The sequence below is a fragment of the Silene latifolia genome, chromosome 11 (assembly GCF_048544455.1).
Source record: "Silene latifolia isolate original U9 population chromosome 11, ASM4854445v1, whole genome shotgun sequence".
Taxonomy (NCBI): Eukaryota; Viridiplantae; Streptophyta; class Magnoliopsida; order Caryophyllales; family Caryophyllaceae; genus Silene; species Silene latifolia.
Genome location: NC_133536.1, coordinates 65,685,331 through 65,757,419, shown reverse-complemented (window position 1 = coordinate 65,757,419; position 72,089 = coordinate 65,685,331). Strand labels below are relative to the sequence as shown.

The window sequence follows — 72,089 nt, the reverse complement described above, 5'->3', positions numbered from 1 at the left end:
GAAAGTGAGAAAAGAGTGTCTACTCAATTTAGTTATACCATAAATAAAAAAGAAGTGGTCAGCTAGTGCATCAAAAAAGATAAGCATCCAACAAGATAATCTAAGCCTCATATCAATGGAAATGATAAATATTTCGTTCAAGTAGCAACATCAGTTGGATTCAACATACAATTAACACAACTGCCTGCCAATTCTCCAGATTTAAACATTTTAGACTTAGGTTTCTTCAGGTCTATTCAATCATTACAAGATGAACATCCAGCAAGGTCAGTGGAAGAGTTGGTCAAGAGTGTTCAAGATGAATATGAAGATGAAACAGTGAAGGTATTGAACAATGTATGGTTTAGTTTACAAGCTTGTATAATTGATATAATGAAACTAAAAGGGCACAACAACTATCCACTACCACACTTAGCAAAGGCAGCACAAAGAAGAGCAGGAACACTTCAAAGAAATTTAGAGTTTGATGAAGAATTAGTTAAGGAATGTATTCAGTTTTTAATTACATGTGGTTTGATAAAATATTTAGAACAATTAATGTTAGACCTAGGTATCCAAGCTCCATTTTGAACAATGAGAAGGTGGCAGTTTGTATAATAAACAAACATTAAGGCAGTTTTTAACATGTTTGTTTCTCAATTCAAACAACAAATCTTTAGTTATGTATTTTGGTTAATGATGTTCATTTTGGTAATTTCAGTATGTAAACTCAGTATGAAATGAATGAACTTTTATATTGCATGATGAATGCAAGAACATGTTTATTACTCTCAGTAAGCAAGTTGTCCTCATTGAGTAATTTGACCTTATACAAGTGCCTCATCAAAAGGAATAAGCTATGGAACCTCAAAATATGAGTTCCTCAACATGATTTAAAACTTTTTGTGGCTTCAAATATAGGTCATCAAGTCTAATTAATGATCCAACACCAACATACAACCTCTCAGTCCAATTGGACCTTCATTGAGGTTTACTCTCAGCAACCATTATTGAGTAATCAGTCCAGCAATGCCAACCAGCATATCACACAGAATAAAGAGTACCTCAACATGGCTACATCAACATATAAATAGTGGCAACAACATGGACCTCTTTTTCTTTGGGTAATATGTTGATTGACCTTCTTAAATTTGTTGGGTAACCTCTCAGTCCAAAGTGGACCTCCAATGAGAAATTATCAACACTCAAACACCCACCACTTAACACAACACCAATATTCTACAACAACAAAAACCTAACAACTACCAGATAACATAACACCTAACAACTACCACATAATAGAGTACCCAAACACAACAGATGCAAAACCCAACAACCACTAGATAACAGAACAACCAAACACCCTAACAGCAACCCCAATACTCAACAGAAAACAACAGTAATGAACAGAATATCTAAGCAAATTAAACAATAGTTTATGAGAACAAAGTAAGAACAACTACTAACATTCAACATCCAGCAGTCTTACAGAGAACATAAAACCCCAAAAAAACAGAACACCCATAAACTTAGAAACAATTAAAGTCCGAGTGGAACATTATAGTGGGTTAACCAAAATTGGAAAGTGGACACATTATACTCCTGTAGACTAACAAAAAATCAAGGAAATGAAAACAGATTCAGTTTTACAGGAGATTACAACGACCACAAAACCAACAAACGAGTTTACAAAAAACCCTAACACCAAAAAGACAACAATAAAGCGTAAATCAAATTCCAAAGATATAACCCAGAATTAACATAACAATATTCAAGTTGCAAACGAATTAAAGCAAAAGATAAAGAATTAACCTCTCTTTTTAACTTCGTTTTTTTTGCCTTTCTGCAAATCTCTCACAATACTTTCTAAATTTCACTGAACTTGGGGACTCCTCGTCAACCAACACATCAGTCTTCTCATGTTTAGGGGTTGATGGACAAGATTGACGCTTTTTATCTCGCTCTTTTTGCCTTTCCATAAATCTTTCACAATATTTTCTCAATTTCATTGAACTTGGGGACTCCTCATCAACCAACAGATCCGTCTTCTCATGTTTAGGAGTTGATGGACAAGATTGACTCTTTTCCTCAGCACATGCGACGGATTTACCCTTTTCTCCCACACATGCAACAAATCTCTCCTTTTCTTCACCAGCATCGCCATTCCTCTTCTTTTCTTCACCACATACAACAGATTTGTCAACAAATGTATCAGGAACAAAGGTATTTGATTCCAAATACATCGCTGAAGTCACCTCCTTTTCACCATCATTATCGGAATCAAGAAATGATCCATATCCGGAGTAGGTGTCAGAAGCAACATGATCAACACCAGGTATAAATAACAATCCATCTAGAGATTCATGGTAATATGGTGCTTTATTTTGAGATTCAGTAGACATGATGAAGTTATATGTGGCTTAGATGATGAAGGAGTGACGGGAAAGAGGAAGGAAAAGATAGAAAAACAAAGCAGATCTAGAGAGGCGAAGAGAAAAGGAGGGAAATGGGAACGGCTGAGGGAGAGGAAAGATTTAGGATTTGGCTATTGAATGAAGGCAGAGAAGGGAAGAAGGATCTAGAAATTGAATTTAATACAGAAGAGATATAGAGGGGCCGTTGGGAAATAAGGAGGGAAGTATAGGAAAATAAAGAAGGGAAATATAGAAATGGAGGGAGTTATTAGGGTAATAAATTAGATTAGTATAGAATTAATTTGGATTAGGTGGGTTAAGTTGGGGGTACTTTTTGTAAATATGTAAGGTTGATTAGGATAGTTTGGTCATTTTCCCATTAAAAATAGACCCATAAATAGAAACAAATGAAATGGGTACACTATAGTGGGTTGGCCCAAATTAGAAAGTGGGAACATTATTGTAGAATAGAGGGAGTATATCTCTAATACATCCCCTCAGTCAAAACGTTAGTTGACAGACGCTTGACTACACCAAAAAATATATAGTTGATAATGTTGTTATAGATGAGCCAAGTCATTGTGGTCGACGCTTGAACCAGATATAGTGCCTTGCACATGTCTTGATCTTGCCATTATAAGAGAGCCACACATAATAATGCTAATAAAACTAATTAAAATTAATTGTGCACGAGCGTCGAAACTAATCGTGAGACACAAAACTAAAATGTCAAGGTGCATGAGGGCCGAAGCAAACTCGTGAAACACCTACAACAGAAAAAACAAAACAAATGGTGCACGAGGGCTAAAGCAAACTCGTGAAACACAAGATCTGTGAGGGCCGAAGCAAACTCAACAGTACAATTATAACTAAAAGAAAAACAATCGACTAAACTAAAAACAAAGCTAATAAGTCTATTTTATATATACTTTTCTCCCTATATTTTGCTCGGTTTTATATTTAATTTGCACTCTTAGGAGCGATTTATTGAGCTAGTATCGCCTTTGTTAGTATTCTTGTATTTTATTGTCTTATGTAGGAATTGGAGCGGTTTTCCGTCATTTTCTTACGCTTTGGCAAATCCCGAGTAAGGCGGAGCTAATTACGAGTATTTGAGCTAAAGATGACGGACCATATTATTTGGTGGACAAAACAAATAAAATAAAGCTCAAAATAAAGATTAAAGAGCAAGCTTAGGATTCCATATTGGAAGAGGCATTAAGAGGCATTAAGAGCAAAACATTGGATTCCTTGTGCTAATTAATCAAGAATTGAAGAAAAATTAAGGGTATGCTTAGGATGCCATTTTGGATTCTATACGAGCATTCAACCGGAGGAATTAAGGAGCATTAAGACATAGCATTGGATTCCTTTGCAAATTTTACTCCCTTATTCCTATATAAAGTGTGTCGATCGACACAACACTTCACACACTTCTCACACACCTTTTTCCACACATTTTCATATATGTTTTAGTGTTAGTTTTAGAATAAAATGTAAGTTATATTTCCTTTATGTTATTTACATTTCCTGTAGCATTTCAATATTGTATTACAATTTCCATTCAAGCATCTGTTCTTCAATTCCAAGTTTCATTCCCAATTATTAAGGTAATTATATTTCTTGTATTGTTCTATTATCTCCCTTGTCATTTCCATTATCGATTAGTTATTATGATCACTTTATCATTTGTCATTAGTTTAGTTTACATTATGCAAGAGTAGTTTACTTTGTCTAGGGAATAAAGGAAGCCATGCACAAGTAGTTCTTGCAATTGTTGAACTAGAATGTTATAATATCGATTCATTGTTTCTTTCACATGTTTGCATTATATTGTTGGTCTTTGATTAATGATCACTATCTTAGATTAAATTTGTTAATTCACTTTTATAACTCTAGAGGCACGAAATTGAATAAGACAAAGCATGTATTAGTAGACGACCTAGTCATAACGAGAGTTCGCTAGGACGCGATCTATGGTTGACAATAAGGCCGAGAAGTGGTTGTCTTTAAGCCTAAACAATAAACAATTTTATCAACTTCTATGTTTAACTTGAGCATTTACATAATTTTCATGTGTGACCCGACCTCCCTAGACTATCACTTTATCATTATTGTTTTCTTCCATTATCCAACCAATCAATCATATGTGAACCGACCTTGATATAATTCACTCCATAACAACTAATTAATAACTCCCGTCTCCTTGTGTTCGACCCCTATTACTACATTCATTTGTGTTTAGGTTATTTATCTTTGATTAGGTACACGACAAGCCTATGAAAAGCACACGTCAGAAGTAAACTGCCGATGAAGTCATACCACTCGACCCGTTCGGTAGGGGTGGTTGCTGGGCGAACCCGAGGCGGACATGGAGGCGAAAATGACGAGACATGGCGGTAATTTAGATGGCCATCGTAGTGGGATACGATGAGGGTGGCGGTTGCGAAGCAACATGGCAGATATGGTTGTGTTAGCAACCAGAGATAACAAGTATGATGACGGTACGACGTGGACGGAATTAGCTACGACAATATCTATGAAGGGAAACCAACGTGAAGAACGGAGGAGGCAGAAAAATATTTATTCCATAAAAATTACCTAGAGTTTTTGTGGTTGGGAAAGGGCGACGACGTGGTTATACGTAGGCGGCCTGGTTGAGCGGAGGTCTTACGGCGTTTGGTTGGTTGGACGATAAAAGGGTGAGGATAAGGTTGTCGGGTTGGCATGGGACATGCCGTTTGTAACACCCCCATATACCAAGGTGCCTTACCAAGACCACCTAATGCATAAGATTGCTACCATCTCGGTTACCCGAGGCAATGAATATCAAATAGACCATCAAATAACGTACTTTAAATAAATAAGTTTAAAGTGATTACATGCCAAAACTCAAAACTGCAAAGTACGATACAACTGTTCCAAAAACCAAACCAACAAAAGTAAATAAATGTTCGACACAACAGCGGAAGACTCCTAGATGACTCGTGGTGACTCATGCCCAGTTAATCCCTCGCGCATCTATATCATACCTGCTCAATAACTGCTCACCATCCCCGAAGGGATCGCAACAGTTTTTAAAACAATTAAACGGGGTCAGTTACTGCATACACAACATAAGACAATGCAAAAGTAATACATAAACACAATTGTCCAACACCGTCACATCACTAATCACCTGACTAGCCTGAAGGTCTAGCCCTGCCAGATTACCAGTCGCAACCAGTGATCCACTCCGCCAGTGGGGGACCGCATCTGTTCCCACCTAAGCCCCGCTCATCTTTACCGAGCGAAAAACCATGTTCCTTAATGTGCACATCCCCTCTTGTGACAAGTTCCACAAGAGGTGAATCAAGGGCGCGAAGCCACTCCCGCAAGTGACTTCACTCAGCCGAGGGCGCACCTCGCGAAGCACAGACAAGCAACCACAACCAATTACAATATCGACAATACCAATTCAATTACGATATAAATAGATGCCATTAACCAACAACCATCTCATTATCATGTAAACAATAATTGAGTAGGAAACCCTACATGGAAAACAATCACCACAATCGACACAACAGCAGATTAGAAAAGCTCCTCTACAAAATCACCTCCTATCAACATATAATCATAAAAACCCCCCAAATTACCCAACTAGGGTTTAACCAAAATTAACCAAACGATATAAAAACTGTACTAGGATCTTACTCACAATACGACGGTCTCAAAGGTGTAAAGAACTTTGCAATCCGACGACTCTAGCCCCTTTGGATTTGATAACATTGCGAGAGAATATGCAACGTAGTTTGTTCTCTTGTGTGAAATATTTAGAATGAAGTAAAAAGTAAAAGAAACTATTGAGAATTACTTTATATATCATTCTCGCGTTGCTATCAAAACCCGACCAAAACCCGTAAAAACCCACGTACTCGATCAAGTAACTGAGGTACTCGATCGAGTTGCCCCTACTCGATCGAGTACCCATCAGAGAACACTGTCCAGAATGCAAAACTCACTTACTCGATAGAGTACCCAACAGCTCATAAAACGTAGTATTACAGTCTTCTCTCCTTAGAAATGAACTTCGTCCCCGAAGTTCAAACCCATACACAAAAACAAAATTACTCACTGAACTACGACACAACAACGCAACAAAAACTCAAAAACAAAACCCCAAACACAACTATACCGTCTAAAAATAACCACTAACTATACCAAAACCGACATAAAACCACCAAAACCTTATGCGATCATCTCCTACCCCCCTAAAAGAAACATGGTTATGTCCCCGTAACCACACATACTTGATCAAAAAGAGATGTATACCGCTCCTTCATAGCCTCTTCCGCCTCCCAAGTTGCTTCCTCAACATTGTGATTAGGCCATAAAACCTTTAGCAACGCTGTTTCCCCGGACCTAGTTTTGCAAACCTTGCGATCAAGAATCTCTTTCGGCACTTCAAGGTAAGACAAAGATTCATCCAACTCTATGTTCTCCACCTCTAACACATGGGAAGGGTCTCTCACATACTTCCGTAACTGAGACACATGGAACACATAATGTACACGATCTAAAGCTTGTGGCAAAGCTAACCGATAGGCAACCTCTCCCACACGATCCCAAATCTCATACGGACCAATGAACTTTTGACTTAACTTCTCTTTTCTTACCGAACCGCATTACCCCACGCATAGGTGACGCTTTCAAAAGAACCTTATCCCCAACCTGAAACTCGATGTCCCGACAATGTAAGTCCGCATAGCTCTTTTGTCGATCCTGGGCCGCTTTCATCTTTTGCCGAATCACTTTCACTTGTTCTATCATCTCCTGTACCATCCGTGCTCCTAAAACTACTGCCTCATCACTATCATCCCAACAAATCAGACTCCTACACTTCCTCCCATACAAATCCTCAAATGGAGTCATCCCAATACTCGTATGGTAGCTGTTGTTGTAAGAAAACTCGATCAAATCCAACCTATCTTCCCAACTACCACCAAACTCCATCACACAAGCCCTCAACATATCTTCCAATGTCTTGATTGTTCTCTCTTTCTGTCCATCTGTTTTAGGATGAAATACAGTACTCATCTTCAAGGTAGTTCCCATCAACTCCTGCAACTCTTGCCAAAACCGAGAAATGAATCTCGCATCCCGATCTGACACAATGTCCTTTGGCACTCCATGTAAGCTCACCACATGCTTCCTGTAGCCATTTGCTGAATGCACCTTACTCCATGTATCTTTCATTGAAATAAAGTGAGCTGACTTAGTCAAACGGGCAACGATCATCCATATCATGTTATTACCTTGTTGGCTCCTCGGTAAACCCACTATAAAATCCATGGAGATAGACTCTTATTTCCACTCAGGTACCTCAAGAGACTGAATCTTACCTTACGATCTTCGTTGTTCCTCTTTGACTCTCTGACATGTCAAACACCTAGCCACAAACTCAGTTGTCTCCTTTTTCATCCCAGACCAACAAAAGTCTTCTTTAGATCTCTTTAAAGGTTGTCGCCACCCGGATGCACTGAATACGGTGTGCAATGAGCCTCTGTGATGATTACCATTTTCAACTCGCCATCCTTAGGCACACACCATCTCCCATCAAACCGAACACTCCCATTAGAATGAATAGAGAATCGAGACACTGTCCCTTTCTCTACTCCAGCCCTCCACTCCTGAATCTTAGAATCAAGAGCCTGCTTACTGCGAATATCATCATGAAGATCCGGCTCCACTGTCAAGTCTCCCCTAGCATCCCCTTTTTGAATCACATGTATCCCCATCTTACCTACCTCATCTCTCAACCTCATCAAAGACATAGTTGTGCATAGAGAATGCACACTCTTCCTACTCAGCGCATCAACAACCACCTTTGCCTTCCCTTCATGGTATATTATATCCATGTCATAATCCTCGATAAGCTCCATCCACCTCCTCTGTCTCATGTTCAGCTCCTTTTATGTAAAGATGTACTTTAAACTCTTGTTATCGGAAAACAACTTAAAGGTCGCCCCATAAAAATAGTGCCTCCAAATCTTGAGAGAAAAAAAAACTGCACCCAATTCTAGGTCATGCGTGGGATAGTTCTCCTCATAAGGCTTCAATTGCCTAAAAGCATAGGCAATGACTTTCTCGTTCTACATCAACACACAACTCAACCCGTTCTTTGAAGCATCTGTATACACCTCAAAGCTTTCACTCCCCTCAGGTAAAGCTAAGACTGAAGCTGTGGTCAAATGCTCCTTTAAAGTTTGGAACGCCGTCTCACAACATTCATACCATCAAAACCTGTTCTCTTTCCTCATCAACGCGATCATAGGTCTGGCGATCTTTGAAAAGTCTTTCACGAACCGTCGATAGTACCCTGCGAAACCCAAGAAACTCCTGATCTTGGCCACATTCTTTGGTGCTTACCACTTGGACACCGCCTCTATCTTGCAAGGATCCACGGATACACCCTCCTTAGAAATCACGTGACATAGAAAAGCCACTTTCTCTAGCCAAAACTCACACTTAGACAACTTTGCATACAGCTGGTTGTCGCGCAGAGTTTGCAACACCAACCTCAAATGCTCCTCGTGCTCCTCCTTATTCTTTGAATAGACTAAGATGTCATCTATAAACACCACCATGAACTGACTGAAAACCCGGTTCATCAAAACCATAAACACTGCCAGCGCATTAGATAACCCAAACGGTATCACCATATACTCATAGTGACCATACCTCGATCGAAAAGTTGTCTTTGGTATGTCTTCATCCCGAATCCTCACCTGATGGTACCCCGATCTCAGATCAATCTTTGAAAAGACTCCAGCCTCACTCAGCTGGTCAAACAGATCATCTATCCTTGGCAAAGGATACTTGTTCTTTACTGTAACACTATTCAGCTCCATGTAGTCGATACATAACCTCAAGCTCCCATCTTTCTTCTTCACAAACAAAACTGGTGCACCCCACGGCGATACACTAGATCTAATGTATCCCTTCTTTATCAAATCATCCAACTGTTTCTTCCACTCCCCTAACTCTTTAGGACCCATGCGGTACGAGGCCTTAGAGATCGGTCTCGTCCCTGGTTTCAACTCCACACTAAAATCTATATCTCTCTTTGGTGGTAAACCCGGTATCTCCTGTCGAAAAACATCTGGAAACTCTCCCACCACTGGTATCTCATCTGATGTCGGCTCTACCATACTATGATCTTTCACATAACATAAAATCAAAGGACACCCCTTCCTCAAGTAAGACTTCAAGGTCACCGCTGCAATCACTTTGACTTTGGGTTTAACAACAAACCTACGATAAGACACACTAACTCCCTTAGGATCTCTCAAAGAAACTTTCTTTTGGTGATAGTCTATTCTAGCCTTGTACTTACCCAACCAATCCATCCCAATTGTCATCTCAAACCATCCATAGGAAATTCTAACAAATCCACTGGAAGATCAACCTGCCCAACTATTATAGATAGACCCTTATATAGCTTCCCACAAGACACTGACTCACCCGACGGTATAAAACTTCATCTTTTAAAGGCTCAAACTCTCTCAAACCTATAAACTTAGCATGACCCGATGATACAAAAGAGTGTGACACCCCCGAATAAAACAAAACAAAGGTAGAAACATCATTAACAAGAAAGGTACCAATGATCACATGTGCATCATCCTCAACAGCTTTCTTCTCCATCATAAACAGCTTGCCACTAGTCTTTTGTCCACCCTCTTATACTGTACTAGCTAAAGTAGATGGCTTGGCAGCTAACCCCCAATTGTTGTTAGCCGTCGGTTTCTGATAAGAATTACCGCCATTATGGTTGAACCCACCGTTGTTGTTACCTTGCCCTCCTTGATTATTCCATGACCTGGTGGTCGGTTGCTAGCATAGCTCTATATTGGCCCCTGCGAAAAGCTCCCCTGTAATGGTCTATGAAAATCTCTCCCCCGGCACTAGTACACTCATGCCTCTTGTGGCCCATACCACCACAGTGGAAACACGAGATACTCCAATTGCTGCTACTACCACGATCATGCCCATAAGAAGATCCACCACTGAAACCTGATCCCAATGAATACGCCCTCGCCTGGTTGTTATTACCCCTCTTGTAGCTAGACTGACCACCACCCTCGCTCTCAACCTTTCTCTTTTCTAGATCCCTCTCTTTGTTCTCTTTAGCCATCTCGACCAACCGCTCAGCTCGTCCTGCGCTCTCATACACTTCCTTAACATCAGTAAGGACCCCAACCAGTAGCTTCTCCATGATCTGATAGGTCAACCCCTTCTCAAACCAAAGTGCTAAGTTCTCCTGACTCAGCCCCATATCCTCAGCATATCTTCATTTCTTATTAAACTTGTGCTAATATTCCACCACTGCCATATCTGAGGTCATCTCGAAAGAATCAAACTCCTCCCTCAACTTACTACGAACATGTTCCGGAACGAACTCCCTTCGCATAACTCTCTTGAACTCAACCCATGGAATAGAAGACTTACACTACTTCAGATAAAGGTTTAGGGCACTCTCTCACCTTGTCCCACCACTCCCTCGCTGCATCTCTCAGGTAAAACGCAGCTTGTTCCATCTTAAAATCTTCGGGACAATGAACCACTCCCAAGATATTCTCCATCTCTCTGTGCCAATTGTTGAGCAAAATTGGCGCAGCAGTATCTATATATTCTTTTGGGTTGAAGTGGGATATCATAGTGCTCATCTTGGCAAAGTATACCCCGACATCTTTATCATTCCCAATCCTCTTAAACGCCTCAGTAAGCGTATCTTGATGCTCAAGCATCTTGGAAATCTCGTCCACACTCATCGCCTGAGCCCTATCATACATAGCAGACCTCCTTAGCGGCATATCTTCGAGCTATAACAGGAGAGATAAAAGTAAGCACATAGCCTACTTTAATACCCGTCCTTTTAGAGACCCGTTGACCGTCGTTGACTGACCTTAGACACCTATCTGGACCTTCGGAAACCTTACGAGTTAACCTTATAATGTTGTCAGTCTTTGAGTTTGTGTAACTCGATCTAGCAGAGGCTACTCGATCGAGTAGCTTAGTCACTCGATCGAGTAAGTTGTTTACTCGATCGAGTAACGGGAGTCCAGCGGGGAAATATAAATCGTAATATCGTGAAACTGATATCATTTCCTTTCATTTTCTCCTAAACCTAGATGTCCTCATATCATTTCTCCTTCACCTTAAGTCACCCTTTTGGAGCTTTTGAGGGTGGAGAGACCATGGGGATGGGATGCTTGAGTCGGGTAGCGGTCTTATCGCCGGAATGCTATGTATAGGTATGTTGTCATCATCATCATCGTCTTCCTTGGTTTTGTTTGTGATTGTGGTAGTAGTAATAGATAGTTATACTGATTGTTATAGGTGGTTATGGTGGTTGCTTGTTGTCTTATGGTCGTGTACGGAATCGCTGCGGTTTGCTAGAGGTAGGTTTTCCTACTCAGTACTGTTGGTTGTCTAGTGTGTCGATTGTATTGTATAATTGGTTTTAGTATCGTTGTTGGTAGTGTGGATTGGTTGTTGCGAGTCAACGTTGTTTGTTTGTCTCTGGTTCGCGAGGTGCGCCCTCGGCTGAGTGGAGTCACTTGCGGGAGTGGCTTTACGCCCTTAAGTCGCCCTCTGTGGAACCTACCACAAAAGGAGATGTGCACATTAAGGAACATGGGTTATCGCTCGGATTAGATGAGCGGGGCTTAGGTGGGAACGGCTGTGGTCCCCCATTGGCGGTGTGGATTACCGGTTGCGATTGGTAATAATCTGGCAGGACTGGACCTTCGGGCAGTCAGAGACGTGTGGGTGATTGGAGGGGGTGGTGTATGTGTGTTGTTGTGTCTGCTTTTGTATGTTTCTTCAACTACTGACCATGTGTGGTGTTGTTGTGTTTTCTTCTTGTGTTGTGTCTGCCGTGATCCACTATAGTGAGCAGTCGGTCATAGCAGGTTGATGTCTTGGAGGGACGAGTCTACCACGAGTCATAGTAGAGATAGTTTCACATAGTTGATAGTTGTCACGACTTGTATCTTTTATTTTGGTTAATCACTTGTAATTTAATATAATTGTTCTTCTATCGACGTTTGACTATTATTGTTCCTTGGACAACCGAGATGGTATCATCCTTATATGCTAGGGAAGGTCTTGTTAAGGCTCATTGGCAGATGAGGGTGTTACAAAGTGGTATAAGAGACGACGATTTTGGAACATGTAACTAATGAGCCCAATGAACGTAGTGAGTCTAATAAAATGAACCTGGTGTATGTATGTTGGGAGCCCCGGCAGATGCTTGATTTTGGGTGAGAAGGCGCCCTCATTTCAAAATCATGGCCCCAATATGCTTAAGCCAGCCACCTTGTATAGGGATATCGAGTCGGGAATTACGTGCATAGTTGTGTATGATATATAGATTAGATATAGCTGTGATGGAGTCTATAGTAATGATGAATCGTGAAGGGTTGTGAATCATTGGAAGTGTGTGTGGATGTAATAGAGATGGTGAATGTATTAAGAGTTGCATATGAGAATTTGATAATGTCATGGTGATAATTGGTTGTGAATCTTTATAGGTTTCTAGTTAGTGTAAATTGTCAAGTTATGCTGTGGAATGCAATGGATGAATGTTATTGTGTACTCTTGTGAATCGGCATAGTTATGTGAGATATCTTGTGGTCGAATTGTTGTGATATGTTTGAAACATTGAGCAAACGTGAGTAGTAAATGATAGCTAATTGCTAAATGGATGCTTAATGTAGTGTAATCACACGTCGAATGTTGAATTTGAATATGCGTAGGCGGGAGTAGAATAATGTGCTATTATATATATATATATATATATATATATATATATATATATATATATATATATATATATATATATATATATATATATATATATATATATATATATATATATATATCTATATGTATATTTATGTGAATTGAAACATATCATAGTTGGAACGTTTTGTATAATGTTTGGTATAGGATGGAATGACATGTGTAATGTTCGGATGAGATAGTTGTGTGGCATTTGAGTTAGTATAAATGTGTTGTAATTGGATGAAATAATCAGTGACGAGTTCCAAATAGACTTTGGAATTAACACGAGTTGTTGTTTCGCACGAACCGATAACCGAACTCGTAACTTTTAACTTTATTCCTAACCTTACTCGACCTAGTACGAGTGCCTACACGACCGAGTAGACCTTACTAGATCTAGTTGTGGGGTTATTGGATCGAAAACATTGGAATTGCCAGCGAAAAATTGATCGAGTAACTCCAACTCGATCGAGTAGAGGCCACTCGATCGAGTACCCGAGTTACTCGATCGAGTAAGTGCCGCTATACTCGTGTTTTATCGAGATTCTTATGCTTTCCCAAATTCATTATTCCTCTTATTTCTTCACACTCCAAACCCTAATTCTCAATAATCATCTTTTCTCTCAAAACCTTGGTGAAGTTTGTGCTTGATTTCTTTGTTTTCTCCTTGTTGATTCGTTCAATTCCATTGCAAATCATTTAAGGTAAGAATGCTACTCTTTTTCTTTGTTTTTAATCAATTAGAAACCTATAAAAGTGTTACTTTTCTGAAAAATTAGATTTATACTCATGGATTTTTGTTTATAGTTGTTGTATTTTGGTAGAATTGCTTTAGTTTGTTGATTATTGATGCTAGAAGTTGCAAAATCGAACCAACAAGGGAGTATATGTGGACCGAAATTTGTAGAGTTTGGGTCACAAATTGAATTTTGTTTTGTCTTTTGAGTATGAAAACTAGTTCTTTTACCCGTGAAAATCACGGAGTCGTTTATATTTAGACCTATGTATGTGTGGTTTAATTTTTTTGCACATTGTATAATACTCAGGAATTTTTTATTGCTTGTAAATAATACGAAATTTTAATTTTTTTGCCACATGGACATAGCTCGTCATTAAGCAATTAAAATTGTTAAAAGCTCAGACAAATTTTAAGTATTCTCTAAGTACCACAAAGGCACAAACCCCGATTTTTCCACCTATACGTCTTGCATGTTACTAATGTGATCCCACTCTGCCAGTACGTCATTTTGCAAAAGTGAAACAAACAACACATATGAACAATAACATTATTGTGATGTTATTATCTTGTCACAAACTTACAACATGACAATTGCTGATGATAACTTTGCAATTTGATCCTTTATTGTTGTCAAAGCACGATCTTATTATAGAAGTTGACTTAAATGAGCAAAATTTAGAATCCACTAAAGTTATCACAACAATCTTCAAACAATTTGCAATCATATAATTGCGTTACTCCTATAGCTCTATATTGCTGCTGGCCTTCAGTTATTATTGCCGCCGTCACCATCACCGTCACCGCAAGTGTTCCTCATATTCCTCATTCAAGTACAACAATGGAGTTGGAATCATTCAAATCTGCAAAAATTAAAATTAACGTTGAACAATTACAATGTTAAAAGCAGAGAACCATATCAAAGAATATAAAAGGTAAATAAATGAATGAGACGGAAGAGTATTACACTAAACCATAAGTTACACTAAGATTGGCTAGACAACTCGATCACCTTACGCATAGAAAAATAAAATGAGACTTTTAAATCTAAAAAACTTGAAGCAAACCTTGTAGAGATGCAATTTAAATCTGATAAGAACATACCAAATTAAATTACTCACACCGCCACATATGCCAATTACAAAGCGCAAAGAAGCAAACAAACAAACACACTTTCAAACGAATTGGAACTATTTAACGTTCTAATAATTTTCAATTGACAATTAAATTAAAGAATCACTATGGGAATATTAAGGAGTGAAAGACAGGAGAGAAGGCGACATACCAAATACTATGGAACGGATAGAGAGCCGATTTCAAGACCCATGGCTAAAGACTTTGCATGTTCTTGCGTTAATTTTATACTCGTATTGTGTAACCGTCCATTATCAAATTTCAATCGTCATCCCAATGTGATGGTGTAATAATTTTATGGTGGACTAACCGCTTGAATTTTAAGGAAGGTGAATTATAGAGTAATTAACGTGTTTAGTTAATGGCCCATTAAAGTAAAGAAATTAAGCTAAGCAATTTTTATTGCCGTTTGGAATGTCAAGCATCAAGATTTAAGGGTGTCAAACTCTCAATACACTCAATAGTCAATAGTCCTAGAGATGGTTTCACGTTGTTTATTTGGTTACGCCACGTGGCAGTTAAGGTGAGACTCAATATACCCTTTTTATATTATTATATAGATAGATGTGGCATAGCGTTAATGACGTGGCTTTTTACAATCACACGTGGCTTTGTTGACGTGGACTTTATGAGCCATTTTAGTTTAGGCTTTTAATAGTATTTTATAGAAGGGAAAATTGAGTAAAGTCTGTTGTTGGTATAATATTTGGTGTTGATTTTGACTAATTTCACCCAGAATTTAGTCTTAAAACTCCGTCTTAAAAGTGCCCCAAACTGAAATTCGCCCCAAATCTTTATGATGATTATGTTTTTTGTGAAGCTATTTTGAGGGGATTAATACCCCAATTTGTTAATTATTGTTGTAATTTTTTTATTTTGGAAGCCATAAGACCGTCTTTTATGAGATGTGAGAGTAATATGTTTTTGAAATTGTTGGTTGTTTTGTGAAAAACTATTTTGAATCGTTGTCTCTTTATCCATGAGTATTCTTTGGAAAGTTCTTTTATTCAAGTAAGTGTCTGTTTTGGTGTGCGTGAACATATGTTGAAACAGATGCCGAGAGCAGCTTGAGTGATGCGTCAGGGTAAGAGGTGAAGGGCCTCTGAGCCCGAAGCTGGGGAGGGGAGTCAAGGACCCACTGTTCCACCGGTTTCCGAATATCCTACCGTTGTCTTTGCTGACTTTAAACAAAAAGAGGCTTTTGTTGAGTTACAGAAACGCCTCATGAAGCCTACTAGATGTATCGACACCACCATCCTCGAGGACCTTAAGATAGAGACGGACGTGAGGCATATCTTTGAAACCTTGGGTTTAACAGGTTTGTATCGTCTTAGGAAGCACTCCTACCCTTTCTTGACTCTAGAGTTCATGAGCTCTTTTACCTATGATGCGGTAGCTAAGAGCGTACAGTTTCGTCTTATGAACACCAGTTTCCACTTGTCTATGGACCAGTTTGCTTCTTATCTTGGCCTTGCTCGACCGGAGAAGGGATCCCTCATGGATATCCCGGCTGAGTGTGGGGCTAGTAGCTATATGCCCTATTTTACCGGCAAGTCCGCCCCCACTTCGAGTAACATATTGATAAATGACATTCAACATGTCACTTTGAAGATCTTTCTTCGTGCCTTGACCTGTCTGCTCTATGATAGGAAAGATGTGAGTAAGTTGAACTCACATGAGGTGATGTTTCTAGTTACATATCTCAACCCCACCCGAGCCTCGAGAGTTTCTTTTAGTGCCCCGGCCATAGTCTGTGCTAGCCTAGCTTTGATGGCCACATCTGCGACCCGGTACTTGAGTTGTGGTGCTATTGCCACACGGTTAGCTGAGGGGTTGACCACCTTTGAGGCTTCCTCGGCCCTTACACCTATGGTTCCATTTGTGCCTGCCTTGGACCGAGACTACTTCATCGACCAGAAATGGTTGAGGACTTTAGAGGGTGGTGGGTTGCCCTGGAGAGTGTGGGGTATGAGTTGGATGAGGATACTTGACCCCGAGCATCTTCCTGTGACTGAGCCTTTGAAGGCGGCGGTAGTGGCATCGGACTCCGATGACGATAAGGAGGCTCCTACTCGGCAGTACTACCTCATTGATGATAGTATTTTGGAGGTGATGCAAGAGCCGACCAAGGGGGATCAGGCTAGACCTAAGGATCAGCAACCTAGAGTGGGGAGGGGTCCAAGACGGGTGACAAAGGGAGTTACTGATGTAATACCCGCCCTTTTAGGGACCCTTTGACCATCATTGACCGACCTTGGGAGCGGAAGTAGTCTTAGGAAAGTAGGCCAAAACTTGTCTGAGCTGCGTGTTAAGAGTGGTACTCGATAGAGTAGAGGCTAATCGATCGAATAGCTAGGGTACTCGATCGAGTAGGGGGCCACTCGATCGAGTAGGTTGGGTACTCGATCGAGTACCGGGTTTTCAGCGAGGGTTTTATATCGCGTTTTGTTAAATCCGCAAATCACTTCCGCCACTTTCCTCCTATCTTTCAGTCGCCCCTTTCCCTTCCCTTCACCTCAAAACCTCCATGGATGCCTTTTGAAGATTCTTGTGCCTTAGGAGAGCGTCTCTTGAGTCGGGTAGCGGTCTTTTGCTGAGTTTCCCCCGAATAGGTATGTCATAATCATCATCCGTGCCTTTGTCTCTATAGTGAGGGTTTGCTTGTAGTAATAGATATTTGTATGGTGGTTATAGGCTTTGCTTGGTCGCTGGATATGTTATCTGTCAGCGTGGATTGGTTGCGGTTGCTTAAAGGTAGGTTCGCCTACTCAGTTTCTGTAGATGGTCTAGTGTGTCGGATATTGTGGCTGTGTTGTGTTTGGTTGTCTGCTATAATTATTGTATCGTGATGGTTGTGGTCGTTGTTGATGGTTCTCGAGATGCGTTCTCGGCTGAGTGGGGTCACTTGCGGGAGTGGCTTCACGCCCTAGTTTCGCCCTTCGTGGAACCCGCCACGGAAGGGGATGTGCACATTAATGGACAGGGTTATCGCTCGGAATGATGAGCGGGGCTTAGGTGGGGACGGCTGCGGTCCCCCACTGGCAGGGTTGGTCCAGTGGACAGTCGGTGACAGAGTTGGTTGGAATTTTGGTGGTTGTGTTTGGAACTGATATCATTGTTTGTATTGTTGATTGTAGTTGCCATTGTCTTATCTCGTCACAGTACTGACCTTGTGTGGTTGTTTGTTTGTTATGTGTCTGCCGTGATCCCTTATGGTGAGCAGTCGGTTTTAGCAGGTGTTGATGTGGGTGATAGCCGAGGTCCGGGCAGGGATGAGTCGTCACGAGATATGATGGGTATAGCGAGTAGTCATTGAGTTGTACCTTGTATCGTATTTTGGTTTGAATCACTTGTAATATAACTAAATAGTTCTTTTATTGACGTTTGATAATTACTTTCCTCGGGCAACCGAGATGGTAACGCCCTTATATGCTAAGGAAGGCCTAGTTAAGGCTCCTCTGAATATGGGGGTGTTACAACTGAGACCCAGCCAGAGCGGCCCGTACCTCCACAGTATCAGTATCCTAACTACCCTTCGTCCTTTAGTCCTGAGATGCGGGTGAGTGAGCTCACAGAGAGGATATCCACCACTTTGACGCTCTGAAACCTACAAAAGATGGCGTATGTGTAGGGCATTAGGACCGCCTCGGCCCAACCTGTGTGGTGGAGAGGAGTCGGGGATGACAGTGGAGTCTTCCACTCCTTTGGCGTGGATCCGACTACATGGGAGGAGTCTAGGAGTTACCCCTTCGGTTGTTTGGCACCATTGCGAGTGGGAGCAGACTCAGGTTCAGGAGCTACCACAGGTGATGGTACAGCTGGAGCTGGAACATCCGGAGGAGAAGGCGGAGATGAGGCGATGGAGGAGCCGGCCTTGGAGTGATATTGTTTCTTATCGTTTTATATTCGTTTCCAGGATTTGTCGTTAGTTGGTACTTGTTTGGTTAGCACTATCATACACTTTGGTTTATATTTGGCTATAAGGCCGTATTTTGTTCTATTTTGAAACTTGTTATGCAGGTGGATAGTGTCGAAAATGAAACCCTGACTTGATTATGCTTCCTTGGTATTGCAACGTATTTCTTTGGGAAATTTGATCTGTGGTTACTCGATCGAGTTACTCCGTATGTGGATTAGAAATGCCTACTGGACTCGACGTACTCGATCGAGTAGTTTATGAACTCGATCGAGTTACTCATTAGCTCGATCGAGTTACTCATTAGCTCGATCGAGTACCCCTGTATACCGGTTGTTTCGTTCTAAATTGATTTTGATCTTAATGCATTTGTACCTTGTTGGTAATATGTTCCCTTATCATTCTTGGTAAGAGCATCGTCGTGTTTCAAGTACGGTTTATACAATATAAGTATGGTTTCTGCACCTTCACACTTTTTGGATGCTAAATTGCATTGCTGGAAGTAACATGTTAAATGGTGATTATAGTTCTTGTTAAATGTTTTGGTAATGTCACGTAAGGAGTTTCTCGATGTTCATGTATAATAATTGGATGATGGAATGTGTAATTATGTTATCCACTTTTCCTATGGTCCTAATATGCAAAAGTCCTATCTATGTAATGTCAATGAAGTACCATGTTAGTTAATTAGTCTCAACGCATATTACAATTGTTTCGTAATGCCAATAGTGAATAAAAATTTGTAATACTACGGTTTTCTATGTCTATGGGTACTCTATCGAGTGGGGCTTACTCTGTCGAGTAAGTATGTTTTTATTCGAAACATTTGTCTGCCTGATGGGTACTCGATCGAGTACGTGTGACACTCGATCGAGTAAGTCACTTACTTGATCGAGTAAGTTGGTCTTACGGGTTGTTTTAGCCGGGTTTTGTTAATAACGCGTGATTCGTATTTAAGGGTTCCATCATCTTTCTTAATCACTTTTACTTTTCTAAAAACCTTTCAAAGAGAGAAAAGAGTTACGTTGCTTTGTTCTTCGCGTTATTATCAAATCTCAATGGCCAAGGTTGTCGGATAATCGTGTTCTTTACGTCGTTGAGTTCGTCGTGTCAACAGTAAGATCCTTGTATAGTTTTATATTGTTTTTTTGATTTTGTTTAATACCCTAATTGGGTATAATTGGGGGTTTTTGGAGAGTTATGTTGATTAGATGGTAATTGTATGAATATGTGATTATAGGAGGAGGTTTCGCAGCGGAGCATTAATGATTAGCTGCTTGTGAAGGACTCGTGGTTGCTTATTCCAGGTAGGGTGTCCCTACTCGGTTATTGATTACATAGTGTTGTTAATGGTTGTTTATTGTTGTTGATTCATATCGTGTTGGAATTGGTAATTGGTAATTGTTGTTGTATAAGGTGATTGGTTGTGATGGTTTGTCTGTGGTTCTCGAGGTGCATCCTCGGCTAAGTGGAGTCACTTACGGGAGTGGCTTCACGCCCTTGATTTGCCATCTGTGGAACCCGCCACAGAGGGGATGTGCATATTAAGGAACATGGGTTATCGCTTGGATAAGATGAGCGGGGCTTACGTGGGAACGGCTGAGGTCCCCAACTGGCGGAGTGGAATACTTGTTGCAATGGGTATTCTGGCAGGACTACACACTTTAGTGTGTAGTCAGGTGTGTGGAGTTATGATGGAGATTGCGTGACTGTGTATTGTTCTGTTGTATTATTTTTGTGTAATCAGTAACTGACCCTGTTTAAATGTTTTGAAAACTGTGGTGATCCATTCGGGGATGGTGAGCAGTTATTGAACAGGTATGAGATGGACGCGCTTGGGGTAGCTGGGTTGAGTCATCACGAGATGTCTAGAAGTATTCCGTTGTGCTTTGAACATTTATTTACTTTATTTGAGTTAGCATTTTGGAACAGTGGTATTTCCTTTTAATTTGGTTTGGACATGTATCACTTTAAATTTATTTATTAAAGTAAGTTTTGTTATTGTCAATTTGATATATATTGCCCCGGGAAACCGAGATGGTAGCATTCCCATGCCTTAAGTGGTCCTGGTAAGGCACTTGGAGTATGGGGGTGTTATAAAGTGGTATCAGAGCGACGATTTTGGAACCTTTAACTAATGAACCCAATGACTATGGGGAGTCAAAATAAAATGAACCCGGGTAGGAGTTGTTAGGAGCTAATGCAAAGGCTTGGGAGACGTCCTAAAGTTGCGATCTCGCCCTACAACTTTGAACCGGTCACTATGAGGTGTATCTGGGGATCGCTATGTGTTTATTTAAGTTACGTTGTATATCTATATTTAAATGTGTGGTATGAATCGGTGGATAAATGAACGTGGAGAATGGAGGATGTAGTGGCGAAAGGTGAGTAAGTAGCATGATTATATGTTGATATGAATACCGGAATTACATGATGATTGATTTTTGATGTGGCTTATTAGAAACATGTGAATAGGATGTTACGTTGTTATATATACGTATACATATCTTTATAGTTGTTGTGGAAAGTAGTTGAGTTGAGCATGCGGGTAGCATACGAGTCAGCACGACTCGATCGAGTGGGGGACACTCGATCGAGTAGGTGAGGGGCTCGATCGAGTGGGTAGGACTCGATCGAGTGGGGTGTATGTCATTTTTGAGCAATCGCTGCTGTTTTTGGGTACTCGATCGAGTAGGTAGGGGACTCGATCGAGCGAGGGCTATTCGATCGAGTAGGTAAGGGGCTCGATCGAGTGGGTTATGTGATGCATTCTGGTCAGGTTCTGGAGTCGAGGCACTCGATCGAGTAAGTGGGCAACTCGATCAAGTGGGTTGAAAGTTCGGTCGAGTAAGTTCTGCACAGGTCGTTTACGTTTTTAAGTTATGAGATGTGTGTTTATGTTTACCTCTTCTCTTATAGAGTTCAAAGATACCACCGAAAAGATCTGTGTTATATGCTAGGGCCGAGATGATGAGTATTGATGAGATAGCCAAGATGCTTGAGCATCAAGAGGTGCTTACTGAGGCCTTGAAAACGTTTGGGAAGGATAAAGAGGCTGGGGTAGATTTTGCTAAGATGAGTACTACCATAGCCCGTTTCAACCCAAAAGAATACATGGGTACCGGAGCGCCAATTTTGCTTGACAATTGGCATAGGGAGATGGAGAATATTCTGAATGTGGTTCATTGCCCCGAGGATTTTAGAGTGGAATAAGTTGCATTCTACTTGAGAGATGCGACAGGAGAATGGTGGGGCAAGGTTAGGGAGAGTGCCTTAGATCTGTATGTGAGGCAAGGGAAATCATCTATACCTTGGGATGAGTTCAAGAGGGCTATGCGTTGAGAGTTTGTGCCGGAGCATGTCCTTAGTAAGTTGAGAGAGGAGTTTGATGATTTCAAAATGACTCCGGATATGACAGTGGCTGAGTACTATCACAAGTTCAATGATAAATCTAAATATGCTGAGGATATGGGGTTGAACCAGGAGAACCCAGCTTTGAGGTTTGAGAAAGGTCTGACCTATAAGATTATGGAGAAGTTCCCTGTGGGAGTCCTTACTGATGTTAAAGAAGTGAATGAGCACGCCGAAAGAGCTGAGAGGTTGGTAGATATGGCTAAGGAGAATAGGGAGAGGGGTCCTGAGAAGAGGAAAGCGGAGAGTGAGGGTGGTGGTCAGTCCAGTTACAAGAGGGGCAACCATAACCAAGTGAGGGCTTATTCATCGGGGTCGGGGTTCAGTAGTGGAGCTTCCTATGGGCGTGGCCGAGGTGGTGGTAGTAGCAGCTGAGAAATATCTTGCTTTAACTGTGGCGGTATAGGCCACAAGAGACATGAGTACACCAGTGCTTTGGGCATGCAATTTCAGAGGCATCAAATGGGAGTTTCTCTCAGGGTCCGTCTTAGAGTTATGCTAATAACAGGCCGGCTGGATCGCGGAACAATCAGGGTGGTTAGAGTAACAACAACGGTGGGGCTAACCGCAATGGCGGTAATTCATATCAGAAACCGGCAACAAACAACAACTAGGGGTCGGCTGCCAAGCCGTCTACTTCTGCTACTACTGTCCAGGGAGGTGGACAGAAGATCAATGGCAAGCTATTCATGATGGACAAGAAAGCTGCGGAGGATGATGTTCACTTAATCATGGGTACTTTTCTTGTTAATGGTGTCTTTACCTTTGTCTTGTTTGATTCAGGAGCGTCGCATTCTTTTGTATCGTTGAGTCATGCTAAGCTTTTGGGTTTGAGAGAGTTTAAGTCTGTAAAAGATGAAGTTTTTATACCGTCGGGTGAGTCTGTATCTTGTAGGAGGTTGTATAAGGGTGTGTTTATGATAGTTGGGCAGGTTGACCTTCCAGTGGATTTGGTAGAGTTTCATATGGATGGTTTTGAGATGATAGTTGGCATGAATTGGTTGGGTAAGTACAAAGCTAGAATAGACTGTCACCAAAAGAGAGTCTCTTTGAGGGGTCCTAAGGGAGTTAGTGTGTCTTGTCGTGGGTTTGTTGTCAAACCCAAAGTCAAAGTCATTGCAGCGGTGACATTGAAGTCTTATCTGAGGAAGGGGTGTCCTTTGATCCTCTACCATGTGAGAGACCATAGTATGGTGAGTTCGACAGTTGATCAGATACCAATGGTGGGAGAGTTTCCAGATGTTTTTCCAGAGGAGATGCCAAGTTTATCACCAAAGAGGAAGATAGATTTCACTGTGGAGCTGAAACTAGAGACGGGACCAATCTCTAAGGCCTCGTACCGCATGGGTCCTAAGGAGTTGAAGGAGTTGAAGAAGCAGATGGATGATTTGATTGATAAGGGATACATTAGACCTAGTGTATCACCGTGGGGAGCACCAGTTCTGTTTGTGAAGAATAAATATGGGAGTTTGAGGTTGTGCATCGACTACAGAGAGCTGAATAGGGTTACAGTGAAGAATAAGTATCCTTTTCCAATGATAGATGATCTGTTTGACCAGTTGAACGGGGCAGCAGTCTTTTCCAAGATAGACTTGGGGTCAGGTTACCATCAGGTGAAGATTCAGGATAAAGATATACCAAAGACAACTTTTACATCGAGGTATGGTCACTATGAGTATGTAGTGATGTCGTTTGGGTTATCTAATGCACTCACAGTGTTTATAATTTGATGAACCAGGTCTTCAGTCATTTTTTGGATCGGTTTGTGGTGGTGTTCATAGATGACATCTTAGTCTACTCCAAGACTAAGGAGGAGCATGAGGAGCACTTGATGTTGGTGTTACAAACTTTGCGTGACAATCAGCTATATGTAAAGTTGTCTAAGTGTGAGTTCTGGCTCGAGGAAGTTGCCTTTCTGGGGCATGTGATTTCCGAGAAGGGTGTAGTTGTGGATCTGGAAAAGATTAAGGCAGTCACTTGGTGAGAAGCACCGAAGAATGTGGCAGAGATCAGTAGTTTCTTGGGTTTGGCAGGGTACTATCGTCGGTTTGTGAAAGATTTTTTTAAGATAGCCAGACCTGTGAAAGCGTTAATGGGGAAAGAGAACGGGTTTCGTTGGGATGAAATTTGTGAGGCGGCATTCCAATCATTAAAGGAGCGTTTGACCACAACTCCAATCTTAGCATTACCTGAAGGGTGTGAGAACTTTGAGGTATATACAGATGCTTCAAAGAATGGTTTGGGTTGTGTGTTAATGCAGAATGGGAACGTAATTGCCTATGCTTCTAGGCAATTGAAGCCTTATGAGGAGAACTATCTGACACACGATCTGGAGTTGGGTGAAGTTGTGTTTGCTCTCAAGATTTGGAGGCACTATCTTTATGGGGCGACCTTTAAGGTGTTTTCAGATCACAAGAGTCTTAAGTAAATCTTCACTCAAAAGGAGTTGAACATGAGACAGAGGAGGTGGATGGAGCTGATAGGGGACTATGACCTTGATATTATATACCATGAAGGGAAGGCAAACATGGTTGCAGATGCGCTGAGCAGGAAGAGTGTGCATTCTCTATGCACAGCTATGTCTTTGATGAGGTTGAGAGATGACGTGGGGAAGATGGGGATACATGTGATATAGAAAGGGGATGCTAGAGGTGACTTGACAGTGGAACGAGTTCTTTATGATGATATTCGCAGGAAACAGACTTTGGATCCTGATATTGAGGCATGGAGAGCTGGAGTAGAGAAAGGGACAGTGTCTCGGATCTCTATTTACAGAGATGGCAGTGTGACATTATCAAATCCCGGCTAAAACAACTCGTAAGACCAACTTACTTGATCGAGTAAGTGACTTACTCGATCGAGTGCCCCTTACTCGAACGAGTGTCACACGTACTCGATCGAGTACCCATCAGGCAGACTACTGTTTCGAATAAAAACATATTTACTCGACAGAGTAAGCCCCACTCGATAGAGTACCCATAGATATAGAAAACCGTAGTATTACAGTTTTCCCTCCTTAAAAAGAACTTAGTCCCCGAAGTTCAACCCATACACAAAACAAAACATACTAACTCTACCACGACACAACAACGCAACTAAAAACTCAAAACAAAACTCCCAACTAAAACTCAAACCGACTCAAAACAACTAGTAACTGTACCAAAACAAACATAAACCATACCAAAAGCTAAGGTTATCGGATCATCGTGTTCTTTACGCCGTTGAGTTCGTCGTGTCAAGGGTATGTAAGATCCTTGTATAGTTTTTATATTGTTTTGTTGATTTTGTTTAAAACCCTAATTGGGTAGAATTGGGGGTTTTGGGAGGGTTATTGATACGTGCATTTTAAATAGTCCTTTTTGGCCTCTTATGCACGCATTTTCATGTCATTCTCGTAGTTATGTATTGAAAAATGCCCCGAATAGGCTACTTCGGTTTGGTTTGCCTTATTTGCAGGAACGGACCCGAAAGTAGTGGAATCGTGCCTTTCTCCAGTCCTTTTAGCATGCATTTATGCAGATGGATGGTTTAAAGCAGAAGTACTATGCCTCGGGAAGCGTGAAGGTGTCTCGGAAGCTAACCAATGAAGAACAAGAGTTGTTACAGTAACTGGGCACTCGATCGAAGGCTTCTTTGTTCGATCGAGTGGATTTGGTGGTCAATAGAGTTCGATCGAGTGGATTTGGTGGATTTGGTGGTCAATAGAGTTCGATCGAGTCCCTGCTGAACTCGATCGAAGTGTGGCATTTGGAGGTTACTCGATCGAACGTGCTTTTTGTTCAATCGAGGAGATTTGCTGGAACAATGTTCGATCGAGGAGTTTCATTTCACGATCGAACACTTTGTTGTTTACACGGGATTTTTATTTCGTGTTAACCTTAATTAATATCTTAGTTTTGTTAATAAATATCTTCCCTATATAAGGGAAGACGTAATTAGGTTTAATTATCACTTTTTACTCCTTAATCAGTCTCTAATTACTCTTAAGCAGACACGTTTCTCCCTCTTTTCTCCCTCGTACGTTGCTTTGTTCTCATTGTCGGATTCTAAACTTTATAATATTCCTATTCTCTTAATTCTCTTTAATTCTTCTTTGCAATCCTTTAATCTCTATTCTTAATTCTTAATTACTGTTTTAATTATTGTTGTTATTAGGTTTATGTTATTTTGTCTTTATCATCCTTATATCATGTCTCTTGCTATTTCATCCATTGTTGTTGTTAGTTTCATCAATAGCATGAGTAGCTAAATCCCTTTATGTTAGGATTAGGGGAGCCATGGTAGTGAATAAATGATGTTGTAAATAGAATAGATGGTTTAATTGTGCGAACTGTTTTATAACAATATAATTGTAATCGTTTAGTTGAGTGCACGCTTCTAAACTAGTTAATCCGGTTGAATTCAGACCTAGATCGAGAGATTGGAATGAGTAGACCTATTATGAACAGTAGACTACACTAATGAGGGCGAGAGTTAAGTTAGTTGTTTTCTAGGGCAGAAAGTGGACCGAGAGGACCTTTCCTTACCCTTCTCACATTAGACCGTCTGAGCTATTTTTGATTGAATTGATTAATTGCCATAGTGAACCGACTTCCTAATATTTCTTCTCTTTATTTGACCATAATTTATATCTCTTTATTCCTATTGCTCTCTTTCTCTTGCCTTAATCTCATTTAGTTGATTAGAAATCAAATCAAAACACCCAGTTTGTTACCTGACGGACTAGATTAGCAGATAAATATAATAGCCTCCCTATGGAGTACGATACCCGACTTACCTCTACTATATTTTAGTTGAGCCAGTTGGTTTATTTTTGATAGGTTGCGACAGTCGTGTCAAATTTTGGCGCCGTTGCCGGGAAGGCAATTAGCCTATTTATTTGTTATTTTTCGTCTGTCTTAGTCTCAAGGGATTTTTAATTCCTTGAGGCTGTTCTTATTATTTTTCCTTCTTAGTTTTGTGTATGTCCAGGTCTAACAGGTCAGAATTAGTACCAGCTGATCCTGAACCGGAGCGGACTTTTCGCCATTGACAAAGCTTGTTCAGAATGAATCGTCAAAAGGAAGCCTTGAGTACTTTTGACCGTGATCTTGAACTCTTTACATTTGAAGAAGACCAGTCTTTTGAAGAAGATACTTCTATTTCTGCAGCTATATCTGTGAAGATGCCTAATATTGCCAGTCATTCCCAGCCTACAGCTGACTCCATCTCTAAAGGTTTCAACCTTGCAACAGAAGATCGCAATACTTTTGATATTCGGCCATCTTATATCAATCTAGTTGGGAGGAATCTGTATCGTGGAGTAGTTGGTGAGGACCCGAGGAAGCACATGGAGGTCTTTACAGATTACTGTTCTACCATTCCCGCTACTAAGGGAGTGACGCAAGATAATATAAAGGAAGTCCTTTTTCCTTTTTCTTTGACTGATGGAGCCCGAGAGTGGCTAACTGATCTTGATAGAGTTGCAACTGGAATTAAAAATTGGGAGACCTTGGCTCTCGCTTTTTACAAAAGGTACTTTCCTCCACAAAGAAGTAATCAATTGAGAGGGAACATTACGAGTTTTAAGCAAACTCCAGATGAGAATTTGTATGAAGCGTGGAACCGGTTTAAGAAATTGGTGTGAACTGTTCCTCATCACGGGTTTAATCAGTGGTTTTTATGCAACCAGTTCTATAATGGGTTGTATGATGACCACCGTGCTATTTTGGATGTTGCAGCCAACGGTTGGTCTCAAAAGAAGATTGATGATGACAAAGGTTGGGCAACTATAGAAGAGCTGGCCACCCATTGTGTTGAATATGGGAATCCTAGAGGTGACATTAGAAGGGTTTCTAATATTGATAGTGCAGTTGTGGCTCAGCTGGAAGCCATGAATGCCAGGTTTGATAAATTTGAGTTGTAAAACGCAGGAGATTAACAGACAATTCACTTGTTGACTAGACAAGAAACCGTCTCATGTGAGAGATGTGGTGGTGATGACAGTCACACTGCTGTGGATTGTCTAGCTGAGAAGGAGCAGGTTTATGCCTTTCAACAATATAGGCAATGAGGCTCCTATTACAACAACCAAGCTGGAGTCCATCCTAAATTGAGATGGACTAGTCAAAATGTCTTGAATCCAACACCTCCACTGCAGCAACAACAAGTTTATGTACCACCTCACAAAGCTCAACAACAAGGCTTTCAAAAGCCTCCATGTTTTCCACCACCGCAACAAGGTGCCTCTTCTAGTGGCATAAGTGATGTAGCTGAGTTGAAGTCGATGATACAATCATTGACCATCCAATTACAGAAGAGTGACCAACAGAAAGATGCCTCTATTAAGTCACTTGAATCACAAATAGTTCAACTCGCCACCAATCAAACTTCGCGGCAAACGGGTCATTACCGTCCCAGCCTAACAAGAAACATCATGAGACGGTAAATTTAATTAATCTGAGGAGTGTTCTTTCCTATGAGGGACCTAAAATGCCGTCTAAAAGTGATAAATTAGACCCGGAAATTGAAGTTGATGTGCAGAAACAGTCGTCTCCGAACGAAACAGTGCTGACCCCGAGAAAAGTCCTCGATCGACTGATTTCAGGTAGTCGATCGAGGACTATTGTAGAGGATGTTCTCGATCGAGAAGGTAAGAGTGCTCGATCGAGCACTGTTTAAATGGAGGATCTCGATCGAGTGAATGAAAGTACTCGATCAAGTACAATTACTGAGATAGTTACTCGATCGAAGGGAAATGATGCTCGATCGAGTAAAAATGATGCTGATTATGATAATTCTTTGGCGAAAAAGAATGAAGGACTAGCTATTCCCATTACGGTCCCATTTCTGAGGCAATTGCAGAACAAAAAGGCCGAGCAACAATTCGGTAAATTTGCCAAAATTTTAAAGAGTCTTCGCGTTAATGTTCCCTTGGCTGAGTTGCTAACCCAGGTGCCCTCTTATATGAAATTTATGAAAGAAATATTAACACGTAGGAGGCATATACATGATCATGAGATAGTGGCTTTGACTGAAGTGGGCACTACCCTAATTCAAAATAAGACCCCACCTAAATTGTCTGACCCGGGTAGCTTTTCTATTCCATGTTATATTGGGACCCATTTAGTCGATAATGCATTATGTGATCTGCGAGCTAGTGTGAGTGTCTTACCGTTGTCTCTCGCTAAGAGACTAGGTTTGACTAAATTTCATTGTACTAACATGACCGTGTAGATAGCCGACCATACCTTATCACGGCCCCTAGGTGTCTTAGAGGACATACCTGTTAAGATCGGGAAGTTCTTTATTCCCGTTGACTTTGTAGTCTTGGACATCCCCGAAGACACTTACACTCCTATAATTTTAGGACGACCATTCATATTTACCGCTCGAGCAGTAATAGACGTCGGGGGAAAGACTCTAACCTTTCAGGTAGGCGATGAAGAGTTAACTTTTTACCAGTCTAGCGTTCATAGGGCCCTTATGCAAGTCCAGCCCTGCAATGCACTACCCTCTATCGACCCTGACACGGACACTCCAATTGATAATATTGAGTCATGCGCTGCTATATTAACACCTCCGCCCCAGATTGGGAGCAATATGGAGGACCATTCTGTCGTTTCTGTTGTTAAAGGTATAGGTGGAGTGGAAATTGGAGATCCCAGTGATAGAAGTACAGTGAAATTAAAGCCTACTCACAATGAAGATGCCAAGGATACGAGCCATGACAAGAGAAAGCAGGACAAAGAGAAGAAGAAAGTGAAGGCGTATGTGGATGCAAACTACTCTTCTTCAACTCATTCGAGTTCATGGAGATCAAAGAGGATGGTCCGCGATGCTGAAAGGACCTCCTCCAGTCAGAAGCCCTCTTTTGGGCTATTGAAGTGTTTCGAAAGATAAACGGGGAGATGTCCCGTTGTAAAAACTTTTGTAATTTGATTATTTGTTAGACATTTTAAATTGATTTTAGACACTAGCGTAGATTAGTTAGTTTTAAGTAGCGGAAGACTGAATATAAACTGCTGTTGTGAATTTGGTATTTTTGGGAAGTATTTTCTGTATTTTTATGCAGGTTTGGGGAAGATGTCTGACCATTGGGATGCGTGCCAGAGAAAAGCCCTCGATCGAACATTTTTTTGTGTTCGATCGAGCAAATTGCCCAGGTAAAACTTTCGATCGAGTGGTCTACTGTACTCGATCGAATTGTCATATTTCAGGGGTTCTCGATCGAGTTGCCTTGTACTCGATCGAGTAAAATGCAAAGGAAAAGTCCTCGATCGAACACCTTCACAGCGTTCGATCGACTAGATTGTTGACCAAGGGAAGAGCATTCGATCGAGCTTTATCAAAGCTCTCGATCGAGCGGAATGGCGAGGAAATCTTTCGATCGAGTGGTTTCAAATCACTCGACCGAGTAACATTCACTAATAATACACAAGGGAGTATCATTCTTCCCTTATTCTATTTCATAATTCAACTTTTCTTCTTCCTTTACTCGATAAACCTTATTGAATCCCTTAGAAACCTCCATTTTCTTCCCCTAATTACCAATCTATTTACCCAAAATCATTTCTTGGCATCAATTAAATCAATCCCCCCCTATTTGCCCCTTGAAATTTCGACTAGTTTGAAGTTGATTGCGGGGTTAGGGTTCGCGGAAATTCGGGTTTAATTCGTTTAATTCGCATTTTTGGTTGGTTTTAATTGATCAATTTCATTGGGTAATCATCGCAAGTAAGTTCTCTCCCCTTTTTTTGATATTTAATTGCATTTTTGTGCTTGATTTTTTCGAATTAGGGTTTCGAGAATTTCAAATTGGAGAAAAATCGATTGTCTTAATTGGCTTTTGATTAGAATTTATCTTGTGATTGTTAGGATGGATAGTAGTACTATTTCTGCTTCTAGTTCCACTATTGTTCCGTCCACTACTGAGACGGTGGTCCCTGCTGCTACCACCGTCACCACCGCTACTATTACCACCCCCGTTACTACTACTACTGCTATTGTCACCATAGTCCCTACGACCGTCACTGCTGCCGTCCCTATCCCGGTGTTGACACCCGCTGTCACAATCACTCCCTCCGCCCTAATCCCGAGACCTGTTTCTGTTCGTGCTCCCGGTCTCGCTGCTGCCGCCCTTGCTGCGGCTTCTGCTTCAGGTTCGCGGGGGGGGGGGGGGGTGCGGGTTTTCGAGCTGCTACCAAGTTCACTGCCGACACCTCTTTGGATCCTCTACCTGAGTTTTCACAGATACGCTTCATTAACCCGCTTCATTGTACTTGTTTTATGCATTTGATGGACTGTGACATCACTTCTACCCATTTTTTTGTGTCGTTTATCTTTAGAAAAATTGGGGATTTTTGAGCCCGTGGCTGAGTTACTAAACGGGACTGGGATGTCGGGTTTGACCTCTATGAGAGACCTAACGTATCAACAAGTGATGTTAGAATTGTTTTGCTCTTTCACCTTTTCACCCACTGCTTATAAGACTGACTCAGGGAGTTCTTGTATTTCTTTTTTACTGTTTAACTCTATATGAGTACCCCTTATAAGACTGCTCTTTCACCTTTTCACCCACTGCTTATAAGTTGCTCTTTCACCTTTTCACCCACTGCTGCACATATCAAAATGGGAGGTTCTACCGGCTAATTTTGTTGCACCTCCCATTTTTTAGGCGCCCGAGGTCATGGACCAGGGGCGTCGTGACGCTTTGCTTCTTGATATGTGCAGCAGAGTGGCTCGTATAGAGCGGGATCAGGGATTTGCCTTGTTCCCTCTATATGAGTACCACATGAGGAGAGGACGTCCTGTTCCTGAGGGCTGGCCACACCCTTATTTCTACCGGTACCCGGCGGAGGGGTACCCACAGCCCGCCAACGAGGAGGACACAACTGAGAGGGAGGAGAGGGTCAAAGCTGACCTCGCTGCTGGTGGTCGCCAGCGGAGGAGAGGAGAGGAGGAGAGTGACCCCACCTACACTGTGGTTGACGAGGAGGAGGCGGCTGACGAGTAGCTACTGGTCTACTCACTTCCCAAGTTTTCTGGCTGGTTTGGGGAAGTTCATACATAATGTAAGTATTTTCTGCTTTTATTTCTTTTTCATCTCCATTTATTGTATTTCTTTCATTCATTTACATATGCTTTTACTTTTCCCGTTCCCCATATATTCTACTGGTGTGCTAGAGGACAACGAGGGCGTTGTTCTTTTTGGTTTGGGGAGGGTAATGCATCCTTTGAGTCTGCATGTGCATCTATTTTGCATTCACGTTTACTTAATTTCTGCTTGCATTGTTTTTTAATTTCAAATAAATAATGAAAAAAAATTCAAAAAATTCAAAAATTCAAACAAATTTCACGTTTATTTTTGCATATAGGTCAACTCGGAACGGTAGACTTCTGTGATGATATTGCACTATAATTTGTCATTTCACTTAAGCCTTGCAACAAACTGTCATTTTATTAGCTTTGTCATGAGCATAATCTACGAGTTAATGTTAAAAATACAACTGAGCAAATAGACTTGACCTAATAAATTTGGCAAACTACTTAAAATTTCTAAGTTTTTAGAGCCTTATAACAGGTGTCATTTATGACTCGTTCATGTAGGAATTGAGAGTAGTATTCTCCTTGCATAACATGTTCACTAATTTGCACTTTTATGAAATTCGATTGCTTTTTGATTGCATACATTCGGGTTTGTGGTCGGTGTCACATGCAGGGAGGTGCTTACAATTTTCCCTTTAATTCATTTCTACCCATTTAGCTCCACATTAGCCAAAATTAGCCTTTTTTACCCTTAATGCATCCAAATTTAGCATGCCCGTCAAGCTAGTTTAGTGTATTTTGAGGTATATATTTTATTGATCAAAGTTTGGTTCGTATTGTATCATTTTGGAGTTGGTAGAAAAGAGAAAAAGGAGGATGTGTTGAAATTGAAGATGAAAAAAAAAAGAACGTGAAAAAGAAAGAAAAAGAGAAAAAAAAAAGAACCGTGTGAAATGAGAAAAAAAAGAGAAGTTTGTATTGTTGAGACGGTTTCACTCCTATGCCTTATCTATATTTTATGAGGAGTATATATGAATTGGTTAGTGAGTATTTGTGCCAAATGAAGGGAAATTGTGCTTAATTTTAGTAAGAATCGGATTTGTTTAGTATGGTTTTGTTAGGTAGCTAGCTTGACTATTACCTCACAATCCCATAATTGTTTTGCCTTTTCTTACCCATTGCCTCACTTTCCCATAATTTTTGTAAGCCCTCGGCTGTGACAGACATTGATTGGTTGGAATGTATGTATGGTGATTAGAATTGTCTATCATTTTATCTGCAAGCATGTTTATGTAGGTCGTAGTTTAGGTGAGCGACTATATTTATTCTTCTCTTATACTCATATGCTTACCCTTTGCTTTATGAGAGAAGAGTGACCCCTGAGAGTGCATTTTTAAAGGTCTTGCAAGTTCGACAATTCAGCTTATTTATAGACATCATACAACTCGTTTGCGCTTGATTGTTGTAGCTATAAGTGTCAGTTTTGTTTGCATTAAAACGGTTTAAGTGGATAACTTATAGCTAGCTCTGAGTTTTCTTATCCGTTCCATTAGTTATCATCTAGTTTACTCAAGGACGAGTAAAGGTTCGGTTTGGGGAGATTTGATACGTGCATTTTATATAGTCCTTTTTGGCCTCTTATGCACGCATTTTCATGTAATTCTCGTACTTATGTATTGCAAAATGCCCCGAATAGGCTACTTTGGTTTGGTTTGCCTTATTTGCAGGAACGGACCCGAAAGTAGTGGAATCGTGCCTTTCTCCAGTCCTTTTAGCATGCATTTATGGATATGGATGGTTTGAAGTGGAAGTAATATGCCTCGGGAAGCGTGAAGGAGTCTCGAAAGCTAACCAATGAAGAACACGAGCTGTTTCAGTAGCTGGACACTCGATCGAAGGCTTCTTTGTTCGATCAAGTGGATTTGGTGGTCAATAGAGTTCGATCGAGTAGATTTGGTGGTCAATAGAGTTTGATCGAGTCCCTGCTAAACTTGATCGAAGTGTGGCATTTGGAGGTTCCTCGATCGAACGTTCTTTCTGTTCGATCGAGGAGATTTGCTGGAACAATGTTCGATCGAGGAGTTTCATTTCACTCGATCGAACACTTTGTTTTTTACACGGGATTTTTATTTCGTGTTAACCTTAATTAATATCTTAGTTTTTTTTTTTTTGCAAGAAAAAATAATATGTTAGTTTTGCTAATAAATATCTTCCCTATATAAGGGAAGACGTAATTAGGTTTAATTATCACTTTTTACTCCTTAATCAGTCCCCAATTACTCTTAAGCAGACACCCAATTACTCTTAAGCAGACACTTTTCTCCCTCTTTTCTCCCTCGTACGTTGCTTTGTTCTCATTGCCGGATTCTAAACTTTGTAATCTTTCTATTCTCTTAATTCTATTTAATTCTTCTTTGCAATCCTTTAATCTCTATTCTTAATTTTTAATTACTGTTTTAATTATTGTTGTTATTAGATTTATGTTATTTCGTCTTTATCATCCTTATATCATATCTCTTGCTATTTTATCCATTGTTGTTTTTAGTTTCATCAATAGCATGAGTAGTTAAATCTCTTTATGTTAGGGGTAGGGGAGCCATGATAGTGAATAAATGATGTTGTAAATAGAATAGATGGTTTAATTGTGGGAACTGTTTTATAACAATATAATTGTAATCGCTTAGTTTAGTGCACGCTTCTAAACTAGTTAATCCGGTTGAATTCAGAGCTAGATCGAGAGATTGGAATGAATAGACCTGTTATGAATAGTAGACTACACTAATGAGGGCGAGAGTTAAGTGAGTTGTTTTCTAGGGCAGAAAGTGGACCGAGAGGACCTTTCCTTACCCTTCTCACATTAGACCGTCCGAGTTATTTATGACTGAATTGATTAATTGCCATGGTGAACCGACTTCCTAATATTTCTTCTCTTTATTTGATCACAATTTATTTCTCTTTATTCATATTGCTCATTTTCTCTTGCCTTAATCTCATTTAGTTGATTAGAAATCAAATCAAAACACCCAGTTTGATGCCTAACGGACTAGATTAGTAGATAGATATAATAGCCTCCCTATGGAGTATGATATCCGACTTACCTCTACTATATTTTAGTGGAGCCAGTTGGTTTATTTTTGATAGGTTGCGAAAGCCGTGACAGTTATGTTGATTACATGGTAATTGTATGAATATGTGATTATAGGAGGAGGTTTCGTAAAGGAGTATTACTGATTAGCTGGTTGTGAAGGTCTCCTAGTTGCTTATTCCAGGTAGGGTTTCCCTACTCGGTTATTGATTACATAGTGTTGTTAATGGTTGTTTATTGTTGTTGATTCATATCGTGTTGGAATTGGTAATTGGTAATTGTTGTTGTATAAGGTGATTGGTTGTGATGATTTGTCTGTGGTTCTCGAGGTGCATCCTCAGCTGAGTAGAGTCACTTGCGGGAGTGGCTTCACGCCCTTGATTCGCCCTCTGTGGAACCCGTCACAGAGGGGATGTGCATATTAAGGAAAATGGGTTATCGCTCGGATGAGATGAGCGGGGCTTAGGTGGGAACGGCTGCGGTCCCCCACTGGCAGAGTGGAATACTTGTTGCAATTGGGTATTCTGGCAGGACAACACACTTTAGTGTGTAGTCAGGTGTGTGGAGTTTTGATGGAGATTGCGTGATTGTGTATTGTTCTGTTGTATTGTTTTTGTGTAATCAGTAACTGACCCCGTTTAAATGTTTTGAAAACTGTGGTGATCCATTCGGGGATGGTGAGCAGTTATTGAGCAGGTATGAGATGGATGCGCTTGGGATAGCTGGGTTGAGTCATCACGAGATGTCTAGAAGTCTTCCGCTGTGCTTTGAACATTTATTTACTTTATTTGAGTTAGCATTTTGGAGCAGTTGTATTTCCTTTTAACAATTTTGGTTTGGACATGTATCACTTTAAATTTATTTATTAAATTAAGTTTCGTTATTGTCTATTTGATATACATTGACTCGGGAAACCGAGATGGTAGCATTCCCATGCCTTAAGTAGTCCTGGTAAGGCACTTGGAGCATGGGGGTATTACAAATTTATCGTCTCGTGTAATGGTCTATTTCGTCTCGAAGGTGAACTTCGGGGACGAAGTTCCTTTTAAGAGGGGAAGAGTAATGTCGCATGGGAAATGACAAATTATGACAATCTTATCTTATTTTGAGTAGTTGTTTCGAGTAATTGTTAGTAATTGTTGAATAATTGTTGGCAAGTGTTGGTAAAATTCATCGAATTGTTATATTTCATATCCGAGTTGATTAACCTTTTGTTAGCAAAGTTGTTAAGTAGTTGAATTGTTACATTGTTGAGTAATATAAATGATTTAAAGTAGTAATATAAACGTTGTGGAATTAATTTAAAATGAATGCTATAGTGAGCAGTCGGTCTTAGCAGGTTGATGTCTAGATCATAGCTGGGTGCTTGGAGGGACGAGTCTTCCACGAGTCATGGTAGAGATAGCTTCACATAGTTGATAGTTGCCACGACTTGTATCTTTTATTTTGGTTAATCATTTGTAATGTTCTTCTATCGACGTTTGATTATTACTGTTCCTCGGGCAACCGAGATGGTAACGCCCTTATCTGTTTGGGAATGTCTTGTTAAGGCTCCTTGGTAGATGGGGGTGTTACACCTACGGCTCAAAACAAATATAACCCACACAGCACCTACTTGATCGAGTGACCACATCCACTCGATCGAGTAGAGGTCACTCAATCGAGTTTTCCACTTACTCGATCGAGTTCCCTAACTCCATAACCTGGCCAGAACTGACGTAAAAACACACTCGATCGAGTCACATACGTACTCGATCAAGTACTCCTCTTACTCGATCGAGTTTCACAGAACAGCAGCTACTACCCAACGTTGTCATAAACCCACTCGATCGAGTTAACCCCCACTCGATCGAGTCATGCTGACGTTTCTAACTACCCGCATGCCTTTAACTTTATAAATTTTTACAACAATAAAATATACGTATACAACAACTCCTATTCACATGTTACTTACATTACCTCGTTATAAATCATGTCATCATACAACATGCTTAACCACGATCATATTATCATATACAATTACCTTCACGTTTTGTCCACCACATCCTACATTCAACCACACATCATTCATCCAACATATTCATATGAACGTTGGTAAACACATAGCTATCCCATGACACCCCATAGTGATTGGTTCAAAGTTGTAAGGTGAGTTCGTGACTTTAGGACGTCTCCCAAGCCTTTGCATTAGCTCCTAACAACTCCTACCCGGATTCATTTTAGTTTTACACTCTAAGTTCATTAGATTCATTAGTTACGAGTTCTAAAACCGTCGCTCTAATACCACATTGTAACACCCCCATACAGCAAGGTGCCTTACCAAGACCACCTAATGCATGAGAGTGCTACCATCTCGGTTACCCGAGGCAATGAATATCAAATAGATCATCAAAGATCGTACTTTAAATAAATAAGTTTAAAGTGATTACATGCCAAAACTCAAAACTGCAAGTACGATACAACTGTTCCAAAAACCAAACCAACTAAAGTAAATAAATGTTCGACACAACAACGGAAGACTCTTAGATGACTCGTGGTGACTCATGCCCAGCTAATCCCTCGCGCATCCAAATCATACCTGCTCAATAACAGCTCCCCATCCCAAAATGGATCACCACAGATTTTAAAACAATTAAACGGGGTCAATTCCGCATACACAATATAAGACAATACAACAGCAATGCACAAACACAATTCTCCAACACTGTTACATCACCAATCACCTGGCTAGCCTGAAGGTCTAGCCCTGCCAGATTACCAGTCGGAACTAGTAATCCACTCCGCCAGTGGGGGACCGCAGCCGTTCCCACCTAAGCCCCGCTCATCTTTATCGAGCGAAAACCCATGTTCCTTAATGTGTACATCCCCTCTTGTGGCGAGTTCCACAAGGGGCGAATCAAGGGCGTGAAGCACTCCCTCAAGTGACTCCACTCAGCCGAGGGCGCACCTCGCGAACCACAGACAAACAACCACAACCAATTACAATATCGACAATACCAATTCAATTACGATATAAACAAATGGCATTAACCAACACCCATCTCATTATCATGTAAACAATAACTGAGTAGGAAACCCTACCTGGAAAGCAATCACCACAATCGACACAACAGCAGATCAGAAACGCTCCTCTACAAAATCACCTCCTATCAACATATAATCATACAATCACAATCTAATACCAATAATACTCCCAAAAAAACCCCAAATTACCCAACTAGGGTTTAACCAAAATTAACGAAACAATATAAAAATTATACTAGGATCTTACCCACAATACGACGGTCTCAAAGGTGTAAAGAACTCTGCAATCCGACGACTCTAGCCCCTTTGGATTTGATAACAATGCGAGAGAAGATGCAACGTAGTTTGTTCTCTTGTGTGAAATATTTAGAATGAAGTAAAAAGTAAAAGAAACTGTTGATAAGTACTTTATATATCATTCTCGCGTTGCTATTAAAAACCCACGTACTCGATCCAGTAACTTAGGTACTCGATCGAGTAGCTCCTACTCAATCGAGTTGCCCCTACTCGATTGAGTACCCATCAGACAGAACACTGGCCAGAATGAAAAACTCACTTACTCGACAGAGTAAGCCTTACTCGATAGAGTACCCAACAACTCATAAAACGTAGTATTACAATTTTGGTTTGTCAGGGTTGATCGACTGATGCACGAGGCAGCCGACTTAGGCAGTCGGTTGTGGTGAGGTTTGAGGGTGATGGCAGGTGTTGGTGGTCGCAGATCCGGTGGCGGTGGGCGGGCAGTCTTGTTTTGGTTGATGAAGGGAACAAGGTTAAGGGAAGCAAGGGTTTGTGTATCGAGTTTGCGATGAGGGTTAATGGAAGCAGGGGTTTTGGACAAAGGATTGTGAAGACCAAAAACCACTTTTATTGAATTTCTACTATGATAATACAAATAAACTAATACGATAGCATAGGAGAAGGCAGTCTATCGGCCAGCCGGAGATGGAAATAGAACCGCGATCTCCGGCCGGTGCCATAGACGGTAGGTTGTGGCTGGGCACTACTACAGATACAGGCTATAACAACGGTTAAAAACCGTTGTTATATAAAAAAGTAAACGTTGTTAAAGCGTCCGTTGTAAAAGGTTTTAAAAACGGTTGGTTTTCTTAAGGAACCCGTTGTTAAAACTATTAACGACGGTTTTAAGTATAAAAACCCGTTGTGGAAAATGTGACTCAATTTTGGGGGGAAAGTTATAACAACGGGTTGTAATATACAAAACCGTTGTTATAACTAAAGACAACGGGTTTTTTATAAATAACCGTTGTTGTTTGTTTTTAAAAAATAAAAAAAAAAATTAAATATTACTAGATGCATGCATAATTACGGCCCGTTATAATTCCAATGCATGCATTATTACTGCCATCCCTGTGCATATGAACGGACAATATGGAATGACAAGGGTTAGTAATAAGATTTGAAGCAGCAGAGAGGGATATGATGATGATTATGGCACAACTTCCTAACATATATATTAATTAAAATACAACTTAAACCACACATTGCTTAGTATAAATACATGCATTATCTCAACTAACATTCCATTATCTCACTATACATCTCCAAACCCTAACTACTAAAACAAACTCCAAATAAACCCTACTTAATCTTTCAAACCAACTCCAAACTCCAACAAAATGAATGATATCATCCTTAAGACTCTTACTATGATCGAGAACAAGAAAGAAGCTTCATCCGCCGGTTGCTCCACATTGAGGAAAGTTTCAGGAGCTACCTTGCGGATGCTCGATCCATACTGATGGACGCCAAAGAAGATGGCTTGACAGAGCAGCAGCAGTTGCAGCTATATAACGATATAGCAACTGCTGAACGGAACCTCCAAATAGCCAAGGAGGAGAGGACGGATATCATAGAGGAGAATAAGACTCTCTATGAAAATATAAGAATTGCATTTTTATTAATGTAATTTTTTTTTAATTTATGTATTTATATATATATATATATATATATATTAATTATGTTTATCATGCATTCCTCTCTATCATCTTGCTTCTTCTTTGTTTTAGTTTATTTAATTTGTTTTACTAGCTAATTAAGCGAATAATACTTAAAGAAATAACATAATGGTCGATAAAAACACATACACATGCAAATGAAATAATTAGAAAAAGAAAATAATGATGATGAAAGACGATGAAACCAACAGTGACGGCGAGATTTACCTGATAATTAGAGAAAGTAAGAGAGGATGAAATCAACAGTGACGGCAAGAAGATAAACCGACGATGAGAAAGAGAGAAAGAGACGATGAGAAAGTGTGTGTTTTGTGTTTGTGTTTGTGTTTGTTTGCTGTGTTTGTGTTTGTGTATTAAGGTTTGTGTTTTGTGGTCAGAAGTGAGACTTGTGTTTGTGTGGTTTATAGTATGGAAGGTATTGACAACGGTTATTAAACAACAACCGTTGTCAAATAAGTTTTAACAACGGTTGTAAAACAACAACTGTAGTCAAATAAGTTTTAACAACGGGTTTCAAAAGTAACCGTTGTGATTACTTTTCACTAACTTTGCGTCAATTTTGCACCAAATTATTAACAACGGTTGTGCATGTGTTACCCGTTGTTAAAACTTATAACAACGGTTTTTATAACCATACCCGTTGTAATTCATTTTAGTAAAATTCGCGCCATACATTCTACAACGTCTATTGTGATTTTCGTGAATAATCGTTGTTAATGGGGCGTTGTAGTTGCCTGAATTGGTAGTAAAGGGGGATGTTTTTTTTTTTGAATCAATGTTTAGGTTGATACCATGTCAGACGGTATAAACGATATAATGTGGTGATCTTATTAATGAAATAGTCACGGTTTTATAATACAATGATTGAGTTCCTAGCATATTCCGAAGATATATAATACTCATAATATTCTCCATTTAATCTTTTTCTATATTATCTGTAACAATGATGTGACCATAATTAGAGCACATTTAGTCCCCGAATTAGCCTTGTTCCCATGCTTTTTAGTGCATATTTGGGTCATTTATTGTCTTTAGTTCTTTGTTTTGCACATTCTTTGAGGTTTTGATCCCTTGGTAGGAAAGGAGTGCAAACCTTGCATTTTCATGGCAAAACGAGGCTAAATTGATTGAATTCAATGACCAAGCATCAAGGAGAGACAAGATTAGAAGGCCTTTGTACATACTATAGTAGATGGGCAATGATGAGAAAAGATCCTTGCATCCCCGAGGAAATCCCCAAGGATTTTATGAAAAAAAAGGAAGAAAAGAAGAAGAAACGAGACTGCACAGCAATTCGTGCGTCTTCCCCAGAAGACGCCCGTGTCCACCACAACAATCCGTGCGTCTTCAGCCCAAGACGCCCAGGCAAAAGACCCAGAAGACGCCCGTATTCTCCACAAGACGCCCGGGCAGAAACCACCGAATCCGCCCGTCCCGTGCTAAAGACGCCCGGATTCCGAGGCAGACCCATTTCGTCTTCTTCAAGCTTCAAGGAAGGATGCACATCTTTTTCTAGAGACCGGAGTCTCCCTAGAGACCGGAGTCTTTCCAAAAAGACCGGTGTTTCCTTAAGTAGGGACTTAATCGTCATTTATAGAAGAGCATGTTCATCCACCTAATCCCTACTATAAATACCCCATTAGTCTAATTAGAAGAGCATGTTCTTCTTAGCAATCTTTAGTGTAGTTAATATCAATCAAATCTCTCTTTAATCTTTTAATCAACAATTAATCAAGTTTTAATACAAGTTTTATTTCCTTAATCTCTCTCTTGTTCATCCTTTATTTTGGGTAATTGAAGATTATTTGGGTTATTATTGGGAGATTGACAACCTCTCAATCAAGCATCAAGTACTTCTTTTATTCTTTGCTTTATTATTGGAATCATTAGTAGGTATAATTCTCTTAATCCCCCTTTAATTATTGTTAATCACTTTCATTTATTCATCATGTTTCACTTTATTGGTATGATTGACAATCTTGCTAGCATGTTCAACATGATAATGAGTGAGTAGTTCCTTAGCTAGGGTTAATGGGTAATTAGGGGAAACCAACATGAGGAATGATTCATGCTTAAATTAATATGCTTTCATAGTTTATTTGCTTGCTTGTTGTGATCTCAACTCATGCACATATTATGTTTGATGAAATGTGAGCCTATGAATCCTTGCATTTTTTACCCATCACCTATCTTTTCAATGAGACTTGTAAGACATAAACCAACTCGAGTCTCATTAGACCATGCATGTTGTTGAGTAGGGAAGACTAAGTCGACTTGTAGGTGTTGTACAATCTAATCGATTCGGCTCCGGGACCCAAACTTTCCTAGGATTGTAAGATATAAACCAACTCGATCCATCACAACAATAATTGCTTGCTTATACTTTGAGAACATGTTTGTATGATCAATTCCCATGAATCCCCTATGACCCCATGACACCCTAGTGATTTTTATCAATTGTTTACATCCCTTTTAATTCATCTTGCTTGTTTACTTTCATTGCTATTTAGTTTAGTGATCTTCTACATCAAACCCCAATTGTGACACCCCCTAAGACACCACTAGTTGCAATAGAGATCTCATCTCAATTCTCGTCCCATGGGATCCGACCTTTACTTGCCTCTTTACTAATTGTAGAGTTGTTTGTGAAGTTATAAATTGTGTTTTGGTCTAGGTGCTCCTAACGACAAGTAACCGAAAGATTTAGTAAAAATGTCTCCGACCAAAAATGGCGCCGTTGCCGGGGACGGTGTTAACTTGATTTAGATTTTCTTATATTATTATTAGTTGTGTCTTTCTTTGCCTTGGGGAAGTAAACTCCTCAAGGTTTGTTCTAATTGTTTTCGAGTTGTTTGATATTTTGCATGTCTAGAAGGTCACAAGGTGACTTGTTACCCTTTGATCGTGAAATTGAAAGAACTTTGATAACCAATAGAAGACTTGCTAGGAGAACTTTGAGAGGTATTGGTGAGGTTGTAGATATTCAACCAAATAATATTGAGTTCATCAACCCTTTTGCAAGAGAAGGTGAGGAGAACCCAACACAAAATCCAACACAAAATCAACCCACAATGCCTAAGTTTTCATCACATTCCGTACCCACCGAGGAGAACCTACCCAACGGTATTCCCACACCACAACATCTAACCGGAAATTTTATTGCCAAATCCGCATTTATCCAATTAGTCGAAAGAAGCCAATTTGGGGGGATGCCTAGTGAAGACCCTCACTCTCATATGGAGACTTTTTGTGACTATTGTGATGCGATTTCTCAAACCGGTGTAACTCAAGACCAAATTCGATGGGTCTTATTTCCTTTTTCTCTAATTGGCACCGCGAAACAATGGTTGAAAGGTCTTGATAAGGCTACTCTCGGAATTGATTCTTGGAAGAAGTTGGCTCTAGCTTTCAATAAAAAGTTCTATCCACCAGAAAAGACTAACATGCTAAGAGCTCAAATCACGGGCTTTAAGCAAAGGGATGAAGAATCTTTGTATGAAGCTTGGGAGCGGTTTAAGAGAATTTGTCGCTCATGTCCTCACCATGGACTTAGCGAGTGGTTCTTGGTACAACAATTTTTGAACAGTCTTTATGAAGATTCAAGGAACATTCTCAACATGGGGATCAAATGGAATGTTCACCGAAGTTGATGACAATCAAACTTGGAACAAAATTGAGGAAATGGCGGTCCATAACTCACAATATAGTAGACCTCGCAAGGCTACTAGAGGAGGAAAGCATGAAGTGGACTCCATTACTCAATTGGGTGCTCAACTTAGTGCTCACATTGATACCATCAATTTGAAGTTTGAAAAAGTTATGGCTAGACTTGAAGAAGCCTCAAAATCACCAAAGCATCATGTTAATGCCATGACGGCATCTTCATCAATCCCAAGTGGGATATGTGAGAATTGTGGAACTTTGGGACATGACCAAAGTGAATGTAGGGGAACAAATGAACAAGTGAATGCTTTCCAAGCATACAAGAGTGGTACCCCTTATTCAAACTATTACAATGAAAACACCAAATTCCATCCAAATCTCTCATACAAAAGCCAAAATGTTCAAAACCCTCAAACAACATACACCCCACCTCCCATGAGAAACCAAAACCAAAGACCCTTTTACAACCAAAACCAAGGTTACCAAAATCAATCTCCATACAATCAACAAAATGACCAAGGTTTTGATGTTCAAAAAGCGGTCCTTCAAATGCAAAAAAATCAACAAGAGTTTTTCACTCAAATGCAAAAAGATAGTCAAGCAAAGGAAACCACCATCAACAACATCCTAGCTCACACCAAAATGTTGGAAACCCAATTGACCCAACTAGCATCTTCAAGCTCACAAAGACAAAAGGGGCAATTACCACCTCAAAGTAATCCCCCAAGACATGAAACGGTTAGTGCCATTCACTTGAGGAGTGGTACAAGGTATGAAGCACCGAAGAAGCAAGTTGAGGATGAAGTTGTGGAAGCTAGTGATAAAGAAGAAATTGTGCAAAACTCTAAGGATGGAGAACCATCAAAAGAAGAAATTTCAAAGAAAAATGAAGACAAGGTCAAGGAGAAGGAGCCCATTGTAATTAGACTTCCTTTTCCAAGTCGTCAAGCCAAGCCCAAATTTGATGACCAACTTGGAAAATTTATGGAAATTGTGAAGAATTTGGAAGTCTCAATTCCTTTCACGGAATTAATCAATCACGTGTCGGCCTATGCAAAATATATGAAAGACATCTTCACAAAGAAGAAGTCGATCGGGAAGCTTGAGAATATCGCCTTCACTAAGGTGAGTAGTGCAATACTTCAAGGGAATTAACCTCCAAAACTCAAAGATCCGGGAAGCTTCTCAATACCGTGTACCATTGGCGACACCACGATCAACAAAGCCTTATGTGATCTAGGGGCTAGTGTGAGTGTTATGCTGTACTCGGTGAGTAAAAGGTTGGGGATGGGAGAGCTTAAATGCACCAATATCACACTCCAAATGGCCGATAGATCGACGAAGACACCATTAGGGATATGGGAAGATGTTCCCGTAAGAATTGGGAAATTTTTCATCCCGGTGGACTTTGTCATTGTTGACATGGAAGAAGATTCCAACATTCCAATCATTCTAGGAAGACCTTTCTTACACACCGCGGGTGCGGTGATTGATGTGAAGCATGGAGAGCTCACTCTAGAAGTGGGAGATGAGAGCATAACTTTCAATCTTGACAAGACCATGAGAGCTCCCTGTTTGCATGAACCATGTTTCATGGTTGATCATTATAGCCGGAACGATGATAGGAAGAAGTCGGAATTTCAATGGAAGAAGAAAATTGAAGATGCTCCATTCAAAGAGCAAGTGAATTGTAGCAAAGAGAGCTTGAAAAGCTCACCAAAGTCGAGCAATGAAGAGGATGGCCTCATTGGCCAAGACAAGAAAGTGGGAAAGTTGTCTCTATCAGCTCAAGAGATCTTTAGTGATCAAGTAGATGAAGTTTGTGGTCTTTGGGACGATGAGTTTGAAGGGATTTTCAATCCTTATATTGGTAATGCTATCGATCAAGACCGACAACAGGGGCAAAGATCTATTGAAGATCTTTATCGTGATAATGAACAAGCTTTTGATTACTTCTTCAAGGTGTTGAGCAACATCAACAACACCTTGGACATGCCCCCATGACATCTCACTAAGAATGAGAGTTTGGTGGAGTCCTCCCTAAACCACCATTTGTAAATATTTCTAACTCCCTAACTCGCATTTTAATTCTTACATTGCATTTTTGTCATTTTTGGATGTTTATGCTTTGATCGAGATAATTATCATTTTTGAGAGAAGTGAGGGAGGGACTAATGATTCAATTGATGTGTAGTGCTTTAGCTTAGTGTGGGGATAGCAATTTCCTAGGCTATTCATGCCTTAGTAGTGCCCCCACAATGAAGAACACGGGATTTTGAAGAATGAAAAATGACACGGGATATGCAAGTACACGGATGGAACTGAATCCGGGTAAAAGGGGCAGAATCCGAGCGTTTTCTTGGGAATCCGCCCGTCTTCAGGCAATCCGGGCGTCTTTGTTAGAATCCGCCCGTCCATCTGAGCTGACATTTTAAAATATTGGGACTGTTGATAAATCTGAGCGTCCTGCAAGAGAAAACGCCCGTCCTCAGAAAGACGCCCATCCTGGAAGAAAAGACGCCCGTCTTTTTGGCTGAGAAAAACAAGAAAAATCACTGGAAAGGAATCCGCCCGTCTTCAGTAAAAGACGCCCGTCCCGCAGTTGAACAATCCGAGCGTCTTTGCTGAAAGACGCCCGTCTTTAGGCGAGAACTCTGAAGCCAAAATAGGCAGAATCCGAGCGTCCCGAAGGAAAGACACCCGTCTTCCCCTGGAATTCAAAATTTTTCGGGTCTTTTATAAACCCCATCCCCCATTCATTTCTTCATTCCTTCATTCAAAACACTACCCATAAATCCCAAAACTCAAAACCCTCATCCTCTCCATCACAAAAACAAGATTTCCTCAACCATATTCATCAAAATCAAATCAAATCATCCTTCTAACAAAAATTAATTACTCCTCTTTCAACAAAAATCAAACCAAGCACCAAAATCTTCAACCTTTGAGTCAATTTTTGAAATTATAAAGGCAAAGCCTTTCACCTTAAAATCGATTTGGGTATACATGGAAATTGAAGATTTTCACTCTTTTCTTGGTTAAATCATCAATGGCAAGGACAAAAGGAGCAACAAAGGCACCTAAGGCAAAGGCACTCTCAACAAGACAAAAGAGTCTTCAAGCAAAGAAAGCCTCATTGGCTATGGTGGTAGCTAGCTCAAACTTGGAAGTGAAACAACAACAACCTCCCTTGGAAGCAACAACTCTGGAAATTGCTCAACTTTCGAACTATCCGGAGGTAATTTTCATCTCTAACTCCCATAGGGAAACATTTACCAAGTATGCTAGAAAATCCTTTCTATCCACCAAGTTTATTTGTGAAGATGCCTTAGATAAGTTGGGTATCCTTGAGCAAACTAAAGCCTTCTTTGAAGCCATGGGGTTGGGAAAATTGTTTGCTACAAAAGAATTGACATACCCCTCCCTTACCTTATAATTCTTGAGTTCTTTGAAAGTTACTAAGGTAGAGACTATGGAAAACATCGAGTTCCGCCTAGCTAATATGAGTAGGTGCATCACCTTTGAGGAATTGGGTAAAGCATTGGGTCTTAGTGATTCACATAGTTATTTCAAGAATCCCGGAAAGTATGACCCCGCTCCTCTTTGGGAGGCGATTTCCGGAAGGAAATTTGAGAACTATCATGCTAGTCGCGCTCTATTAGTCCACCATCCGGGCATTAGAGTGTGGCATAAGGTCATAAGGAATACCATCATTGCAAGAAAAGACACCAACCACTTTACCAAGCTCGATTGTGTTCTTCTTGAGTCGGCCTTAAATATTGGAAGGGAATTCACCAAGCCTTTCAATTCTCTAAGGCTTTTGGTGGATAGATGGCTAAATGTTGATTGTGGGAAGCAAGGCACCACCGTTATTATAAATGGAGGTTTAGTCACTCTTTTGGCTAAGTACTTTGATCCGAACTTCAACAAGGATAGCAAGTATGTAGCGAAAAAGGGGGATCATCTCATTGATATGGATGCTATGATTAACAAGTACAAGTGGGTTACCCATAACCCTCTTGACACCAAGTATGGGTGGCTCACCAATGAGGCTATATCTTTTACTTTGCCTTCTAAGATTTGTCGTTTGAGTGTCCATCGGACCAACTACCTCCTTCCCCTCTCAAAAGAAGCCGAATACATTATCCGACAGCAAAGGGATGAAGTTGAAATGCCCTCCTCTTCCATTGTCACACCACCCTATCCTTTAAAGTACCAAGAGTTCAAACCCAAAGGTGTTGAAGCAAGCAAAGATTATATGACTCTACTTATGCAAGAGATGCACAAGCAATATTTTAAGGATCGGGAAGATGCTTACTTAGCCCAATATCCACCCCTCCTTCATTTAGCTAGGCAAGGACTACTTGATCCTTCATGTCCTTTGCCTAGTTGGGCGAATAGGGAAGTCTTCTTTCCGAGTGCATCTAGGGGTGAGATTCCGGGTGACGATGAGGTTGTCGGTGATGAGGTTGTTGATAGCATTGACGAAGAGGCTAGTGAAGAAGAAGAAGAGGATGATGAACAAAGTGAACAAGAAAGTGAAGAGGGAAGTGGTGATGAGTCCACTTCTATTGAGGAAGATGATGATAATGATGATATGATGGAAGACTAGCAAGCTTTGGAGGCTCCTCCCCTCTTGAGGTTTGCTTACTTCTTTCTTTGTTTTATTTTACTTTATCTTGATCATGGTTGGAGTAGTCCTAGCAACATAGAGGACTAACACCTCGGCCCCATTGAGGTGTTCTTATTTCATTGTTCCCACTTTTGAAAATCCAAAATGACAAATTTAGCTTCATGCATTGCATCTTGTGTGCATGAACTACACCCAACCTTAGGACATTAGAAATAATGTCTAACTCGGTTTGGGGAAGTACATGCATACGCAACAGGAGGTAATCTAAATTACGCTCTCCGTCATAAACAAAAAAAACCATGCATCATGTAGTGTAGATTAGTGTAGCTTGCATTTAGAGTAGAATTCATGCATCATGTTTGCATGATTTCCCATCATTTTGGCCATTGAGGACAATGCCCATATTAGTGTGGGGATGGGGAATTCTAACTTAACTTTTATTCAAAAATCCAAAAAATTTTAAAAACCATAAAAATTTGAAAAAGATTGAAAAACCAAAAACAAGTTCATTTCCTTTGTAGTGTAGTCATGTATATATTGTTATATATATTGTGTTTGTTTTATCCTTGTTCACATTAATCGACTACGCCACATCCGAGACATGAGGATATTGAAGACCGCATGGTATGATCTTTTCAATCTCCTTTTTTCCTCTTTATGTTAATGACTATGTGGCTTTATTTTGATTGATGCGGTATAACAATGTGAACTTAGGACTTGCATTTAGTTTATATGGCATTTTAGTTGGTAGAATCATTTGCATTAGGATATTTATATGCTAGTTGCATCATGGCATGTAGTTGCATGTTAGAAAATTTTGTGAAACCGTCTACTTGGAAAGCTTGATAAGTGTACATAGGCCATAGTAGATGCTTTTTCTTCTTAAGACTTTGGTTGTTAGAGTACTTGTAAAACACCATAGGATGTGTCATGCTAGTATTATTTGACCCATGGATTAAGGCCTAGTCAAGAGTACCTTGTGGTGTGATAACTCCTTGGCTACCGTTTATTCCAAGGTGACCCTTGAAACCATGCATCCATCCATCATCCATGTTATACCACATTTTTGTCATCAAAGGGAATGGGCACAAAAAGAAATCAGTTTGAGTTCAATGAAATGAAAAGTGAAAGAAAGTTTGCAAAAATGCATCAAATGAAAAGAGGAGCAAAAATAGAACTCCTAAAGCTTCAAATATAAGCCACCCTCACTACATATGGGGTGACTTTGAAAATGTTCAAAAGAAATGCAAAGAAAAGTTGAAAGTTGTCAAAGTATTGAAATGCCAAAAATCAAAAATAAATGGCAAGAAAGTGTTCTCAAATGTCAAATGCCACAAGAAATGGGGGGAAAAACAAAAACAAAAGCAAACTCCCAAAGTGAAACTCAAATATCTATTTATCCCTTTATCCATCGTATCCATTTTTGTGCATGGTAGAGAGGGGACGACCCTTCTTCTTGTCTAGGCAAGAGGGGGAATTCCGCCATCCTCCAGTGTTTCTAACACCATAGGGAGTCTATTCTTGACAAAAGCATTTAACGATTGAGGACAAAGGTACCCTAGCTTGACACAACTTGGAGGTGATTTATTGGTATCCTTCTAGGCTTAGTAGTTTGAAGAAATTGCATCTATGAAGGAGTGTGTACCCTTGAATTGCTTCCCTTGTAGATAATTTCCGCCACTTAGATGAGGAAAGTGGCTATTCTTTTGTAGATGCATCCATTATTTGATTTTGTGTGCTTAATGTTTAGATGTGTCGCCATTTTGGCAAGACCCACCTTGCCTTGCAAGAAGGCATCCTACCTCATGGTTGTCTTGTTGTGAGTTGAAGGGGCGGAGTGAGACCCGCTAATTGTCTCATATCGACTATGTTATTAGGTTAGTTTAAATAATGGTCCTACTCTTTGTCACCTCTTTACTCGGGACGAGCAAAGGTTCGGTTTGGGGATATTTGATGTGACCGTAATTAGAGCACATTTAGTCCCCGAATTAACCTTGTTCCCATGCTTTTTAGTGTTAGAAATCTAGATCTCTTAACTCAACATATTCATATATGTTTTACTTTAATTTAGTCATAAAATTAAAAGGTGATCTTATGCATGCAAACAATAATCAAAATAAGGAAGAAAACTTCATTCTTACATTGATTTTCGGATCAAAGGGCACAAGAGAGTTCTCCTACTCTCTTGTTCTTGAGCTCTCCTTAAATGGATGAACAAAGGATCCAAGTATAGAATCCCTCCCTAGGAATAATACCCAAGAAATACTCTTAACAAATTAATATTATTATTACTAGAACAATATTAATCTTTTAAATAAAATTGACCCAAAATCTTTATTTATGTTCTCTTATTTTCGGTTAAGAGGAGGAAGAATAGAGGAAGATTTTTATCTTTCTAAAACTCTTGTTTTAGATGCAAAAATGAATGAATGAATAATGGTTTTTCCAAGAGTAGTCTATATGCAAAAATAAGACAAAAACTCTTTGTATGGAGGGTGGAAAAACCGGGTATGGGTGGGAGAGAATGGCCAATGCATGCACAATGTGGTCTTCACAAGATTGTGTAGGTTTGCATGGCTAGTATTAGGCTAATATCATTATGCTTACCACTAACATAATTAACATAATATATACTCTAATACTTCCCATTATTTCGGTCCATTTAGTGTAAAATGGTAAATCCATTTTACACATTATTTTGTCAATTTGTCACATATAACATGTCATGTGAAAATGTTATGTATTTTTATCATATTAAAAATCAACGCATTAATAAAAATACGTCATATACAAAATCGACTTAGTAATTCATAATTACTTGTACCAAAATAATTTATCAATTATAAATCACAACATCTTGTATTTATAATAATTTATTCATTCAAATGCAATTGTTTCCTTAAACAATAATTTCATCTAAGTAATGAAACAATTCGATCACTTAGACCGTATCTTATTTAATCAAATTACAATGAGACACGTAAATATTACTTCCAAAATCGTCCGTCAATTTTAAGTAATTTAATTAACCCGTATCGTCATACGATCAATTAAATGATCAATTAAGAGTATTTTCCTTTAGGTATGACCTAAGGGAATCAACTGGTCACCGCCATCTCACGACAGTAATGTCAAACTCTAGTCAGCCAATCATTACCGATATGTGTGGACCAGTTGACAGTAAAATATTACTTCCCAATTGTATTCTTTAAAATGAGATTTTAAACGCGTGATCATCATGATCAACAGTTGTGATCGCATTATTGTCGGAGGACACATATTCCAACAATCTCCCACTTGTCCTCGACAAGTGTGCGTCACCAATTCTCTTGTCCTATTACTATCTCCCACTCAATGCAAGGTGTCTTTCAGGTCGTACTTTCAAGTGATCATATCGAGAGTGGTTTCCTCGATCTGGAGAATAACTGATTGACCGGATTTATCCACCATGGATACATTCCGAGCGTGGCCATGCATTTCCAGTTCATTACTCCTCGAGTGGCCCTGAGATATTATTATAACCCTGACTAGGGGTGGACAATTCCTATCGCACTCATTCTCTTCGACTAGCCACAGCCATCATAACCCAAAATATGCCCATTTGACCCCATTTACGAAGGTCGTAGTAACACAAATCAAAGTTAATCTGAAACTGTGCCATCTTTGGCGAATAGTCTTTAGTCAAAAGAATCGACTCATTCAAATACTATAGTAGCTCTTGCCACGACCAGGCTATATAAATTTGCCAGAACTCTATAAGCGGTCATAAGGCCCGACAAAGTGTTCCTAACAGTCTGCCTATGTGATCGACTAGTCATCTCACATGACTCTATGGCACTTGAACTTGCCATCAATCGCATCACACTCTAGTCACTTCGAGACATCACCTCATACAAGTGACTATGGGCAAATACTATGTTAATCCGTGTTCACTTTAACGAGGTTCAATTGTCACTACAACCCGTTTGGATGTAACAAAGTATAAATTAAAGATAAAAGACAAATGTGATTATGAACATGAATAAAAACAACACTTTTATTTCATTACAAAAAACTAACAAAAACTTGGTACACGTTTAAGTCCCATGGACGCAACATGTCCATCATGCTTGGCCTACGATAAAGGCTTGGTGAGCGGATCGGCTATGTTGTCATCCGTCCCAACCTTACAAATCGCAATTTCCTTTCTTTCAATGAAATCTCTTATTACATGATATTTTCTAAGTACATGTCTAGATCTATTACTAGACTTTGGCTCCTTAGCTTGGAAGATCGTCCCACTATTATCACAATAGAGAGTGATGGGATCATTGGTGGTAGGTACTACACTTAGACCTTCCGTGAATTGCCTGATCCACACAACTTCCTTGGCAGCTTCTGATGCTGCAATGTACTCAGCCTCCGTTGTTGAATCCGCGATTACAGCTTCCTTGAAGCTTCTCCAGCTAACGGCACCACCATTGAGCATGAAAACGAAACCAGCTTGCGATTTCATGCCATCTCTATCCGTTTGAAAACTCGAGTCCGTGTATCCATTAACACGTAGCTCAGTGTCTCCTCCAAACACTAAGATAGAATCCTTAGTTCTTCTCAAGTACTTAAGGATGTTCTTGACGGCTATCCAGTGACTCTCTCTTGGATTTCTTTGATATCTACTCGTCATACTCAAGGCATACGAGACATCAGGACGAGTGCATATCATGGCGTACATGATTGATCCAACAGCAGAAGCATAAGGGATCATCTTCATGCGTTCAACATCATGGGGTTCGGAGGGAGATTGAGTCTTGCTCAATATCGTCCCGGTTACCATAGGTACCAATCCCCTTTTGGATTTGTCCATGCTGAACCATCGAAGAATTTTATCAACATAAGACTCTTGACTTAGTGCCAATATCCTCTTGGATCTATCTCTATGGATCCGGATACCTAATATACGTTGTGCCTCTCCTAAATCCTTCATTTGAAAGTGGTTACCTAACCACTTCTTAACAGAAGACAATATCGGAATATCATTTCCAATGAGTAGTATGTCATCGACATACAGGATTAGGAACACAACATTGCTCCCACTAAATTTCATGTATAAACATGGTTCCTCAACACTTCGAGTGAAACCATTCTCTTTTATAACATGATTGAATCGATGATTCCAACTTCTAGATGCTTGCTTAAGACCATAAATGGATCTCTTAAGTTTGCACACTTTGTTAGGATTCTTAGAATCAACAAAACCTTCGGGTTGTATCATGTACACCTCCTCTTCTAAATGCCCATTTAGAAAAGCGGTTTTGACATCCATTTGCCATATTTCATAATCATGAAATGCGGCAATCGCTAACAAAATCCGTATGGATCTTAGCATGGCTACGGGGGCGAAGGTCTCATCATAATGGAGACCTTGGACTTGGGTAAATCCTTTTGCCACTATCCTAGCTTTGTAGACATCATCATGTCCCTCTATGCCGTTCTTGACTTTGAATATCCATTTGCATTGAAGAGGTCTTGCCCCTTTAGGCAAATCTACCAAGTCCCAAACTTGGTTTTCATGCATAGAATCCATTTCGGACTTCATGGCTTCAAGCCATAAGGAGGAATTTGGACTAGAGATTGCGGCCTTGTAGGTAGCGGGCTCGTCACTTTCTAAAAGCAACACATCGAGTGTTCCATCTTCTTCGATAAGTCCCACATATCGATCAGGATGGCGAATAACACGACTCGTTCTTCTAAGTGGAGGAGAGATAACCGTGTTAGACGACAAAGGAGCATCTTCTTGCGTCTCTATCTCGGTTTTTGGCTCTTGAACTTCATCAAGTTCAAAATTTCTCCCACTCTGTCTCTTAGAAATAAATTGACTTTCTAAGAAGACAGCCTCGCAAGACACAAACACTTTGTTTTCTTGAGGTTTGTAGAAGTAGTAACCTCGTGAGGTCAAGGGGTAACCTACAAAGATGCATTTTTCGGATCTTGGGGCAAGCTTGTTGTCGTTCTTTATCTTGACGTAAGCATCACATCCCCAAATTTTCATGTAGGATATATTAGGAACTCTTCCCGTCCACATCTCATATGGAGTCTTTTCGGTAGTCTTTGTGGGACTATTGTTCAAAGATCTAATTGCGGTTTGAATCGCAAATCCCCAAAACGAGTTTGGTAACTCGGTTTGACTCATCATGGATCGAACCATATCAAATAGGGTTCGATTTCTCCTTTCGGCAACACCATTGAGTTGTGGTGTTCCGGGTGGAGTAATTTGTGATATAATACCATGACCTTTCAAATGTGAATCGAATTCAAGGCTAAGATATTCTCCACCACGATCGGATCGTAGTGCCTTAATTCTTTTGTTCAATTGGTTCTCTACTTCATTTTGAAATTCTTTGAATTTATCAAACGCTTTACTTTTATGCTTTATCAAGTAGATATACCCATATCTACTCAAGTCATCGGTGAAGGTTATAAAGTAGTCATAATTACCACGAACGGTGATACTCATTGGTCCACATACATCGGTGTGTATGAGTCCCAATAGTTCACTAGCTCGTGTCCCTTTACCACTAAAAGGATTACGAGTCATTTTGCCAAGTAGGCAATATTCGCATGTACCATATGATTGATAATCAAATGGTGTAATCACATTAGTCGAAATTAATCTTTTGATGCGATTCTCGTTTATGTGACCTAATCGACAATGCCAAATGAACGATTCACTTGGGTCACTTGATTTGAGTTTCTTTGATTGGATGTTATAGATATCATTAGTTGGATTTGAGGTTTCTAAAATGTAAATGCCATTGATAGAGGAAGCTTGGCCTATAACCAAGTCGTTCCTTGAAATAGTACAACGATTGTTCTTAATGACAAAACAAAAACCGTCTATGTCTAGCATAGCGATAGAAATAATGTTCTTAGAGAGTGTAGGCACATAAAAACAATTATGTAAATACAACTCAAATCCATTAGGCAAAGCTAATACATAAGTTCCTTTGGATTCGGCCGCTACTCGAGCTCCATTTCCAAGGCGTAGATCCACATCTCCTTTGCTAAGCCTCTTCACGTCTCTTAAACCCTGTAAATGATTACTGATGCGTGTCTTTTATATGATGTTTTACATCCCATTTTCCACGCATTTCAGAGCTCATTCATGTAGTTTAAGCTACATTTCTCCCTATTTCCGTCTACTTCCGTATTTTTGTACATTATTGCAGAAATGCGAAGAATCCAGCGGAAATCGAGCTAAATCCGTCCCCGAGTATCCTGCATTGCATTTGACGTGAAGTATTCGCTTAAGGAACGAGCTTGGTGCGCAATCCAAGGCCCAAAAGACAAATCCACGAGATTATAAAAGTCAAGTAGCAGCTAAAGCAGTCGATCGACCACTATCTTCAGTCGATCGACCAACCATCGGTTCCAGAGGCTATCAGACACTCGCTATTCGATCGATCGACCGGTCACTTGATCGATCGACCAAGACGCTATTCCAGACGAGAATTAAAAGATCGAGATTTATCAAGCCCATGAGTTATTAGGTTTAGGAATTATGTTACGTATACTTTCTATATAACGTAACCTAGTTCGACAGAGACAATCATCCAGTTTTATTCAGAAATTTACCAAGTTTTACATAGAGTTCTTTAGAATAATTAGGGTTCAAGATTACTTTCGGTATTATATACAATTCGCTTTTGTCATTCGGCTTTGTTCTTTTCCTTCGCAATTCACACGGTACTCTCTGGCTTTATACTGTTATTTTATTTTCGTTTATATTTATCGAATTGCTAGATCAGTTCCCAAGCCGAATTGCCATCTTTTGTTAATTGTTTATTTTACCGTATTAAGAATGAATTCAGTAGTTTTAATCCCTAATATTATTGTTGCCTTTAATTTCAGTATGAGTAGCTAATTTATTCGTGCTCGGATGTAGGGAAATTGTAGTGTAGGCGGCAATATAATGAACACGGCCTGAACCGCGTGTCAGTCGATCGACTGCCATACCTGGTCGATCGACTGACCACGTGAGGTTTTATTTTCGTTTTAATTGTTTTAATTCTTTATTCGACGAATCGAGTGCACACGACTAGTTGAATGTTTAGGATATGACTGACCCATTAGATCGAGAGATAGGGACAGTTGTTAGATCACCAATTAAAATGACTAAACTATGCTGAGATCGAAAGATAGGTAAAGTTTAGACCGTAGTCACTTTTCAGGACGAAAGTTAGTATTAGTGATATTAGGGACCTATAGCAAGATCGAAAGATGCTATTTGTTAAGAGTGGACCGAGAGGACCTCTTTATTTCCTGCCTCATGTGTTTGACATAGACCTGTTTAGTATGCTGCCGCCGAAACTATAACGAACCGACCATCCTAGTACCTCTTTTTATACTTGATTTTATATATTTCATTAGTTTACATTTCTTTTATTGTTATTAGCTATAGACCAAACCCAATCAGACCCCCATCTTATTGTTACCTTAGACCGAATTTAAACAACTAGAAATTACGTCTGCCTCTCTGTGGTTCGACCCGACTGCCACTAGCTATAGTTGTAGTTGGAGATTATAAATTTATTTTTGACACCTCACGACGGGTATCAAATTTTGGCGCCGTTGTCGGGGAGGCAATTGTTCTAATTTTTAGTTGTTTTAATTTAGTCTTTCTTTAGTTTAAGGTACTTCCGTTCCTTAAACATTTCTTATATTCTTTTTGTAGTTTCTTCTTATGCGCAGGTCACAGGGTGGTGAACTAGTACCATTCAATCCTGAGATCGAGAAATCCTTGCGCGAGTTGAGACGATCACAAAGGGTATTACCGACAGAGGAAGAGCTGAGTACTCTGTCAAGCTACTACGAGAACGCTCTGTTCGAGGAAGATCCACCTACATCTCCTGCTTCAATTTCTTCACCGAGACAGTCACTTCTCCGAAATTCCAGTCATGGTCAAAGAAGCAACCATTGCTAGTCACTCGGAGTCGACAGTGCGAATCTCTACAAAGGATTCGAACTACCTTGGGAGGCGAGAAAATTCGAGCCAAAGCCTTCCTATATTAACCTGGTTGAGAGAAACCATTCGGGAGCCGCAAATGAAGATGCACCAAGCACATGGAGATTTTTATTGATTATTGCTTTGCTCTATACCCCCGCCGGCGGTGTGACCCAAGACCGGATCAAGGAGACCATGTTCATTTTCTCCCTTCGTGATGCTTTGCAAGGGAGTGGTATAGAGATCCGGATCGAGCCGCTCATGGGATCACCGATCGGAATTCCTTAGCCCTGGCATTCTACAAAAAGTACTTCTCTGCCTCGAAGACTAATGCCATTAGAGCTCGGATCACGAGCTTTAAACAAGGGCCGGATGAGAATTTTCATGAAGCATGGGTCCGTTTCAAGAAATCTGTGCGAACCATATCGCACCATGGGTTCGAAAAATGGAGTCTTTGCAACCAGTTCTATAATGGGTCAGATGACGATCGAGGGCTATTTTGGATGTGCGACCAATAGCCGATTTTCTGAGAACATGGGAGAGACTAAGGGGTGGAAGATCATCGATGATTTGGTCACTCATAAGGTCAATATGGGAATTCGAGAGGAAACCAGAGAGAGAGCTCTTTGAATCTTCTTCTTCTTTCTTTGCACTAGAAGCTCTCACTGCAAGGTTTGACAAATATGAGTTGGGAGGAGCTTCTAAAGGAGGGATGTACCATGTTAATGCTATTTCAGACGGTCCTTTCGTCTGTAGAAGATGTGGATCTGAGGGGCATGTCTCAGAGAATTGTTATGTCCCCTTTGAGTCTTGTGCTGCCTTTCAACACTATAGGCAGACAAACACGTACTATGAGCCGAATGTCCACCCCAACTTGAGGTGGAGTAGCCAGAATGTCTTGAATCCGACAATAATTGCTTGCTTATAATTTGAGAACATGTTTGTATGATCAATTCCCATGAATCCCCTATGACCCCATGACACCCTAGTGCTTTTTATCAATTGTTTACATCCCTTTTAATTCATCTTGCTTGTTTACTTTCATTGCTATTTAGTTTAGTGATCTTCTACATCAAACCCCAATTGTGACACCCCCTAAGACACCACTAGTTGCAATAGAAATCTCATCTCAATTCCCGTCCCTTGGGATCCGACCTTTACTTGCCTCTTTACTAATTGTAGAGTTGTTTGTGAAGTTATAAATTGTGTTTTGGTCTAGGTGCTCCTAACGACAAGTAACCGAAAGATTTAGTAAAAATATCTCCGACCAAACAATATAATCCTAACCTAATATATCTCTAATAAAAAAGTAATCTATGAGTATGAGAAATAGAATTTAGCATACTTTTTGAGACGACGGAAAATAAGACATAATTGAATTAAATTCTCTAATTATTATCTTATATCTCTTATTTACCAAGAGCACAACCATCTAATATCATGTTCTATAAGTTCCTTATAACTGAGCCTCTCAAATTCATTTATTCCGCTTGTTAATCCTGAGGGTTGAGTACCAATTGCTATAAAACTTTAGTTTTACTATCTTTTTTGGGTCTTAATCTGCACAAATTGTCTTTTGTAACGGCCGATATCTGTCACAAACTTGTGACGATTAAGTAAAACTCATATGAGTAAATAAAACAAATTATTTGTTATTCTCTAGGCACTTTATTTTTTGTCTTACTTAGCCATATTAGTAATACTTGATCCGTCACAAGGAAGACTCATTGCTTAGTCTGACAATTTAAACCGAACCTTTCAAATTAATTTGACAAACTTGGCCAAGAGTTAGTGGAAACTTTTTTGTTACTCCTGTGAGAGATATGTTTTATAACTCGTGAAAATATATGATTTGAAAAATCATTAAGGAAAAAATAGTTCTCTTTCATTTATGTTGTAGTCATTTTACTTTTTGTATTGCAATACATTGCCCTTACGAATTATCCAATATTTATTCAATTAATCAAACGTCTAATAATTAATTATTGTTTTTTTTTTGGGCAAAATAATAATTAATTATTGTAAGAAGTTACATGAAGATGAGTAAAATTTATCACTCTATGGATAGAAAATATTTGTTTAAAAGAGCCTCGTAGCAACTACTAATTTGTGATGTATCGGCGTCAATGCTAGTTGAATTGGTCTTCCAGAAATCAAGTGTTTACGACAAGAATCATAGAAATAAAATATGTTGCTAACCTTTTCCATTTGGTATACATATACATTAAAATAGATTTTAGTTGAGAAGAAAGGATAAATATGAAGGAAATGAGAAATTTGTCGATTTGTGTTGATTGCTTTGAAAATATTTCGTCGAGATTTTTGGTGAGCAATACATGGGGACAAGAACACTTCCCAATGCTCACGGCCTCACGTGGTCGATACCTTTTTACATCAACCTTTTTTGGCTCTTTTTGTGCGAAACCAAAGCTTGCTCACTTCTTCTTCGATTAATTTTGTACTCTATAATCTACGGAGTATTACACAAATTCTTATTTCAGATCGCAATATCCGTCTAAAGTAATAAGATGGATACCGTTTTCTCTCACAAAAAAACCATTTAGGGAGTGAGTGGAAAAGCACATGGGAGTGTCCCACCACCCATATGCTTCACACTTGTGAGAGGTCTTATTATTTTAGACGGAATTTACGATCTGAATCAAGATGAACTGAATTTGTTATTGTGCTCTGCATTCCTGTCAATAGTTATCTATTAATTCTTACCTCTCCATAATCTGCCACTTATGAGAATAAATTAGTTCGTATGGTCGTTCTCCATAATCTGCCACTTATGAAAATAAATTGATAGATGAATAATTTTAACCAAAACCTTAAGATAATAGTTGAATTTCAACAATGATATTTATTTCCTATTACACCCCCTTACTCGAATAATCATGGAGCTCGAAGACTGGTTAGTGCACATGCTCCTCAATACCATGTGTTGAAAGTCTATTTCGTGAGTTATTGGAGGCTGTAAGGATTTGAAACCGTGACCTTTGATCACACTGGCTTTGATACCCTAATAGATGAACCATCTCAACCAAAATCTTAAAGTGATGTTTATGTCCACAGTGATATTTATTTCCTATTATAAATGTATCTCAAGTAATGTACTAGTAGATCTTATAATGAAAAATAAATTCTCATTTGTGACGGACATTTTTCGTAACAAGTTTGTGGCCTTTTAAAAATTTGCAAGTGGGAGAGCACGTGAGAGAGGGTTTATAAGAGGTTATAAACTTGTGACTATCAAAAAAAGACTTACTGTATAATGAAAATAGATAAATGATCGAGATGGAGAAATTATGGCTTAGAAAGATGCCTTTGTCTTTTACTTTATATAATAACAACGTTGTCGATTTTAAGATACTTGTATTATTGAGATTCGAGGATGCTTGTTAGTTTGGTAGATTTGCTTAAATGTTAAAACACAAATTCTCATTATAGACGGACACTATCCATCTATATGTATAGACGAATACCATTTTCATTCCCTCACAAAATATCCATTTGCCATAAAGTGGGAAGCACATGGAGGGTGCCCCACCTTATCCCCCTACCCATTTTATTAGAGATCTTTACCCGTCTGTTCGTCCCACCCGTCTATACCAAGACTATTGATGTTAAAATTAGCCAACTAAGGTAATCATGCATGTAACGTTCACTAACAAAGTGTAACAACAAAATTGGAATCTCATCATATTTAGATCAGGATGATGCTTGTAGGATTATTTGATCTACTACACTACTACTCCCTCCATTCAACTCCATTTTACAAGTTTCTTTTATCACGTTTGTCAACGCAACTTTTACACGATAAATATCATTAGCTGCGTATTTGCAAAAATTATAAAAGTTAGATATTTTTAATGTACTCTTAAAGGCGAATCAAATAAGATCACACATGAATATATTTTCACTTATGTATCGAGAGAAAATTGAAGTTAAAAGTCCGCTTGTGAATAGTGCGCAAAAGAGAAACTTGTAAAGTGGAGTTGAATGAAGGGAGTATGCTTTTAGTAGTCACTTTGACATACTTAAAAACACAAATTATTAAAGATTTGAATTCAATCGTTTTAGTTATTTACTTATCTTTATTGCTTTTAAATAACAAAAAAAAGCAAGGAGAAAAGACTTGACCAGATATAAGTACTCCCATAAGACCATCCCCAAGCAAGGTTACCGATTGGGTCGTGACCTTGTTAGGTCACCTTAATGACACCTTAAATTAGGATTAAGGGGTTAATTTTGGTGACCTTCAACTACTCAGGGTCAATTGGTGACCTTGAGTTAAGTTGATGACCTTGTTGGTGACCCGCTAGGTGGCACTCTCCCATTGGCTGGAAACGAAAAAAAGGACAACCTTCAAAATAAAGGAAAGGTGACCTTTGGTTGAGTATGGTGACCCGGTAGGTGGCACTCTCTCATTGGTTAGAAAGTGAAAAATAATTGGGTTGGTGACCTAGGTTGTGACCTTCTGCTTGGGAGGATAAAAGTGGATCAAGATAATTAAGGTTTGATAATGAGGAAAAATATTGGTGACTCGATTAACTCGACCTTCTGCTTGGGGATGGTCTAACATGTTTATACACAAAGACAAATAATTACTCCCTCTGTCTCGAATGATAGTTTACATTTACTTTATTTTGTTAGTAAGAAATAAAACAAATGTAAATTATTGACTGCGATAAATGGAGTAATAGATAACAAGTGAATTAAAAATACTCCAATAAATGATTAACAAATAAAAATATTCTTAAAACAGAAAGGTAATAAATAATTAAGACATAAAATAAACAGAGAATGTATATAAAAGATCGCAATAAAAACTATGGAATATTATAATATCGAATTTTCTAATACTTTGGAGAATCAATAACATAAGTGTTTGATTCACATTATAAGAAGATAAATCTGAATTATTTGTGATAATTGTCAAAATTACGTCTCTAGCTAATTCGTAACCTCATCATATAAATGCACAACTACATTTGCAATAATTACCTTGAATTTAGAAATAATTACCTTATGATATAAATCAGTTTAATTACATGTTTATTAATTTAGAATCCATATTAATTTTTCAATTTTAAGAGATCGAACGTACAAATTTGTGCTAGCATATCAGCTAGTCTTGATTATGACGGGCTAATTCCGTCACAAGCTTGTGACCTCTCACAAAAAGGGAGAGGGACAAGGTGGGACACCCCATGTGCTTTCCACTCACCTCTCAATAGACATTTTGTAAGAGAAAACGGTATCCGTCACAAACTTGTGACGGATATCGCCGTCTTCAATGAGAATTTGTGCTAACATATTAACATGGGTGAGAATTTGTGCTAACATATTAACATGGGTGTGGCAAGGTAAGAATAAGGCGCATGTGAGATGCCACAAAGCAAGATGTCAGTGTCGCATACACTTTAACTTTGTGCAGGATGAAATGTCGAGGAATTATTGGTATTGTATTGAATTCGATAGGCACTGTAGTAGAGTATTTGCAGTCTCCAGTCACTCGATTGTACTGTTCTAATAATGAATGCATCCACTAACCTACTCTTACAGAATGGATAACGAGTTATACCATCAATCGAGATACTTCAATCATTTTGGGTAGATACTCGTATAACTAGATCAGTTTATTAGGCAGCTCATGTTATGTTGTAGACTACTTCTCAAATGGGAAAGAGTAAGTTTTTTGAGTTATAGATTACGATTATTTCCTCCGGGGTGCTGCTAGAGAGTATCGACACATTACATTGAATCATCGACAATATTTAATGAACTTCCAACTTTACCTCTTTCGACTTTCGTAATTATTCACTTAACTTCTTTGTAACCTCTTTCTACATGTGCTTAACCAAGAAATGCAAATGGAGCATCCAAAATGGTTACTTTACATGGGTCACGTCGAAGTACATAATCATGCTTTAGTGAAGTATTGCGATGTCGATAAATGTTATGTTAAGATTGATGATGATGAACGGGAATATATCGATGCCAAGATAGTGCTCATGTGCCTCCGACTATGATTAGTGTGGGATTACATACATCAGCGGAATCTAGATAGACCGCGACCTTCACAACGACAAATCTAAAAAGGAGGTCAGGTGAGGAAAGAGAAGGGAGAAATCCGGTACAACAGATGCTAGCACTTGCGATTCAACATCAATATGTGAACTTTTGGGTATGCGATGAGTCGACTAGTCAGTTGACGCACGTGTTCATGCTTCATCCGGACGCCGTTCAAATGTTCCGTTCATACTACTATGTGGTTATCATGGATTTTACGTACAAGACGTACTAACAAATACGATCCTCCGCTCATTGAGATGGTTGGGGTCACTCCAAGCTGGGAAGCCCTTTGTAATCGCATATACTCTCGTCAAATACGAGTCCAAGGAGGGATATGCATGGGTAATATGGCATTTGAAGGCCCTTCTCCATGGCGATGTTCAACCAAATACCATTGTCAGAGAATTTCGAGAGAGGGTTGTTAAAGGCCACCCCAAGTGTTTTCCCGTATTCCTCCCATTTGCTATGTATTTGACATATATATTATGTCGTCGAGACATAATCACCTCAAATCACCGGTGATGTTAATTGGGCAAAGCATGTTACTACTTAGTTGTTCGGAGCAGTTCTGGAATTGTGGAATCCACGTCCAAACCTAGGGCCAGACGTGTGTGACACACGTCACACACGTCCAAGCCTAACTTCCACGTGACCCCACCACATCCAACACTAGGCTTGGCTGTGTATCACGCACGTCTAGACCTGAGGTCAGACATGCGTGGTACACGTCCAAGCTTAAGGCTTGACCTGGGGGCTCACGTCTAAGCCTAGGTTTAGACGTATGTCAATCACGTCCAAGCGTAGTTTTGGATGAAAATTACGCAACTCCGGGTTAACCCAAGGTTTTGGCGCGATGTTTGATACGATCTACTCTAATCCGTTCTACTCTAACTTATTCTTACTTTGACGATTCTACTCTAATCCCGGTAAATTCAAGTTACTAATCTACAAATAATTAATAAGAGTTTAAATTACTTACGTTGTTGATTCATTGATTTTGGTGGTGAAATTGAAGTTTTGTTATTGACGTGGTGGCGGAAATTTCAAAGTTTGCAAAAACGTTAGTTTTTGTTTTGTGAGCGGTTTTTTTTTAGTAATTTTGAGCGAGAAAGACAAATATTTAAATTTGGAGTTTATATTTGTGGAGAAGAGAGAGTGAGGAGTATAGTTGAAGTTTTTAAATATTGTCGACCATTCGGAGTAATATGTCGACGCGAAATAGCAATTGGGAAGGAGTTACTTCCGTGTTACAATCATTTATTATTTACAGTTGATTAAAATAAGCCTCGTAAAAAATATGAAAGGTAAACAAATATACGAGATGAAGGGGGTATTTTTTTTTTAAAAGTACATTATTTAACGTATTTTATTTTCACAACAAACTTTATACTCGTCGTAATATTTTTTACGTCCTGACCCTAAGGTTTTGAGCTTGATGGTTTAGACTTTAGAGGGACGATGGTTATGATCCCACCACAATTGATTGAGAACAGGAGAACATGTAAAGAAGAGATTTGGTGGGCCGAAGCAAAGGACGGACAGATATAGGAAGAGGATGAACAGAGAGAGTTGGGTAAATTGCTTTTAACAGATAAGTGGGCTTTCTTGAATCAAATGTAGAAAAACAAGAGCATTTTTTGACAAGTTCATAAAGTATGATGGTAATATACTAGTGGTATTGGTCTAATTATTTGAGGAACAGGTGGACCGTCATTAAGTCTCAACCTCATCTCTCTGTCTGTCCTCCGGTTATGCAGGTGGAGTTTGTGGACGCTATCATCTTAGGACGCATATTATGCCCCATTTTGTCGCATATTATGCCCCATTTTGTCGTCTACGGAGTATATTAAAATCACACACTATTTATCGTCGACATTTTTAAGGAGTAAAAGCTTTAATTAAACTATCGACAAATAATTTAATCGATAAATAAAAATTATTAATTAAGATAGACTCCACTAACAACTTAATCGAAACAACGACTTACTTATTGAATTAAACTAATCAATAATCAAAACAATCATTAAACTAATTGAGTTATTAATCAATCAATACTATTATTAAATCCAGAAATAAAGGGATTTCAATGTAATTAAAGAAAGTTATACGAATTAGTTATACTATATAGTTTTAAATCAATAGCACCGTGTGATGGACCCGATTAAGGGATCTCAATGCAAATATTATTATAGTTCGGGTTAAATTAAATTATATAGAAGCTTGATAATTTTCATAAACATGGTCAATTTCCTTAAAATAAAATAATTAATTAAGATGGTCAATTTCCTTAAAATAAATTGTATAAACATGCACACTTATGGTATTAATTATTATCATCATAAAATTATATATTAAATTTAAAATCTATGCAATTTTATTAAATTTTGTAGTTTATTAGATATATAGAGATGTTAATTATTTAACATACAAAAAATATAATAAGTAGGTTATAAATAATTCAAGTAAGATTCCATAATATATAATATTGCATAATTCTTTCGATTTGATTTAATGCATATATATTATATTTATATAAATATATAATCTTCTTAAAATTGCATGCCTAAGCAGTAAAAGTAATTTCGTCAGTAAAGAAAAAAATTGTAGTAACATTGGATATAGTTATATGATAGTAATCACTCATTTGAATAGTTAAAGTAACAATATTATCAACGAGATTAGTGAGAGTGGTAGAAACAACGGGAGTAGTGAAATAATCAATATTAATGCGGCAATATTAAAAGTAATAATAATTATGGCGGGAGTAGTGAAATTATCAATATTAATACGGCAGTAGTGACAGTAACAATAATTACGGCGGGAGTAGTGAAATTATCAATGATTACGGGCAAGTAATGAAATGTTATTAATATTGTTTCATTAATAAGAGTAAAATATTAATAGCGGGAGTAGTGAATTTGTCTCAAATTCTATTTCATCGTAATTTTAGGATATGTTGTAAAAAAATATATTAATGATAAATTTATGGGTTATACAACTTTAACTAATTTTACTTAATGAAAAAAAAAATTAATGGTAAGTGGAGGTTGCCCGGGCACGAATACTAGTGCTAAAAAAATAGGGAGGACAGTTAGTAGATTATACCTTCCGTGGTATAGTGATTATACAATCAAGGCTAGTTTAGGCTTTTTTCTCCCTAATTTTTGTTTCCCTAATTTATGTAACCTAAATCAAATATTTCCTAACTAAATATTCAACAGTCAAAAATTTTCTCTCTCTCTATATATTTTTCTAACTGATTCTCAATTATGCCGTTATCTATTCCTTCAGTATTATTTTTTTCATCTATAGTCCAAGTTTATTGCAATTTTAGAGTATAAAATTACAGAGCTCAAAATCTTTCTTACGGAGCTCGAATAATTACGTATGGAGCTCGAAACCTTTCTTAAAATTATTCTGTACATAGCCATGGTTTATTGCAATTTTAGCGTATAAAATTACAGAGCTCGAAACCTTTCTTATGGAGATCGAATAGTTATGTATGAAGGACGAAACCTTTCTTTTAAAAAATTGTACATAGGTTTATTGCAATTTTAGCGTATAAAATTACAGAGCTCGAAACCTTTCTTACGGAGCTCGAATAGTCACGTACGGAGCTCGAAACCTTTCTTATAGAGCCCAAATCATCGTCATAATCATTGTCTTCTTCTTCACCATTTTTTAGTCTTTTTGGAGGCTTAAGAGAGGGAATAGACTAGATGAATTGTGATATAAAAGTAGCACACAGCCGATTGGCGTTCATGAACTCGAAATGTTTGCAGATTACCTATGTTTATGCCTCTAGATTTTTCTAAATTACCAAGGTTACCAAAACCCAGAACGAAAGACGCAAAGAATAACACATGAGATCATATCTATAAATATAATTAAAAGGCAACAACAAAGCACCTTTCACCATTCCTCCTTCTATGTTCATTTTAAAAATCCACATCAACATGAATTATTTAAAAGGAAAAAGTTGGAAAAATTTATATCATTAATTAAAGCACAATAAATATTAAACTTTGCTCTTTTTTTTTTCCTTTAAAGAAAATTAAATAACAATTAAAGGTCAAAGCAAATACTACATTTTAAATGATGTGGTTTTATTGTTAAAACAAGTTATATGACAAATCAAAATTGCATTGCATCACTTTAATTTTACGATATTTATAAATGTTATTGTTCCGGGTGTAATTCCGGAGCAGGATTTATTACCACGTAAGCTTGGTGAATGACGTCTTTGCTTGACTCTTCCTTTCGCTCTCTCCTGTAAAGATGAACAAACTGAGGGCTCGGCTTGGTACCGAGCGTACTCACTCCGACGCTCAAGTCAGTAAACTTAAAGAGATTAAGTTGTGTGTTACTTGGCAAAGTATATTTTAGAGAGATAAGGGAGTTTATACCAGATTAATAGTGATTTTATGGATGAATTGTGGATTATTGGATCCTTTTCTCAATGAGGATTGAGGAGTATTTATAGACTTTCACCTTTTGTCACGTAGTGGCCAAGTGGCCAAGTGGCGTAGCAGGTGGAAAGACTGTCTTACCCTCGGCCGAGGATCCCATGACAGGCCGGTAGGCCTGGTTGACTCCATGCCGAGGGGACTTGGATGTGAGTACGCGGATATGCCTCCCGGCTGGCTAGTTACCCAACCGAGATCCAAGTGACAGGCCGACAGGTTGCGTCGGTTAGGCAGTCTAATACGTTGACTTGTTGTGGATGTCTTTGACCTTGCTCAATATGTTGACTCGGTCAGCGGGTGCAGAATATGCCCCATCAATTTGCCCCCAGCGTAGTCTATACCGTGGTATGGACCTTCGATGAGTGTTGAGCGTATTTTGCGCAAGTTGAATTTCTTCCCGGCTTCTTCTTCCTCGGCTTGGTTACTGTTCGGCCGTACCATATCCCCCTCCACATGGATGTGTAATGGACATCCTATGTGGAAAAGAAAGTGGCGCCGGCGAGACCAAGGTTGAGAGTGCCGTTTGTACTTTTGATTGCCCCGGCGTCTTTGTCTTTGTTTTGTTGATTAGCTGGCCGTTAGCAAGTAATACCAAGGAGCGTGTTGAAGAAGATTTGTAACTGTATGTCGATTGACATTCCATGGCTGCATGCTTGACGCGTGGCTTGACATTGATTGGTCGATGTTTCATGGGCTTTGCCCTGATTGGTCCGCTTCATGGGCTTTGCTCTATAAATAGAGCAGTGTGCCCCGTTTTTTGGCCATCAAACTTCATTTTCTCAAAAAAAAATTCCTCTCTCTTAGTTTTTCGAAGAAACTTCTCTCTAGTCTTCAAAGCGTTACTCGGCGTAGCACTTTTCCAAGGTAAACAAACAAATTTTTCCAACTTTTAATTGTCAAGTTTTTTGTTGTCATTATGTCTTCTGCGAATGCTCAACCCAGTACCTCTGCGCCGGGGGGCGAACCGTCGCATCCTGATGAGCAGGAGCCACTGGCCGTCACCCCGATAGGGTTTGGGGGTCCCAAGTCTCCTTCTCCTGAAATTGATGAGAGATTTTTGGAGGGTATTGATGATGATGATGATGATGAGGCGACCCCTTCTGTCGTAAAGAGGCCGCTTATTTCGTGGCACGGTGATGCCTGCTCGATCAGTCCTGATCGTGCCTGGACGAATAAGTTCGCTATCTGCTCCGGTTCGGACCTTTTTGAAGACCATTACTCCTTCGGCAGGGGGTATAAAATTGTTATCCCTGAGGAGGGTCAGACCGTCTGTTGCCCTCCCGAGGGTTGTATCGGCGTATACATCAGACACCTGGAGTATGGGCTCCGGTTTCCTCTGAATGAATACGTTGCTGCCATTATTAGAGCCATGAATGTCGCCGTGGCCCAACTGTATCCGTTGGCCATCAGGACGATTGTTGGTTTTGTATGGTTGTGTCTTTTCAAAGGGGAGGCCCCAACGGTGAACCTCTTTCGCCGGCTTCACCACCTTCGACAGGCTGTCCTAGGTGGCACGGGGTGGTATAGCATACAGACTGAGCCGGGTTATATCACCGTCTCTAAGCTTACTTCTTGCAAGGACTGGAAGGGGCGGTGGGTATACGTTGAGGTTCCGGAGGACTACTCACGCCGGTCCTTTCAGAGCCGCGTCAATTTGCGGTGTGAGAACCAAGAGGAGCATGACAAATATGTCTCCCGGAGTAAGCTTAAGATGGACGCCTTGAAGGTCTATCTTAATGAGGACGAAACGCGGGCAATGAGGTCAATTTGAGGTGAGAAGGATGGCACGCCGAAGGATGGATGCCCCAGACGCGCATCGTTCTTCGAGGATGAGTCGCTCGCCACGTCGGCCTCATACCGGCCCTCGAATAGGGTGAGTGGGGTCGGTGTGAGGCCCACCCTTGCTTTTTATGTTTTTGTTTTTGAACCTTGATTTATTTCTTTTGCTTAACTCCTGCTTCGTTTCTTTTGCAGACCGATTTGGCCCGGAACTGCCTGCCTCCGTCCTCAAGAGGTTGGGACTTGACGTGAACGGGAGAGTTGTTGAACTGCATCCCAAGGCCCTGCCACGTGATCGCAGACTGGCTCCTCACGAACTTATGGAGCAGCAGTTGAAGGCACTGGATGTGACGGCGGCTCAGGCGCAGATTGTCGGTAACGTGCCGCGCCGGAAACCAAAGACAACGTCTACGGCGGCAACGGCGTCAGCTCCAGCTCAATCTTCTGTCCCCGTAATCCAAAAGGAGCAGGTGGTTATCGTTGATGTTGAAGAGGAGGTCACCGTTGCGGAGGGTCCTCCTCCTTCAAACAAGAGAAAAGAGGCAACGGCTTTCGCCATTACCGATGCTTAGAAAGAAAAGGGTCGGTCACCGGCCCTCCAACCAAGAAGGCCAAGGCTGGTACGGATCTAACCTACGGCTCGGATTTAGCAGGTTCATTAGGCATTCCTGATGACAGGCTTTCTGACATGTCAATGAATGTTGACATGGATGCTTTGTCCGAATTTTTTGTAGATCAACCGCCGCCGGCTGCCGGTCCCACTGAACGGCAATTGGAGAAGCGGCCCGTGCAGACGGGCAATCAAAATGTCACCGTCGACTCCTCATCCCTGAAGGTTTCCCCGCTCGGTTGCGGCGGAGGGTGCAAGGTTGTCCAAGAGGCCTGGCGAAGTGGACTGAAATAGCCGGCGCTCACATTATGGAGCAAGAAAAGCTCATGGCTGAGGCAGCTCCTGCGCTCGAACGGCTTAGGCTTGAGCTTGCTGCTTCTAAGGAAGAGGCCGAGAAGGCGAAGAAGGACTTCGTCGCCACCATGGAGAACCTCCTCACTCAGCGAAAGCTTAAGGAGGAAGCTGAGAAGCGGGTCCTAGCCGAGAGAGCCAAGGTTGAGGCTGCCTTGGCCGACGCCGCTAAGCTGCGGGAGGAGAGAGAGAAGCTTCAGGGCGGTTACGATGCTATGGTTGAGCAGAGGGAAAATGGAAGTCCCCGCATCCGACCGAGGCGAAGGAGCACAGGAACACAAAGGCCATCCTTGCTCAGAGGGAGAAGGACATTGAGACGCTCCAAACTGTCATCATCCCTGACATGTGTGCCCAGTACCGGGACCAGGCTGAAGATGCCACCAGGGATGTAATCAAAGAGCTCCTTCTTGAAGGCCCCTTCCCGTGGAAAGATTTTGACCGGCTTCTTGATGAGAAGGCGGCTGCTGCGGAGGCAAAGGCGGCGGAGAAGGCAAAGGCGGCGAAGGCCGCTGAGGAGGCTGAGGCCAAGGCGGCCCATGCTGAAAAGGTGAAGGCGGCCAGGGAGGAAGTGATGCGTGTCTTTTATATGATGTTTTACATCCCATTTTACACGCATTTCAGAGCTCAATTATGTGGTTTATGCTACTATTTTCCCTATTTCCGTCTACTTTCGTGTTTTTGTACATTATTGCAGAAATGTGAAGAATCCAGCGGAAATCAAGCTAAATCCGTCCCCGAGTATCCTGCATTGCATTTGGCGTGAAGTATTCACCCGAGGAACGAGCTTGGTGCGCAATTCAAGGCCCAAAAGACAAGTCCACGGGTTATAGAAGACAAGTAGCAGCTCAAGCAGTCGATCGACCACTTCCATCGATCGATCGACCAACCATCGGTTCCGAAGCTCTTGTTTATTTCGAAAACAAGTCGATCGACCATTCTAGCGATCGATCGACCAAACTGCTATTCCAGGCGAGAATTAAAAGACCGAGGAA

General features: G+C 39.8%; 1 non-coding gene across 1 annotated transcript; it reads right to left on the bottom strand.

Annotated features, from left to right (window-relative positions):
* Positions 1-43,980: 43,980 nt before the first annotated feature.
* On the bottom strand, positions 43,981-44,087 carry LOC141615532 (small nucleolar RNA R71). Its single transcript, XR_012529949.1, has one exon. It is a non-coding gene; the product is annotated as a small nucleolar RNA R71 (small nucleolar RNA).
* Between the last annotated feature and the right edge of the window lie 28,002 nt (positions 44,088-72,089).